This window comes from Nuphar pumila, chromosome 5, assembly GCF_984573655.1.
Source record: "Nuphar pumila chromosome 5, dmNupPumi1.hap1.1, whole genome shotgun sequence".
NCBI classification, from domain to species: domain Eukaryota; kingdom Viridiplantae; phylum Streptophyta; class Magnoliopsida; order Nymphaeales; family Nymphaeaceae; genus Nuphar; species Nuphar pumila.
The window spans coordinates 48728742-48800830 of record NC_143253.1 but is presented as its reverse complement, the minus strand read 5'-3'; the positions used below and the strand labels follow the sequence as shown (position 1 = coordinate 48800830).

Sequence of the window (72089 nt, the reverse complement as noted above, 5' to 3'; positions counted from 1 at the left end):
TTCTCCTCTTTTCCTCTCTTCCTCTCTTTCCCTCTATTTTTTATCATTATATAGACCTACTAGGGGGTGACCCCCCCCCCCCCCAATCTTCGGTCCCTTCTAGATAGGCTAGAGAGAAAGCTTTTCCTTTTTTAGACTCTCACTCACACTTTCTTAATATTTTAAAATTCCTTTCTTTATTGACTTTTCAAAGTTTCTATTTTCTTAAAAGTCTTTCGTAAACCTTCTTTAGCCTTTCTTAAGTCCATTAATAACTCTACTAAGGAATCCTAATTAGTTTCTAAAAAATAAAATTCAGAATTAATTTAAATTAATTATTTAATTAAAATTAATTAATTAATTAAAATTAATAATTAAATATCTAGAAACTTTCACAGGGTATCTTATCTCTCTAAGAGTCTTTTTAAGTCTAAATTAACTTTAATTTAAATATAAAAGTAAATTTAAAGCTGGATTTTTGTTGGGCATGGGTTTTAGATCTGGATCCAGATCCAAGATCTAAATTCATATTTAAAATCTAATTGGATCCTAGGTTGGACAAATTTTAGATTAATATTCGTCTTGGATAGAGTCCAGATCCGAATCAAAAGCATTTGATCCTGTCCGATCCAAATCCAGACCCAACCCGTTGAGGCAGTCCTTTTTTGAAAAATTATGATTTTCAGGCCAACCGTAGGCCGAATTCAGAAAAATAAAATATTGTTACACTCAGAATTTTGAGACGCATCCAATGATATATAACTTAAGGTTAAAAAATAAAAAAAATTCTCATGTTTTAAGTGGCTTGTTTAGGCCTTCTCGATGAGAGCTGGGGCAAACCCAGACTCAAAAGCATCGGCCTAAAATCTAGAATCTACCGATTTTTATTCTAAATTTTTGAAAAAACTCAAAATGACTAAGCGTGAAAATACGCGATATTACACTTAGTGGGTGCGTGCACAAACCTAGTGGTGTGGCTTGGCATGGTCTTTCCCAAGCTTTAATCTTTTTGGTTGGTTGTCCTAGTCAGCAAAATCAACTAGAGGAGCAATCCCCATGTTCTAGGACAAATAAACTTTGATATCATGTCCTGGCCAACCTAAATGTGTAACCCATTTAACTCAGGTTCAGTTACACGGTTTAGTCTAGTGTAATATAGAGTTGCTATGACAGACTAGGATATGGGGAAATGCTCATTTCGAGTTATGCTCCTACATAGAACTTTAAGGCTATTAAGGAGCTATTTGTTTCCTGTTTGTGATTATTTTTGGTGCTTTAGTATAATGTATATTACCTCTAAATCCTACCTTTTTCAACTTAGGTTTTTGGCAGACACCTTTAAACTCTTAATTGTAGCTTTGTTCACTTAATTTTCTGAATGTCACATTATCACTGAATTGCAATGCAGGAATTCTCAGTAGATCCTGTGGACAAATACGTTCCCCAGGATTTTGTGACAGAGGAAGGATTCTACTTCTCTAATCCAGTACGGCATTATCTTGATGGGTCATTTGGGCTCGGCTGGTTCATCTGTAAATCATCTGTGCATAACGTTTTTGGTAAATTTCATTATCTTCCTGATCGTTCAATTATAGATCAAAGCTGTGGATCACATTTAGGTTTAGATCACATAGATTCATCAATGTGGAATGAGTTAGAGGAAACTTGAGGTGACTCATGCTATGTACCTGTTTGATACACCCAAGTTCTGTCATGGTGGGACACAATGAGGTGGGCTAGCTTTCTGGGTATGTATTGAGGCAGAATTTCCCAAGACAAGTCTAACAGAGCGAGTTTCCTGATTCACTTTGAACTTTGAAATCTTTCATCAGTAGAGAGGAAAACAAGTTCATTGAAAAAATTCTCCCTGTTTCCGAGATGCAGGCCAATGGTAACGAGTTTCACCCATTTGTGGAGGGATTCCCACTTTTTTTCAAGATTCATTCGCCGAAGATTTTTGCGGGTTACGCTCCCCACCCAAGAACACGCCTCCCACATAGATAGCACACATGCTTCGTGCAAAGATCATCATGTGCATATTTTGAATTCTTTTTCATCATGCCAACCTTAAAAATTGCACATTTCTGGTCCAGTTTCATACAGAAAAATGGGCGTGTGAAGAGAAAATATAAAATCCCATCTTACGGATAAAACTGTACTTTGGACAAATTCATAGAATTGGGACTTTTGAATTTAGACTTTTCCCATGTTGAAGTTAAATGTTCATGTTAGCTTGGATGGATCTAGTCAGGTTCTACTAGACAAATATCAGGTTGTGAGAGTTTTTTTTTCTTTGGGGGCGTTTCTTACACTCCCATTCAAGGGAAGCCTTTCCTTTTTGAAAGAGCCATTCTGGAAGGAAAGCCCTTTCCCATGGGGGGGAGGTATGAGTCCATTTTGACAGAAAAGCTGCTTTTTTTCAGTTATGTAGGTTCCATCATATATTTTTCATAGACGTGTTTCACCGTAGGAAAGATGCCCCATTTCTTATGAATGAAAAGCTCTTTCATAGGAAAAGGCCACCCAATTTACACATGAAAAGGGGGGTTTACACATGAAACCCTCCATTTAAGTGTGCAGGTGAAACAAACATGCCAACTCCATTTTCCTGTAGGACCCACAGTCGTCATGAGTTTCTTTTCACATTGACCATGCATTTAAAACTCATAAACACCATCACCGTGTGAATGAATTTACATATGCATTTTTTTCACACAGAGCATGACCTTCCTGTCATGGGATGCCTTTCCCATGGAGTCTTATTGGTGAGAATGAAACAAACGACCCCTAAGTGTGCATTTGTTATACATGCTGGAAACATGAGGCACATCAAAAGGAAACAGCAGAAAGGTCTCCACATGCAGAAAAGTGTTCATCAGCTCCGAGATGTGATATGGTTCCAAAGGATGAACTGGATATGGACAGTGGGAAGGTGCGAACACAGGTATCTTGTAAAACCCTCCATTCTGGGTGAAAAGGGGCAGGCCCCATAAGCTCTTTCCTGCCTGCTGTTTGTTTCAGCCTAGGTGGGAAAGAACGTCCCTTTCATACGAAAGGGACCTTTCACATGAAAGAGGGCGTAAAACAATGTCCCCTTAATGATAGGAGGATGCACAACAAATTAACATCTTCAACCTGTAAATGTTTTCAGCCCTAGATGTTATACTAATTGAATGCCACACAAAACAGGGCATCTGAGAGCTCAGTCAGTCTGGTGAGGTGACTTTTTTCAACAAATCGTTTGGAATATGAAAACTTATATTAAAGTAAAATACTTTTGAAAAAAACTCAATTACAAATCCAATTGAATCGGTTCTTGGGTTCACATTATAATGATTCTTGAATCTGAAACTCATTGTTCCTATATCCTAACTTATTTCCCCATAGAAAAATATCATATATATATATATATATATATATATATATATACATTTTTTACCCCGTTTTGTAAAATTAAAACCAAATTACATATTGTTTGCCGATTTTTTTTTGTCTTGTTATTTTATGTCCTTTTTTCTCAGCCATCTTTTTGAATGTGAGACCTTTCAAATAACGTTTCCAGTATTTAACGATTTTTGTCATTTCACATATTGCCAACTATGGTCCAATGAGATAGCTGAATGGTTAGGTCACACTATCATAACAAGATAACTATTGTTTGGGATTCGTGGGTTCGAATCCCACGAGGTTTATTTCCAAAACTTACCTATCAGAAAAAGGGAAGAAGGAAAAAGCTCAAGATATGCACAACTTTTCCTTGTCAGCTGGCGAACTAATGCATCAAACAGCATATCTGTTTACACCAGAGGACTAAATTCTTTCATGGTTTTTGTTCACAACATCAAGGACGCATTGGTAATGCGGTATTTAACCCGCCAAAATATGGAAGGGCAGGGTGAAAGTTTTACCACATTTGTTACGCGGTCCGCATCGAAAACGGGTGGAAAACCATCAAACACGCCCTAAGAGTATGCTGTAGGATGTAGCATCCACTAATGCTTTTGGCTTTAACCAGCACCATATTACTTTGCACCTCTCAGTGAAAATCTAAAGATTAACAAAGAGCTTACTTTCAAAATCTAATTCCATGCCTATAAAAATCCAAAATAACTAAAACCATGAACCCAAGCTGATTGCAGATGCTGTAGCATTTCTTGCAATACCCAACTGACACTGGAATCACTCCCTCCAACCCCCCCACACACACACAGGTGCAGTGCACACAAAATTTACATTCAGTACAGCTTCATTCAAATAAATATTTCTGGAGGGAGATATGATATTCACATTTGCTAATTTTCTCCCTCGTTTAAGATAGCCAGTATACTCTGCACACTCCCACACTTGCCACAGATGTCTTTTTCTGGCTCTATGTTCTTTTTGAGGCATGTTTTGTTAAGTGCAACTTGAGACTATCCCTTATTTCTGTCTCTGATTGCTAAGTTTATCTTTACATGGAATACATTGTCTAAGCACATGAATGATGAAAAAATACCTTCAACCATGACCTCTATTGTTGTCGTCTGTCCTATTTTTCCTCTGAGTATCATCTGTTGCAGTCATCTAGTTAGTTCTACTTGGATTTTTGTGAACCTGTGTTTATGTAGAAACCTAATGTTTTCCATCACAAAAGATGAGCAGTTTAACCAAAAGGTACACTGAGGAAATAGATGTGAGATTTTTTTCCGATTATTTTCGAACACTGAAAGCAACGGTCTGAGTGGGTCAATTTGGGATGAGTTCCTCCTGGATTTTGTAACACTTGATTTTGAATCAGGTCTGCAAGTGAGACCTACTTCAGCTACCATTAGCATTCACCAAATCAATTCTAAGTTTCCATAATTGTGAATCACATCTATAGTCTAATTCACATTCTGTAACGACCCAATGATCCATGGGCGTGCATGCATATGAGAGAGAGAGAGAGCTCAAAACTCTTATGATAAAGCCAGAAAAGCAAAAGCTGAGAGAAAAGCAATGACCTGCTCTTAGGCAACATACCATTAACAGGTCTTGTTTGCACAGGCTATCAACAAACTGAGCTTCGAACTTGCCTAAATGTGAGGTTTATTCGCACTCCCAACGCATTGGCGCGCTTAGGCACTGAATGCAACCAATCACGCTGTGTGTATCCCCTCATCACCAACAAAGATCCATGCTTTAGCATGAAGGAATGCCGGTCTTTTGACCCTCCTGTTGGCAATTATACAAGAAACAGTGTTTAAGAAAAGACAAGCATGCAAGTGTTGGAAAGAAACACAGACTCAACAATCTGGTAAACTACAGCCAATCAAAACTCAATTGACTGAGCCATGGACTTGGATGATGGTCTGGGGTCCAAGCAGTGAGCCACCCACCATGCACCAACTGCACCATCTTTCTAGTTCTTGAAGATTGTGCTGAAGGTATGACACTATCATGGATCTGACATAAAAAATAACCACTCCAAATACAGTTTTCAATTCCTGTCTAAGTTTTCTAGTTGCTAGGCAGCTTAGTCAGGTTAATGCATTTAATACTATGGCCAATTCAGATTCAACTGACCCAACTCCAAAGTCAGCCAGTTGGATGATGAGTGAGAAAATGATCAAATCCACTTATCCTAAGGGGGTGTTTGACTGTATCCATTTATCTAGATAAACAGGACATTATGCTCTAAAATAGAGCATATCAATTTATCCAGTTTATCTTGATAAGTGGTGCATCCAAAGAGAAAGTTCTAATTGGTAATTTAGATCTTGCATGCAGTATATATTTGTACCTTTGGATGATCTGTTTGGCCTCTTCTTCAGCAGGAATTCCCGTTCACGTCCAAATGAAACAGAAGCGATCTCTGGGGTCGGACCATACAACTTCTCATCGTCTGTGTGCCAGGCCACATAGTCAGACCCAGTGTTGTATCTGTTCAGTAGCAGGCTATTAAATCTACTCCCAGGAAGAGCTTCATGGACCTGTTGATGCATGCAATTCAAACAAACAGTAGAGGTAAATGTTCAAGAAGAAGAGGAATGAGCTTACTCAATGAACCAATAAATAATAGCAAGCAAATGCCTTTACCATAAGAACCGAATATTAGCCTCAATTCCAAAAGTAGAACTGGACAACTAATGGAAAGAACAAACAAAGGCCTTAGAGATTAAGATTAATATTAGAAGATTGTGGCAAATAGTGACAATGTGTAGGCCATACACTCACACAACCAGTCTATGTACTCTTCCTCCACTTTTATACTGAAACATGCAGTAGAGATAAAGGAAAATAGTAATGAAAGATCGAGTGAAGGCCAAATATATTCAACAAAAACCTGAGATGCAAGGGACAAAAAAAGAAACAGTTGTACAGATAAAGAAGAGGAATACTTGATGGCTGTTGAAATATAAATTTGTTATTTGGGGTGCATTTCCCTTCTTGCTGAAATCTCTTTGGGGATCCAGAAAGTTCCTTTCCTGGTCTTAGATATGATTCCCGTGGTTTATCCATATTGCTAATACTCTCCAAAGAGTCACAGAAACATGGAAACTCAATTGTCCTAAGGTAACCAACAATCACAATCAACATTTTAGTTAAAAAGATTCCAAATAAATTTCAGCATGTCAACTTTTCATGCAACAAATGGATACCTCATCCAACACACGTAAATTGAATAGGAGCATTACTTGGATGATTGGTTTCTCTGAATACTGCCAGGGTCCTATGCTAGGAAGCTATGTCACACGGATACTCCATTTTGACTCCTGTTCTGGATCCCCTTGTATATTAGTTACATTGATAACTTCATAAAAATGGCCATATCCCCATATCTTCAGCCGTATCCATGTGACATAACTAGGAAGTGTTACATGAGTCAGCTAAAAAAGAATGAGAGAACTAAAATTTCCAAGATTTTCTTAAAAGAACAGTTAACACTGCCAATCCTTCTGTGGAAATAACACCACATGACCTCATCAGCAAAACAGTGCCATTGCTTTTGAAGCAGAGATGATAAGCTCATCCACAGTGTGTCATTAGTTGAGGAACAATTCTATCTGCAATTATGATATGCCCTCAACATGATCAAACAGGCCATGTTGAGCATGCTTGGAGATACAAAGATCAATTTTTATAAATTCTGGGGTGCTAATAAGCAAACCACAATAATTCAATCAGAGATTCAGCTCGCAGACTCTTTGGCCAATGAAGGTGAATGGTCTGTTCGGCCACAAAGCAGTTTGCCTTCAGCCGTTTGCACAATTTTTTTCTTGTGTCCTCTGGTTCTTCTTGCTGTTTTCTTTCCTTCCACACTCCACAGGTATGTGCTACTGTGTAATTGCTGTCACAGTTAAGGAAGTTCCTCCATGCTTCAAAAAGTAAGCATATAAAATGCATATATGTAGTGTTACAATAAAGCGAAAAAAATCTGAGAACTGAGAAAGTAGTAACACCAAAAGCAACTACTGGAGCCATGAAGAAAGCAACAAAAGTAGCAAACTCAGGGGTGCATTTGAATGGTGGAAGAAATATTCCTGTGGATTATTACTTCCGCTTTTTGGTGTGGGCCCTGCATCCCAATCAAACACAGACCTCCCATTTTGCACTTGTTTTATACCATTATCCTCAAAAGTGAGGATAAATACTTGGACCCCAGGAAGTCTGACTATTTATCTCGGATAAATGGATGAAGAGATAAACGGTTGCTGACCATTTATCCCTGCTGTCAAATGCACCCTAGAGTAGGACATAGTTTTGAAGACACATTATTAAGGGTGATACAATTCTAACTAACAGGAATGGCGACACTGAGAAATTAATAATCTTTGCCACCACAAAATTTTCAATCGTTCTTAACATTTTCAAGAAGCATCCAGATGCTATCTCCATCTACATCACATGCATATGGCTGCTGATATGGGGATACAGCCATTTTTATGAAGTTTTCAATGACTATAAGGGGGTATGATACGGGAACCAAACTGGAGGATCCATGTGACATACATTCTCCATCCACAGAAACAGCAAGTTCAGTTATTACAGATCAACCATTTCATTCTTGTCTTTAGCAGTCAAGGTCTTCCATCCATAATTCAATAGAAAATGAACTTATATCCGCACAATTATGTATTGGTTGCAGCTTGCTTACCGCCTCCAGTATGTCCTTCAATGGGGGAAATTCATCCCATGAATGCACAACAGGTTGGTAGCCGCTGTACTTTAGTTCTGGCAATCCTTCACTGGCAATATAGCATGTATCTCTGGGCTGCATTGAAGCAGTGGTGTGACAGTTAAGTGCCAAGTTTCACAGGGATATATTAAAAACTTGCAGCCATAAAGATGAAAGCAAAATTAACATTCTTTAGTTTTAATAGCGATTATCTACATGTTCTACATATGACATTCAAGCTTAAATAAATCTCGACAACGAGATCAATCTATATGGAGTTGCACGAAGTGATAAAAACAGCATTGAAATTTGAAAAAAGAAAAGTTCCACCGGTTATTTGCCAAAATTATTGCATAGAGTTTCTATTACGATGTCAGAAACTGATGAAAAATAGTTTGTTGGTCCGCATATTTAGATTATCACCAGATTGAACTTCTACACCGAATCAAGCAAAAATCCGAGTACTGGAACATAAAACAAGAAATTATACATAGATCATTTAAGAATTAAAAACAATAACTAGAGTTATATTCCCATTAATTGACAGACCCTCTCTTTAATTCCAACTAATCGCTAATGGCCACTATCAAAGAATCCAATAACAACCACCCAACTTTCTTTTCCTAAAATGGCAATGAAATTAATGGAAATAAAAGAAAAAAGGAATTCTAATTAATTCCATCAGAAACTAAACTTCAAATTTCAACAATAGCTTCTCGAAATCAATACCTTATGGGTACACTCATTGGAAGTATCACGAAGAACCTCTGGAAAAAAAGGGCAAATCTCAACCTCAAACCCAGAGAAGATACAAAAAGCTCCAATACGATATTTTCATGAAAACCATCTTCATAAAAACGAATAATTTCGTCGAGACGATGAAAATTAGAACAGAAAAAGTCCAAGAAAACCAGGAAAAAAGAGAAATTTCGTACCTGGGTAACAGCGCGGCCATAGACGTGAATGGTAGGTCGAATCCAGGGAATTGCCTCGTCCAGATACTTCAACCAATCCCATGATTGTTGTGATGGGAAGAATTTCGGGAAATGGATTACCTCGCTCCCATTGCCGATATCGAGAGTGGTTCTGCTCTTCTCTTTCTCTCTTCCAGGCTTCATTTTATCTCCCATGGATTCGGTTCCACTGGAAAGAGGTAACGGCCTTGTGTTGCGTCGTTTTGATTCTAATTTCGAATATAAGCGGGTCGGATTCGGTTCGGATGTAACTGTTATTGAATCCAACTAGTCGTGGTATCAAATCTAGGGATGTCAATGAATCGGATAAAGATTTGATCCGATATCCGACCTAGTTCGATTTGGTTTAGTTGGGTTTGATAAACCCAAATCATATCCGATTATAATTGGGCACCGATATGGTTTTGAACTTTTTAATCCTGAATCTGACAAATATCCTAATTTGATGGATATCCAAATCCGGTTAAATGTAAAAATGTGGATCTGGTATAAGTTTTTCACCATCAGAATCCAAATCCGAATAGCCATATCTGATTAGTAGAATATAATATCGGTCGTATCCCGAATCCAAACCGTTTACATCCCTAATTAAATCACTCATTGGAATCAAATGTAAGCCGATCGGATATATAGCTATTGTTGAATCCAGCCTAGTCGGATATTTGTCTGATCTGATTTAAAAACGAATGAAAACAGCTAATGCTGAATCGATTAGGCTAAACCTGAAATAATTAAGAAAAAATCAATTGTGGTTCTGACCTACAATACCATTTGATGGTGCGATAGGAACAAAACGTTTAAAAGGTCAAATTTTCATGAAAAATTAAAAGGTTTCATATTTCTCCTCTTTGTTGGCAAAATATCAGAAAAAATTCATTTACAAGATAAAAACTAACTTTTATAAGGAAAAATAAAAGTTTTTGCACTATGTTTTTTTTTATCTGCTAGGCGCGATTTTTTTTTTTTGCATTTCTGAAAAAACGCTGATACTTGTCAATATGGGTGGTGCACACTCTTGTTTGCATAGATTTAACCATAGTGATAAATATCGCGACAAATTGCCTGAAAGTTTAAAACAGCAATTTCTCGCAAGATTTTTAAAATATCATGATATTTATGAAAAAAACATAAATACTGTGATTTAAATGCGATATTTACCTTTTAAATGGCTATTTATCATGAAAAAATCATGTATTTTTATTTTTAAATAAGTTTTATTAATATTTTCTTATAAAAAATAAATTTTATATTTTTTAATTTATTTTTTATTGCCAAGATTTTGCCGAAAAAATGCAAAATTTATGAATTTTTTTCAATTTCTCACGAGTTTTTGAAAAATGAGAAATTGCCGATAAAAACTTTTGTCACTATGGATTTTAACCACCAATTTTAGATCTGACAGGATACATGTGTTTAGCATGATTTATCTATTATATTAATAAGTCTAATCATCTTTAATGCGTCATAAAATTCAATATTTAAAATGGCAAAAAGATAATAATAATGCACTATTTATGAAAATAAGTGGTTTAAAATGACTCAAATATCACGTTGGAGTCAAATTAGAAGGTGGGGATGGAGGGCAAAATTTTGAGACGGGGCAGGGTGAAGACCCTGTCCTCCGCCACCGCCACCGCCACCGCCTCCGCCTCCGCCTCCGCCATCCCTAACATTGAACGCTTAGCTGTCAACTACAGGCAAATGCAAGAACATCCTTCAGCTTCCCTCAGATAAACACCAAAAAAATTTCTCCTTGAGCTGTTCTCGCAACTGCTAGCGGTGACAACAGCTGCTAAAGGTTTTTCGCAGGTCAGTATCCTCCCGGGCGATTCCGATTCATGCAGGCTTGAATCATTTTGAATCGGCCAACTTTTAACCGAAAAACGTGTGTCAAAAAATATTTTTAATTATTTTAAAGATTTTATTTGAAAATTAGCTGGTTCATGTCTGACTCTAATTAATACTGACATTGGTTGCAACCACTACTATTAAATGGGTGTTTTTGCAGGTTGTTTTCATCGTCGTTGGATCTTTCACTAACTTTGGCAACATGTTAAATTCGAGTAATTAATCGACCCAAATTGAACAACTATCTTAATCAAACTTTCTTTGGGAACATGAACAATGGTAACTTCACACAGATAACAATGACAATTTGCATGAACATGCTCATCGGTTTTTGGCATCCAATCAATATTAATTTACTTGCATGGTCATGTAAATTAATATCGTCCTCCCAAAGATTCAGGCACTAGGGACGTGTTTGGATGAACCCACCTATCCAAGAAAAGTAGGATATAAGTTGGGATATCTGCAACCTCCCAACTTGTCCTTGTTTCTTAGTCAATATATATTCAATATTAACATAAAAAAGCATAATCAATAGATTGATTAAACACTGCTCGATTCAGCCAATCAATATAAACTAAAGCTATAACTAAACCAGCTAAGATGTATATAATGTATACATCATAGAGTGCAAACATTAAGAATACTACAAACCATACCATGAACAGCAAGTAGGAAATCAAAACAAACAAATCATGTCCATCTGAGTCCTTGGCCTACCTACAAACAGAATAATCCATCAACCTAAAAGTAGAACATCATGGTCCCCCCTAAGGCAACAACCGCTAGGGAGGGGAGATCGCTAGCGGTTAGCCTGGTGGTGGAGCTGGGACTGGGGGTTGCGGTGGGGCCCGAGGAGGCGGCCCCACCGCCACCACCAGCAGCCTGTGGGGCCGGAGAGCCTCCCTGTGGGGCTGGGGAGGAGGGCTGCTGGTGGTGCATGACTCGGACGATGAGGCGCTGGCCGTGGCGGCAGTGGGTGAAGTTGCCGCTGATGAAGTAGAAGAAGCCGTAGCGGTCGAAGGTGAAGAGGGTGTGGCCGTCCTTGAACTTGTACAAGGGGGACGTTCCGTTGCACCGCCCGTAGTCGTCGCCGTCTACCACCAGAACTGAGTCGTTCTTGTACTCGAAATCTACGCACAGAGAGAGAGAGAGAGATTAGAACTTAGAAGCACATGGTAGAGGATCAGTTACCTATCAGATCCATGATCGGGAGTACTCGGGCAACACTAAACATAGAAAATAACTGAGAGTGTAGCGATTTTCTGTGTTTTGTATTTTACATACTGATCTCGTACACAGAAAATCGCTACACACGTTAGCCATTTTCTGTGTTTTGTGTAAAGTACTCGGCCCGATAACCTAACCACGTCATATCACTAAAACAAAACACCATTTTCAAGGATGTACGAGAGAGAGAGAGAGAGAGAGAGAGAGAGATCTTTGGTGTTGTAGAAAGCAGAGTGAAGCCTCATTTATAAACCTTTCATTTTACCACCAAATTTTCTAAGGAAAAAACAAAGGATCCACCACAAAAGACTCGAGAAGCAGAAAAATTTTGTGAAGAGAAACCAAACAAAAATGCCAAAAGAAGGAAACGAGGGAGGGATGGAGGACTCACAGAGAGAGTCGCCCACATGGAATCGATTCTGGGACGCCCACTGGTTGTAGAGGTCGGTGTCTTTGCCAGTGGGTTCGATCCATCCTCTGGACCCACCAACTCGGAACTCCAATCCGCTGGCCAGAAAACTGAGCATCATCATAACGGTGCAATACAAGAGGAGTTGTTTAACGACTCGAGTTACTGAGAGAAAAGCCATTGCCTTCTTCTTCAATATATGCCAACTGACACGGAGTAGTAGTTGTTCCAGAGAAAGAGAGAGAGAGGGTCTGCGTATCTATCAAACTTTCAGTTTCTCCATAATTTTTTAAACACAAAAGAAAAAAAAACGAGAACGGTTATCGTACCCGAAACAGTTCCTTCCAAAACAGTTCATGATTTTAGTTTCTAACTTCTTATAATTGTAACACATGAAAAACCGGGGGAAATAAGAGGGAGTGGCAATCGTGGGCATGAGAGAGAGAGAGAGAGAGAGGTAAAAATTTTAGGTTAATTAAACAAAAACTTTATTATAAAACAAAAACGAACTTTGTTTGTAGACATGGCAAACAAAAATCTTGGACTAAATTTGAATTTGAATTTGAATTGTGGGTTTTCCGTAAACAAATAATTTTCTGTTTGTGTAATTTTAAAAAAAGAATTATATTGGTACTGATCTTTTGCTACAAGAAATCAAGGATATCTCTGCGTCGAGTGAAACTGAGAAGTCGCATGAACCTGAGCAGAATGTCAACAAAATCAAAGTAACCCTTGCTCCGGTACAAATCCACGACCGCAGCAATCATTTTCACGAGATTCTTGCCTTCTAGTAATCATGATGGGTTAACCATATCTTTTTCTCCTTGTAGGATACAGGAGATTAAAGAAATATTTTATCTTGCATTTTCAGTTCCACCTTTTTTTTCTTGGTTTTGCTGGGCTCAGCCCGTTAAGGGTAAACCCTGCTCGGGTTTGGTCATGAGCTCTAGCTCGTTTTCTAAAAGGTTTTGTTTTTAAAATGTTTTTCATAATTTAATAATATATATAATATAAGTATTATATATAATAATACATCACTACAAGAAAAAGCGTTTTTAATGGCACACTAGTAAAAAAGCATTTTCATGCACGCTATTTTACGTAGCGCCAATGAAAATTAGGGTTATATTGGCACTAGATGTACTGCACCAGTATAAAAACTTTTTCTGGAGCACACAAAGTGCGCCAGTAAAGGTCTAACACATTTAAAAAAACATTGGCTTTTTCACTTGTTTGCAGAGTCTCTCTCTTTGTATTCATCGGCCACCACTGCACCCTCTTTCTGTCTCTCGCTCTCTCCCTACTGCACCCTCTCTCTCATTTGATCGCCTATCCTCCACCACCGTCAGGGTTGTCTTTGTGTTCACCGACCACCACCGCCACCGTTGTCGCCTTATCCGACTGCCTGCCACTATTGTCAGTCCTTTTTTTGACCGCCTGCCACCACCACATCATTGAAGGTATATATCTCAATTTGTTTGTAGTTTGTAAATTTAGGGGCCTTGTATTTTAACTGCTAATTTTGTAATTTATTTAGTCAATGCGTACTAAATTTGATTTTTTTACTCATGTATGATTTATATTCAAAGGGTTTTGTATTTTAATTGCTAATTTTATAATTTATTTAGTGAATGCATGCTAATCTGATTTTTCTCATTTATTATATAGATTTTAAGGGTTTTGTATTTTAATTATTAATTTTGTTATTTATTTAGTCAATGCATATTAGATTTAATTTTTTTCTCATATATGATTTTAATTTTTAGGGGTTTTGTATTTTTATTTTTAATTATATAATTTACCGAGTGAATGCATGCTAAATTTGTGATTTTTTTTCTTATATATGATTTAGATTTTAAGGGTTTTTTATTTTAATTATTAATTTTATTATTTATTGATTAAATGTATGCTAAATCCAAATTTTTTCTCATATATTATTTAGAATTTGGGGCTTTTATATTTTAATTCTTAATTATATATTTTATTCAGTGAATACATACTAAATATGTGGGTTTTTTATATATGATTTAGATTTTAGGGGTTTTGTATTTTAATCCTTAATTATGCAATTTATTCAGTGAATGCATGCTAAATCTGTGGGGTTTTTTTCTTATATATGATTTAGATTTTAAGGGTTTTGAATTTTAATTTTAAATTTTGTTATTTATTGAGTAAATACATGTTAAGTCTATTTTTTTTCTCATATATGATTTAGATTTTATGAATTTTGCAATTATAATTTCTAATTTTTTTATTTATTATGTGAATGCATGCTAAATCTATTTTTTTTCTCATATCTAATTTATATTTTAGGCATTTTGTATTTTAAGCCCTAATTTTATAACATATTTAGTGAATGAATGCTAAATCTATAAATTTTTTTCTTATATATGATTTACATTTTAAGGGTTTTGTATTTTAATTCTTAATTATGTAATTTATTCATTGAATGCATGCTAAATATGTAGTTTTTTTTTCATATATATGATATAAATTTTTGAGGTTTTGTATTTTAATTCTTAATTTTGTTATTTATTGAGTAAATGCATACTAAATCTTTTTTTTTCTTATATATGATTTACATTTTAAGGGTTTTATATTTTAATTCTTAATTATATAATTTATTCAATGAATACATGCTAAATTTATAGTTTTTTTTTCTTATATATGATTTAGATTTTATGAATTTTATATTTTAATTCTTAATTTTATTATTTATTGAGTGAATGCATGCTAAATCTTTTTTATTCTCATACATGATTTAGATTTTAGGTGTTTTGCATTTTAAGTTTTAATTATGTAATTTATTCTGTGAATGCATGTTAAATCTATTTTTTTCTTATATATCATTTAGATTTTAACTTATTATTCAGTTTTCAATAGATGAAAAATCATAGACACCTATCATCACAACATCAATGCAGTAATCTAAAATGGTTGTTGAGTCATTAGGTATTTGGTATGTCATATTGATAATGTAGCATTATTTTTTGTAACTAACAGATTATCAATGCATGTCTTTTCAATGCAGTAGCTAGGAGGATAAGAGGGCATACACGTGCTTTGACTACTGTAGTACTTCACTCGAGACAGAAGCATAAGGTTGTCATTAATCAGTATAGACAACTTATAGGGCGAGAAGCACAATATTGTAGTAGCTTTATAGGAACCATCACACTAGAACATTGCCAAACACCTTCACATTTTTTACTTGGCGTGTATTACCAAATTCTTATAAGGAGGATGCTTGAGCTTCAGTTATATATATATATATAATGTAATTGATTTGATCTTTAGCATTTATTCCTTTAACAATAGGTAAAAAATATATATTATTAATACATAAAAAGTATGAAATTTCATAGATAATGAAATGATGGGCACTGAAAAAATATGCTAGATCTTGGAGAAACTTTAAGTTCGAGCTTAGGATGATCTACAATCGGTATAATACTCTCGAGGAGCGTCTTGTTCCACGTCTACCTTACATCCCTAACCATAAGTGAGAATGTTTGATACGTCATTTTAATTCTCATCAATCGAAGGTTTGTATTTTTTATTATATGTTAATATTGTCTACATTCATTATATCTGATTGTAATAATATATATATATATTACATCATGTTTTTGTAGGTGCTAAGTACAAAAAACACACTCAATCGTGCCCAACAAAATATTTTGCATACTTCGGGCACAAAGAGTTTCACATGATATCGAGAAGAGAATATACATATCATATTTTGCATAGTTGTCATTCATGTCTAGAACTTTACACTTTTTAATCATATTTCATTTATTTGTATGTTGGTGATGATGGGGCAGGGTCTTCTCGAGGGAAGGTATTTTGCATAACCCATACCAGCAAAAAACTTGGGGTTGTGAGTGCAGAAACAAATGAAGTGATGGTAAGACCTATTTGCTTTATTAGGGTTCATTGTTATTCATAAAATAATTGTATGTAGAAATAAAATATATAATTCTTATTGAATTAAGATGTTATCTTGTAAACGAAAATCAGAGACATGATAACTCAATTGTCTTAGATGTCAGATGCATTTATGGATGGCCATTGCGAGGGGATGTCCTTTGTCAGGTTTTGAGACCAGACAAATATGAATATGTATGAATGTTTGGTATGGGTATCCAACAAAGAAGTATTCAGTGCAGGTCCAAGCCGATTAGAACTCTTGTATCAAAACATTGTGTATCGCGATAAGATAGATGTAATGCAAGAGCAACTCACAGGTTTGAAATTTGAGATCGTATGGTTGAAGTAGTTATTCTTGAGAATGGTACCCAACAATCAATCAAGTTTCTCATAAACTGTAATGCTCAGTATTTTTGATAATTTAAAATTTTAAATTAACTAGATTTAATGGCAATGTTTAATAATTAATTAATTAATAAGGGTTTAATTAGTTAAAAGAGAATTGGGCATAACGTTGGGTCATGGGCCCTCTTTGAATGGGATCCATAATCCATGTATGATTTTATCTATTGAAATAATTAATTTAGATAAATTAGGAAACTTAAATTAAAATAATTTCTAGAAGATAGGGATTAGTAGAGGTTAAATCCTCATAGAAGTATCCAAGAGTGGGACATCCCCCCGCCTTGGAGAATCCTTTTGAGGTTGGAGTCCCACCCATGCTGGGAACTCCAACCAAAGGAGGGAGAGAGCTGGACTGATTGGAGGAGTCCCCCACTAGGGAGAACTCCCATCCCCCCCCCTCTATAAAACAGAGAGAGGATAGGCCTCTCTCTCCCACATGAGTTTGGGAGAGAGAGAATAGAAAGAAAAGAGAAGAGAGAGGGTCGATTAGGAGAAGGCCCAAACTGAGGTAAGTTTTTTTTTTGTGTGACCAGCCGACCACCATGCATTTTACCTTATCATTTTATGTGTATATACTGATACGAGGTCTATAAATCGACCTTGGACAACATCTATGTGAGGAGGAAGAGACATCTATAATCTATTTTCAGTTTTTCATTGGTGTTTCAGGTATTTTTTGTGCATTCATTACGATTTTTCATTCGTTTACACATCAAAGGTATGAGGTTTCTCATTATTCAGCATGTTTAGGGTTTAGTATAGGTTGATCAAGCATAAAATCATGTTCCTATGATTCAGTTTAATGAATATATTGATTTTTAAACCTAGTTTTGATTATTTTATTTTATTTTAATTGTAGGCTTGATTTAGTTTATTTTTTTATGCAAGAACGATGTAGTTTGATGTTTAAATTCATGCTCATGTTAGATTTAGTATTTACAGCATGTTAAGTATGCTTGTGCATATATTTAATATGATTTAGATGTGTTAAAAATATACTCGAAGGTTTTCATAAACTTGAAAGTTTTTTCGGGATTCGCTTTTGAGAAAAACATGTTTTTTTACATAGAAATGTTGGTTTTTGGGTTACATGTGTCATTTTTATGATTACAGTATGTTTAAATGTTGATATACATGGGTGTAATGTGCTTATGATTTATCAAAAATCGTTGGATGCATGATTATTGTATTTTTCTTGTGAAAATCATGAAATTAGTTAGGGTTTGATTTAAAAAACATGTCATATTTTTACAGGCCTGGATACTTTTCAAGAACTTTATCATATGCCCAAACAGTTTGGCCAAAAGTTTCTAAATTTTAGAGAAACGTTCTAAACACATAGAAGAAGTTCAAAAAAAAAAATTGACATTGTTCGAGGTCCGAATGAGGAAATACGACCTCTAGAAGTCAGAATAGAATTTCCATCCTGACATAAATTCTGTATCTAATAGTATTGTATTGCCAATTTTATTTCTCTTCATTTGTTTCATAGTTATGGATGAAAATTTTATATATGTTTTTTAAATATTAAAAACTTCCAATAAAATTTGATGCAAAGATTTATTATGTCCTGTAAATTAAAAAAATTACAGAAAATAGCTCCAAAACCTAAAAATTTCTGGTGCACAACCTGTCCAAGAACTTGAATAGGCTGCGGTTCATAAATTTTAATTCATAGGTGGGATAAAGTTTGGAATTGATCTCTATGGGAGATTATTTGAAACATGACCATCTACCGATAATAATTTTTATGGTATTTTTCTTCTTTTATAAAGTTGCTAGAATGATGTTTTTCGGAGGGACTAAAGCAGACAAGTTTGTTCAAGGAATAAAAAACCAGTTTTGGTAAATCATTTATTTCTTCTTGATCTGAATTTTGATTGAGGCAAGGTTTATGAATATGTTTAGCTAATACATCCATGCATCTACTCTAAAAATTTAAAATTTTTGCTCATCGTGATTTGTCCGTGACAAAATTTACACTGATTGCTAAAATTTTGTCCTTACAGTTTTGAGTTGGAACTCTTGTGATTTTAGCATCCTGGTTTCGAAAGTGGAATGATCATGAATTTATTTTAGCATTTAAATCATTTAATTCATGCATGAGCCAATAAGAAATTGCATTAAAATCCCATGTTTATCATTAGTTTCGAGAAAACGTGCGAAAATGATAAAATTTGGAAAAAACATAAATTGCAAGTTAATTTTGCGAATTAGGTTGTTTAGAAATTAGTATTCGTATTTTTCTTTAGGATTTAGATTTTTAAGTAGATTAGGTTTGAATTTTTTTTTTTTAAAAGAATCACATTCATATTTCTTAGAGTTTTTAGTAGTTTATTAAAATTGTAGGAAAAAGATTTAGAGAAAGCATTCTTTTTAGCAAGCCCTTTTTTGAAATTTATGAGAATTAAAGAAGGCGTTTTTGAAAACAACAAAAATCAACCTAAAACCCTCTTTAAATTCTCACAAATTGGGAAGAGGGGGCTGTCCTTGCTCAAACTTAGCCCCTCTTCTCAACCCCTCTCCACCGATTGCTTCTTCCCCCTTCTTTCTTCCTCCTCTTCTCTAAATCCTTCTCTCGCCGGTGGATTTCTCCTCAACGAGTGATGCAGTGGCCACCTTCTTCTCTCAACCAAATCCACGGTAAGTAAATCTTCTTCCTCTTCTTCTCCTTTTTCCCCCTGCTCCTCTTCTTCTTTCATCTCTTTCTTCTTGTCTACTTCTTCTTTTCTCCTCTTTGACTTTCTCCTTTTATGTTTTGCAAATTCTTTTTTCTGTTTTCTGCATTATTCGTAGATTCAGTAGCACATCATTGCATTCAACTTGCATCTGTCATGATTCAGATTAGAATTCACTGAGTTTTCTTCCAGAGATTCACTGTGAATCGGATTTTGATTCATAGTGAATCTGTTGAGAATCGGATTGGAGTTCCGACCGTGAAATCAGACCTCTAATTTGTTGTGAAGAGTATCTCTGATCTAAAGCCAGATTTGCTTGCATTTTTCGTGAAAAGTTTGACCGACCGGAATCCTTATGCTTTGCCGTGAATTTGGATTGAGATGTTATGAATAGCCATTTTGATCCAAGTCTTTGCATCATCTACTTCACACCATTCTCTGTTTTTGTTGTCGTGAAATCCTTTCCACACATTTTCAGCTGGGCTTCATGGCAACCTTTCACAACTGTGCCTCTTTTCATTTCTGGCTAGGCTTCACAGCAACCACTTCATTCATTTTTCACTTCACAGCAGCCACTTCCACATCCGGCTGAATTGCCCTCCTCATTTCACAACACTTAATGTTCACGGTTGTTGTGCATCAACTTAGCAACACTTAATGTTCACGATTGTTGTGCATCTACTTCACAACATATATTTCACAACAGCTTGTTTCTCTGTATTTCACACCTAATGTTCACGGTTGTTGTGATTTTCATGCCTAAATCACCTCTTCACAGCATCTATTTCACGGCACACCTACTGTTCACAACACTTCATTGAATTTCATGGCATCCAAATTAAATTTCATGGCATATTCATTTTGATTTTCATGGTATTGCATTTTAGGCATATCATTTCATCTTAGGCATATTATTCCATTTTAAGCATATCATTGCATGTTAGAATCCTCAAGTTCATTTAGCATATTTTACGGTTGCGTAGACTTTGCATAGTTTTCAATTCGCACATTTTTCCATTTTTTTGCATAACTATAGCATAGTGCTAGTTGTTTCATCTTTTTGTTTGGTGTGTTTGTGTTTTACAGGAAAGCGTGGAGTGAAAGCAAGCGAGCGAGATACGTAGTGGCATACATCCGACATGCGACACGAGGACATACGTGGAAGACAATTGCTTTTCTTTTAGAATTAGGAATTTGATTTTCAATTAATTTTTGGGTTGTAATAAAACCATTTTAAACCCTCTGTGTAGGGTAAATATTTGATGTAATAGCTAAGTAGTTTTATTTTCTCATACTTTTCTATTTTTGGCAATAAAGCGTAGTTTAATTGCGTGTTTGAATACAAGTATCCCCCATTTCCTGAGATCGACCCGGACTCCACCACTTGTGCGAGCCGGTTTTTATTTTTTGTGTCTGGCTTTCACGTTGTTTTCATATAAAAATATCTTTCAAAATCATTTTACAAAATTAACATCATGGAACAATGACACGTGGTTTGGTTCCAAATTTGAACCATGTGATTTATGTGCATCATGATGTGTGGTGTTGTATTTATGTTGGTTGTACTTTTGCAATGATATTTTTAAAACATATTTTTTAATAAAAACTTTGGAAAATAAATAACCAAATATATAAAAACCGACTTTCCACTTTTGTGGTGAGTACGGGTCGAATCCAAAGGGAACGAGATAATATTTAAAATATATCTAAAGAAGATTTCAATTTATTAATATCACAAATGTTTACAATAAAATCAAACACTACAACTAAGTCACCAAAATAAAAATTAACTACAGCTAATTCTAAATGCAACTGCTCAAGCTTTCTCCGAGTCACAGGGGCATTTTCATCATTTCACCAACTATCTATTTCTTGTGCTTGATGTAATTAACCTTTAACCTGTAGAATGCTTGTCAACCTAAAACAACATGAAATAACAAGTCAGTAATGAAAATAACTAACAATTAATACTAAAATATAACTAGTTCTAATTCTAAAAATAATTATGAAAAACTAAATTATAATTAAAATAAAAATAAGCAAAAATGGAGATTCTAATTAAACTAACTAATGTATGCTAGACTAACTTAAGTAACTATTGTAATTACACTAACTATTCTACAGAAAAATATAAAAAATTACTACAGACTAATAAACCAATGAATTATTTGTTTTGCCCTCGATATAGTGCATGAATCACTTTCTGATAGGTTTTCAAAAACAGGCAGTTTGAAGGGTCAAATCAGATCCAAAAAATATAATATTTATTTTGTTTTATTCCTGACACGTGCAGAAATCTAACCCTTTTTACAAATTTCAAAAAATCATCTGGAATCTCTAGATATAAGTGTTTTAAGATCGATCAAAATCTGGAAATTTGCATGTCTTGAAATTCAAACTTCGAAAAAACCACTTTTTGAAAAACACTTTAAAACCCAACCAAATCAACTTCAATTGAGCTGATTTTTGGTCTGCAGGCAGTCCATACACAGATAAAGAGAACAGAAGTGATTTTTTAGAAAAACTCTAAAAAAAATTACATAAAATAATAAGTGCAATTGACTGCAAAATCCAGTTTAAAAGTTCAATTCAATTCAAATGAAGACAATGTAATTCACACACCTTTGACATAAAATTCATGCACAAAGAGACTAATCACATCTAATATGTTGTTAAACATAGTAGATAAAATCTGAATTAAACTAACTAATCAACCTAGCAATAAATCTAAATTAACAAAAGAAGAAGTTAATGTCAAATTAATTCTAAGTCAAGGCTAAATTGCATACAATTAACTATACTAACTTAAACTAAAACACACATATGAATTAAAGGATCTAAAATAAAGAAAGTAACTAACCTAATGTACTTAACTTAAAATAAACTAACTACCTTAACTTGAATTTAAAACTTGAGATTAAAATCAAACTATCTTTCTTAAACAAATTAAAACTACTTAAAATTAACTAAATCTAATTAGGGCACAGAGGGGGCGGTTTATGAATGGGATTGAGTTTAGGTGCTCATGCCTCTTAGTGGCCCCCACTAAGGCTAATTCAACTTATTTAAAACAAAAGACTAATTCCAACTAATAATTAAGAAAGCAATTAAAGAATATTACTAAAATCAAATCACAAATGAGAAAGGTAAGAAATACATGAAACAATTGCAAACCGTCGAACTAAGGCTACCTCTTAATTGACTAAAAATAAATAAACTTGCTATAACTATACACAAAGAATAAAATCTAGACATTAACCTAAGACCTCAAAATAAGAAAGTATTTAAGATTTAAAGAAATTAATTAGCTATCTTACCTAAATTAGTGCACACGATTTTGGTCTTTAACATAATCCCTAAACTCTAATTGAAAGTCAAGCACATAAAATCTGGAATTAATACTAAGAAATTAAAAAAGAATCTAGCCTAAGACAAAAAAATGGAAACTAAATTAAAACCAAAAAGGAAAGACAAATTGCTTACCTAAATGATCACTCTAGCCGATTTTATGAAATAAAAACCTTAAATGCAATACATCAATAAACTATGGAAATTATACTAAGTCAAAACAAGAATCAACCCTATGAATTAGAAATGGAAAGTAGACTAGGACTAAAAAAAAAATCAATTACTTGACTAACTTAACCTACCACACGATTTTTTTTTCAAAAACATTAACTAAAAGTCAACACTTACTAAAATTATGTAAAGACATCCCTACTTATCAATGAAAACCTACCAAAAATTCCTAATTACCAAAATTAACCCTAAAAGGCAACATCTAATAAATACATAACAATTCAAATCTGGAATTTACCTAAAGCTAAGCAAAGTAATCAATGACTTAAAAAAAATACTACACGATTCTTGACAACCCTAAGTAAAAGTCAAATTGCTATGTTAGACTTACCAAATTGCCTACTTACCAGAAACTAAAATAAGAGACTAATGTATAGTAATGCACCTAACAATTCAAATTAAGAAGGCAATAAAAACTTTAGAGAAACAAAATGATGCTACTTTCTTAAAGGGCCACACTACACGAATTTTGAGACATAAGTAAAAGTCAAACTTACTAAATGAAAATATCAAAATATGTATACCAACTTAATGACTCTATTGCTGAAAAATACGTGACCTAACTCTAAATTAAAATAACCTAACCTAAGTAAATTAACTAACAATTGATTACCATTTTATCTACACACCTAACACATTAATTATGTTAATTTTAATTAAGCAAACAACAAATAAAACCTAATATCTATGTTTAACATACTGTAACACAATGCTAATGATCAGAGTTAAAGTTAATGTAATAAAAAATAAGGATAAAAATTTAAAACTCTATACACTATGTTTACTATAATCAACCGATTGATGCATAAGGACTGAATCAATTGGAATGAACTCAATCAGTTGATTTATAAAATGTGAAACCAGTTCTTGATCAAGCAAGAACTTGATTCACACAACATTTTCAATAAAAACAAATTAAACTTTGGTCTGACACAACATGTAAAGGGTTGACCCACGACTGGACATAAACACGACATGACTCGACACACAATGGTTGACTTGATCTAGTCTAGAAGAAGGAGATGAGAAAGACAAACCTCCAGGGCTCTCCGAGGATAGAAGGGGGAGGAAAGAGCGGTTGATGGAGCTTGAAATTGTGCCCAGCATGTTCTTCAATGGGCTGCAATACCCCTTTACACTGTTGCACCCACCTGGAAGCCGAATCAAGAGAGGGAAGGATGAGGAAAAGAAGAAAGCCATATGGAGAGGAGGCACAACCAATCCACGGCACACCACCGAGGCAAGCTTCCACGCAGTCTGCAACACCTGCAAAAGAATAAACACAACACATAAAAGAATAACAAACACACAAAATGAAATAAAGAAGGAGAGAAGAAGAACAACACGCATAAGGGGTGTGTGAGAGATGGAGGGAGAAAGAAAGAGAGAGAGGGTGGGCCGGCAATTCCAAAGCATCCAAAAATGTTAGCCCCTCTTTTTTTCAAACTATTTATACTACCTACATTGTTGGTTAATTCTAAAAACCACCTAACTGCAAAGTTAATTCTTATAAATGCTTAAACTATGTATTATTTACCTATAACTACCTAAATGCATTAGAAATAGGGAGTTTTCGGAAAATATTATTAAAAATACTTTGGATCACGTGGGTTTGGGAATATGTAAGGTTTAGATCCAGTTCAAGATCCAAATTTGAGCTCTTGGGTCAGATCTGGATCCAATCTACCTCGAAAACCATCCAAAACCCAAAAAATGCTTTATTTTCCTTATTTTAACTCTGATTCGAGTGAAATTCAAATTGTAGCCTCTTTATACCTAAATACATCAATACATGGGTTTGAAACCTTCAAATTATACAAAAATGCATGAATAATGTATGAAAATGATGTGCATTTTATGCATCATCATATGTTCATGTTAATCATGTAAATCATGTGGTCCTGATATATATGTGGTTTATGACCATTATTTGTCATCTAATGAGTAATGCCTATTTGAATGCATGATATGGTTCAAAAGAGTGAACTGAATTGTATTGTGACTTATGAGTAAGCTACATGTGAGCCTATTGATGGTTGCGTGCTAGTGTATATGAATGTAATAATATTGTACATGTATTGTTTTTGTTGTGATATAATGCATATGATTAATAGTACTTGATAGCACATAATGATACATTGTTTAATGCATGGTAAGGTGCATGCTCTGGATATTATGAGTCCATATTAGTTCTTGAGAGAAGAACATGTATTAATTTAAAAATGTAAAAGAGACCTGAAAAGTGCATTTGAGTCCTTGATTGCCTTGCTTGAGTAGCAGGATCCTTGAATTTTTCAAGTCGCAGGGGACTTATGAGATATCAAACACCGTGTGCATTATTTTTTTTTACGAGCCAGATATTGAGGTCAGTGTTATCAGCTACGATTATAGAAAACTTTTTATCACTTTGCCTGAGGGTGGTGATGTTTAGCTCCGGCTGTTGAGAATTGATATACTAAGAAAGTGGCATAAGGTGATATGTCTCTTTTCTTTCGATATTTAGGTGATGTGTATCCGTATGTTCTGGCCTAGGGTGATGTGTCTCCGAACATCGGTTGATGAACATGTGTAGTGTTCAGATAATAATAAAATATAATTGTTGAGAAACTCTGTTTTGATGTCACATAATATGATACACTGTCGTATTTGATTTTATATGATATGATAATATGTCCTCTTGAAAAATGTTATATTATGACTGAATATGTTTTGCCATAAATCTAACGAGTATTTGATGCAAGGATATCTCACCCAAAAAGGATGGAGACTTCTTGTTCAAGTACAACTAGTGCAATCATACTCCTTGAAGAAAAAGCTTGATGAGCCATGAATTCCTAAAGATCAACTGAAGAGATCGGCTACCTCAAGATGAAGACTTTTTTCTTCTTTAGAGTCATATGTAACAGAACCTTCAGGAACATGCATATTGCATATTACATACTCATTCATAAAAGCTATATCATAAAAGTATACGATAGTTTCAAAAAGCTCCTTTTTGAAAACTAATAATTGTACCTTCTTACAACCCTTTATGAAAAAGGTATTTTGACATGATTTCAAAATGTAATAATTGTACCTTACATCATATACAAGACAACATGAAAAGAAATGTAGGAAAAAGACAAAACATGAAATCGGCTACATAAAGAAAAACAAATATAATATGTTGTTGAAAAGACTCTAGTTACCTTCTTTAAAGAAATGATTTCAAATATGGGTAAAAGACAAAACATGAAAATCGGCTACACAAAGAAAACAAATATAATAAAGGTTTTGAAAAGACTCTAGTTACCTTCTTTAAAAAAATGTTTTCAAATATGGGTAAAAGACAAAACATGAAAACCGGCTACACAAAGAAAACAAATATAATAAAGGTTTTGAAAAGACTCTAGTTACCTTTTTTACAAACCCATAGAATGTCGACTTACTTGAAGTCATCATTCTCTTTGTATAACATTAAATACCTCCTGTAAGAAATCCTTGTTAAATATCCTCCTCAAGAATGTCGACTTTCTTGTAGTCCTCATTCTCTCTGAAGACTTTGAAAAACACAACATAAAGAAAACACTAGACATGACTATGTATAAATAAATATCTCAAAACACTCAGTGTACTTACACTCATTTAAAGTAAAGAAGTACTTATGTACCTCAAATCATTAATTAGAATAAAGACAAAACTATAATCCAACGTTCAATGTACTATTGTAAGAAATAGACTTTTTACATAAAATATGTATTACCTAAAAAATTACAACGACTAGTGTACCCTATATTTTACTTTTATGGAAAAAGGCTTTCTCGAATTTCTCTAAAGATGTTTTTGAAATGACATAACATTTCACATTTCAAAAAGGCTACGATTTCAAAATGTAACGACTACTTTTTTAAAAAAGCTATATAAACACACTCAAATAAACTATTCAACATGGAATGGACGTGTGAGCTTACAACGAGAAAAAATCCTATTCATCATTTGAAAAAAGAGCCTTGAAAAAGAAAGAGAAAAAGAAAAGAAAGAAAAGCGAAAAAGTCAAGTATAGCTCTTTGACAAAGAGTATCTTCTGAGTGACAAACAGAACATTCTGAGAACCCTTCATTCGTGCATTCATATCATTCTGAAGGTTCTATAGGAAGTATTGTAACTTTCTGTTATTCACTGTATTCCTTCTTTGTTGAAAGAAGTAGACCTCTGTGTAAGAGGGTGTTGTCCTTCTCTGTTGAGAGAAGAAGACCTCTATGAAAGAGGGTGTTGTCCTTCTCTGTTGAGAGAAGAAGACCTCTGTGGAAGAGGGTGTGCCCCTTCTCTGTTGAGAGAAGAAGACCTCTGAGGAAGAGGGTGTTGTACTATTTATCCGGTGACTCGGATGTTATAGTGGAAAGCTCAAGTGGTTTGCTTGGGGACTGGATGTAGGTCTGGGTATTGACCGAACCAGTATAAATTCTGTGTTTTATGTGTTGTGCCTTATTGCCTGATTATTTTATTTTATCGATCTTTATCGAATTTCACTATTCACCCCCCCTCTAGTGGAATTTCAATAATTGTGTGTGATTAAGATACAATTGGGTATTACACTGAACCTCAGGAATTAGTTGATCTAGTACCTGCAGGTCTTGGTCGAGATGATAACTTAAATTTGTTTGGCATTAATCATGTTTATGCATTTAAAAGAAAATATCAATAAAGAGATGAAATATATTCATGCATCGCATATGATTTGATTCATGCACTCTATATGCAATAATTTATGTATTGTGTAATTATGTTGAATGTGTTTGTGTGTAATCATATTTGAACTGTTATATTATATTTGAATTATTATGTATGCTCAACTATTTTTTGCAACATATGCTTGGATAATTATGTTTTACTCTTTACTGTTGGGTAATATGTGATTTCATATGAAAACTGAGTTCTCACCCGTTATTTAATATTTTCAGGTGATGAGGCTTAGGCTTAATTGAGCACCGTGATGGTGAAACTGGCTTACTAGGAGTGGCCATATTTATGAATTGGTGGTTGGTTTCTAAATGTTTGGGATTGATATGAATTTAGACTTATGACCTTAAATTTAAGGTTTATTAAGTTTGATTATGGTTTGAAATTATTTTATTTTAATATGTCTTGACCTAAATGGTTAGTGCGAGAAAGTTAATCTGTGATGGACCCCAGATACTTGGGTTTTATTCTGCATTTGAAATAAAATAAAGCAATGATTTGAGTTTGTGATATAAAGGTTGTCTTTAGTAGTTTCATACTGGACCTAATATTTGGGGGCTAATATATACTCGTGCTTGCACTCAGGTAGGTCATCTAGTACTTAGTATTGTTGGAGCAAAACAATATATTAGTCATGAAACCAATTCACTTTCTATTTAAAAAAAATCATGCATTTTTGGGGTTGAATTTAAGGTCGTTACACAAACTCCTTAGATAAGTTGATATAATTCAAGATTCTAAGTTGGTTATATATATGTGTGTAATTCTTTCATCTATATTTATTAAAAGGCCTCGTATACAAGCGTGATTCACTTTCGGTTTTGAGAGTGTCCCCTCCATATAATTTATAAACTTGTTTTTTGTTATATGACATTGTTTATATGTAAGATTTTTTTTACATTGGTTTAAATATATGCCTGAACTTTCAGACTATTCCCTCATTATGTATGAATTTTTCATAGCGGGCTAAATATGTGCATGATGAAGTTAGGAAGGGTTAGAGTTATGTATGTGTATATGTGAATATTGAAGTTATGAATGATTGGAGTTATGTATGTGTATATGTGAATATTGAAGTTATGAATGTTGGAGTTATAGAGGGTTGAAATAAGAAATATATATAGTTGTGTGTGTATATTTGCTTTAAATATTGTATTTTTTTGCAGAGCTTCAAATGTGAATGTTAGAGTTATGGTATTTAGAGTTATTGAAGGTTAAAAAAAGATATATATATATATATATATATATATATATATAGTTGTGTATGTATGTTTTAAATATCATATTTTTTGCAAGGCTTTAAATATGAATGTTGGAGTTATGGAGGTTCATTATTGAATAAATAAAATGAATGAAAATTATGATTTAGAATGAATGAATCAATGAAATGAATAAATATGTGAATGAATGTATAAACTACTTCAAGTAAAATGAATGAATGAATGTATTTATTAACATGTTTATTTTTTAATGAATGTATATATAATCTTGTTCATTTGGTGATGAATGAATGATTATAATAGTTGGTTCATATTGAATGCAAAAAGTAAATGTATATATAAGCAAGTTCATTTATAATGAATGAGCATATTCATTTTGAATGAATGAAATCAATGAGCAAGATTATTTTAAATGAATGTATGAACCAATTCATTTCTAAATGAATGAATGTATGAATAAATAAACAATTGTAAGAGTTGGTTCACACTGAATGAATGAATAAATAAATGAGTTGGTTCATATTAAATGCAAAAAATGAATGTATGCATGAGTGTATTCATTTTAGAATTTGTTCAAGGAACCGATTTAGTGCTATGAGAGCACAAGTTTCTTATGTTGCATATGTTTATGTATAATAACACATGAAGAGACATGCATGCACATGCTAATGAATGAATATATGGTTCAAGGAGCTAATGTGATGTCATGTGTGCAAAAATGTATATATGTGAGGCCATGTAATATTCTTGTGCTATGATGCATAAAAAGCATGCAAGCATATAGGATCACTCAATTGTGAGCAAAGAGTTGAGAACCCATAAAGTGTTGAAAGTGCACCAAGTTGTAAATAAGTTGCATTGACCTATGACTTTAAAAATAACATTTTTGGTGGATCTGGGTACACTTAAAGAATGTATGTTACTGGATAATCCACAGATTCTAGGTACACTTTTGAGGTGTATGTTACCAGATATCTTGGACCTAGGTACACCTTAAGGGCGTATGTTACCATTGATCCTTGGTCTACCTTAGAGAGGATAGGTGGTACAAAACTTTGTTGGACTTTCTACTATTTTGAGAGCAATGGTCTCACTTGGTCCTTAGTCCTTAGAGTTAGAGGGTCAGGCTTACCGTGTGGCCTAAGCAGTATGTCACAATACTCTAACAAGTTTGTAGGATCGGTCTTGTTTGCTATCACTGAGAGAACTTTCCTCAGTTACAGACCGCTACTAGTAGGATCTGGCCCAGGTAGTTACTCGAAAAAAATAAAATACATAGCATAATAAATACCCGAGTGGTCTCGTATGAGTTGTGATAACCCTTCGCATACCCGATAGAGTTGGTAAGCAAGAAAAATAATGGATTAGTTGAGTAAATTCACTTTCTAAAAATATGCATTGATATATTTGTGTTAAACACATGTAACATGATGATGTTGGTATATTCTGACTTTATACTACATGAATTTAACTGTTATAGTTATCCATATGAATGATGTTTGCTATAATGTTTTACACATGCTTTGAAAGAATGAATGTTTACATGTTTGCTTAGTTTGTATATGCATACATGGTTATCATGTTTTCTAATAAGACTTGATGAGTCTGACTCCTACTTTACTATTGTTCAAGTAATGAGTAGGAAGCTGGAGTGATAACAGAGTGTTGCGGATGGTGTTAGTGACCGTTTCTTAGATTTTAGATTCTTGGAAATTTTGGGAACAATTTATTGTTTAAAACTTGTAATTAAGTTGAATATTTTTCCCAATTAATTTGATTAAATGTATGGATGTTATTTAAATATCATATTCCTAAGTTATAACTGAATCACGAGTTGGAGTTGGACCCAAGTCAAATATGAGAACTGGATTCAAACCACGTTGAGTTCTATATGTAACCCGCCCAAAATTTCTAACCAAAAATAAATAATTGTTGTTCGCTTTGTATTAAAAAAAATCTTGTATTTTCGGGTTTTAAATTTTAGAGTGTTATAAAAGGGGCATCACATCCCAAGGTTCTTAAATCCATATCCAAGATCCATTCTTGGATCCATATACTAAAATTTAAATTATCCAAATTCAAATCCAATATTAGAATTGCAATTATCTAGATCCAAATTAAAATTTAAACCAAATTTTATACCATGAATTTTATTTTTATTTCCTTATGAAAATTCTTAGGTGTTACAAAAGTACTTAAATCGATCTCTACTATTGATCTCAATGGCTTCTAGCGTTCTTGGGTTTTTAATCATCAAATGATCAAAATAGGTAGGAAGCATCTTGAAGAACTCTTCATATGAACCATATAGCTCTTCTTTTGTGCGTTCCCATCTATGCCATGATTGTTTATAACTAATCTCCATACTTTACTCTTGATTGATATCATTGATGATTTCTTTTGGAGTTGTACGCAAATAACACATGCAATCCTTACACAATGCACTTTTTTCACTCAAAGGTTGCCCAATGAACCACCACATATATTCTCTTTTTTGTACTTCTTCACTTGAAATGATGCATCTCTATGCACCTTTGCAAAGGATCTTTTAGGAGCAATGACCCATAGTCTGTGAGTTCTTTCTCATGCATACGACAATCATTCTATTACTACATCTCATCAAGAACATTGTTTTATAGCTATTGTTGATTACATAATCTTTAAAAAAATTATGATAATGTTGCAAATCGTTAAACCTTTGATCGACAATAATGTCTCCATCTTGTAGTTAGCCACTAAAAAGATTCTCAGTCATTTTCGTTATGCAACTCATTAATTATTTGAGATGTCTTTGCTTTAATGATTTTCACTTGCTCTTTATTATTTGATAATCCATTAACACTAACTTATTAAACTGTCTCATTAGTATAGAAAAAAAAATAATTTTATTGCACAATCAATGCTTATATAACTTATACAACATACCAAGCGTTCAATTTTCCAATTGCCAATTATGCATCATTTGCATCTGCCATTATTTGACCCTTATCATTAGTGTCTTTGTCCTCACTTATCATCAGCACCATCTTATTTTTCACTAAATACATGATCACTGCTACCACTAATTGGTTGTTCGGATGCACAAGCTAAATCAAAGGTTATCACATTTATATTTTCATTAGCTTCCATGTATGCACCATTCATGCATTTTTAAATTTTATAATTAACCATAAAAATAATACCTACATATCAAGCACATATTATAAAGTCCAACAACTTGTACGTAGTTATATCATCTGCCCTGGAAGGCTAGATGTTATCCACATTGTTGCAGTGAACATCAATAGCATTAGTTTGATGACGTAGCTCAACATCCTTTGAAAATGTCTTATGATCATGTACAACATTAATTATTGGTTCAAGTTGTTCATTGCCTGCATGCACAACATCTTTATCCCTAATTGGTTAGGATAATTACATGCCCTATATGTGCATGTTAGGAACATCAATATTGCTAATTGTTTGAGAGAGTTGGATGATCACCGCAGGGCTGAGCTCAATAAATAGTGCTTGAGATAGATGAACATTCTCCACTTGATTTCCATTATTCCCACCATCGCTTCTTTAATGGATATTTCATTCATTAATTGCTTCTTGTAAATCATTTTCAATTTCTTATTGTTTAATATTGTCATCTTGTATGATGAAAACAATTAAGTAAACATCATTATTACATAACATCGAGTCTACAACACCATCATCATCCAAAACTTCTATCCATATTTGTTTGCTTTCTAGGTTTGAAGAATAACTATACCCGAGGCTTAATAACTCTTTCACATTTTTTGTTTTATGAGACAATAAAGCTAAAAAATCTTTAAAGCTATTGTTTTTTGACATTATTATAGATTTTTAACGGGGGTAACCAATGATATAGTAGTGTACTTTAACCTTTTCTAAGGCCATCATTAACTGCCAACATCAATCACACACCATATCATTCTTGAAATAAAAATAATATGTAAGAAAAAGTCATCCATATAGCCTTCATACATTCAATTAATACAACGGTGTACAACAACCACTCCGAAAACCAATCACTTCAACCATAACCCCATTACTCCTATTGAATGGTTGTGAAGAGTCAACCCCAACCCCAATACACTAATTAAATGCTTATGCATAGTCAACCCTAACCCCATTACCTCAACATAAAACAACCAAATATTAAATAAAAGATAAATAAATAAACATAAATAATCAACAACCAAACACAAATATTACAACACCAACAAATATATATCTATAAAAAACAACCTTGAACATAGCCAACTCTAAACGTACAATCTAATTCCAAGTATTAAATAAAACACATGCAAAAACTATAAATCATACATTTCAACAACCAAACACAAATACTATAAGGCTATTAAATATATATATATATCTAAAAAAACTTAAGCATGCAAGAAAATATATGAAACTCACCTTTCGACCTAAGTTACTAGAATTGACCGAAAGACAAGAAAGTTGATCAAAAGGATATGACAACTTTGTCAAAATACTACAAGATGATTTTTACAGGAATCACTACAAATAGGAATGAGAAAAGGGTTAGGGTTCTAAAGAAAAAAGGGTTAGGGTTCTGACGAGAAACAAAAAAAAAATGGAAAAATACAATGATTTTATATATGAATCAGAAAGCTTCTGAAGGTAAGAATATTCACAAAATGACATTGATAATTATTTGTGAATATCATACTATATTTGTGAACGTACATCGAGAGTGTTTAGTTAAGTGAAGGTTGTACTGTATTTGTGAACGTACGTTGAGAGTGTTCAGTTAAAGGAGGTTCATATATTTTGGGTGATATTCGCAAAAATGATTTGCGAAGGTCGTCTATATTTGCGAAATGGCAAAAATATCCAACAAAAATCAAGAATTGAAGATTTTGGATATGATTTTTTTTTTGGCAAATTGGCAGGCATTTCGAAGAACTTACCATTTTACGAGGACAATATAAACATTTTCTGTATTTTTTTTAATGTAAGATCATTTAGGTTTCACCCAAATATTTTCTCCTTTCAAATCCTTGTTGTCTCTGGTATTTAGACTTTTTTTTATTTGACACGGACAAAGCACTGTTATGGTTTGGACATACCGTACAGGTTGAGAGGTGTCACGTTGACCATCACCTAGAGTTGGTGCCAACAGTGTAAAGTCCGCGAGTACTCCCCCTTACCCTCCGAGTGCCAACAGGGTAATCAAAATATTGTGACAAATGGTGGTTCATCTTAGTATAGGGATGAAAATGGGTTAGATCCAAGATGTCGGGTTTTGCAATTTTTGTCTATTCCCGATCCGTCTGGATTTGACTCCCCCATGTATTTAGCTATTTCGGATCCAAACCGTTTGCGTCCCTATCTTTGTATGTAGGAGGTCATTGAGTAGTGGCTTTATGGGCAGGTGCTTATGAGTGATGAGGTTTCACAATTCTAGACAATGGATTGGGCACAATAAAGAAACCCACAATCATAAAATGCCATTCTCAAGAGACAGCTCTCTCTCTCTCTTTGTGTGTGTGTGTGTGTGTGTGTGTGTGTGTGTGTGTGTGTGTGTGTGTGTGAATGCTATCTTTGTTAATCCTGGCAATCAACTTAGCTCAATAAATCTTGGCCAAGTCAGATAAGGGCTTCAAGGATACATTGTGTAACCAGGCTCATGTCATTGATGAGGAGATTTTCTAGTGAAAACTAATCCATTTCCAGACTTGGCATGCTCAAGTAGGCTTCATTTGTAACATATCATATGGAAGAAACAAAGCCCTAGTCTTGATCCAGTCAATCCAATGAACTGGAGCGGTTGGTGCAAGCAATAAATGACTCCTTGAGCTCCCAATAAGTTGCACATGACCCATTTAAACCTCACCTGGACTAACCATGTGGTCCCAATAGTAATGAAGCCAGGACTCGGGTAGAAAGGGTTTGTGCATGACAGAACTCTAATCATGTCCAGACTTTTTTGGATCCACATAGTTTCTAGGGGATCACATCAGACTTGACCGTTTATCGAATTGGACTTGCTAGGGATTAACAATTCCAACCTAATTCAGGATACTATTATGCGTAAAACACTTGTTTGACCAAACATAGATCAAATGTTAGGGCCTTAGCTTATCTGGATTTGGGTATATATGGCCCCTAGATCACATTGGCAGGCTGGTGGCAAACATCAGCCAGGACATGGTCACGTCCAACCAGAAAGGGCGCAATGTTGGACACCCATTTTGTCCGACGTTATCAAACACATTTCCGCGAGATCAGTAGCGCAAAAAAAAATTTGCACAAAAAGGGGTCCGCCGCTAAAGGCACTTCAGTTATAAGTCATATAACTATGGAAAATGACAATACTCTATGGTAAATTTGGGCCATTTTCCCAAATGCCTCATAAATGTTGAAATCCGTCAAATGTCCAATTTCACAGGTTTCCTATTTTTTTAGGACCCTTTTACCCTTAACATGAGCAGATTTCCCATTTATTGTGGATTACATCGTGACACTCTCCTGATCTCGCTAAATATCACTAAAAAGTAAATTTGTAAGATATTTTTGCAGAAATCATGATTTTTGCATGATACACGCTGCGAAAATGGCTACTCTTCACTTTCCCAAAAGCTCTGTGATTTTTGCATTTATAGTACAAAAATCGTGACAATCCTTGCAAAAATCCTTTATGTGCGAATTTCATCAAGAGTTACATAAGTCTACTTTGATGCGTAAATCATGAAAAGTTTGTAAAATTCGTGAACTTTCACATGTTGTCAACTTTAAGAGTTGTGAGATTTTGTTTTAGTGTGCAAATTTTATTGTATATATAGGCGATTAGCATGCAAAGTTTGTCAAGCGTTTCACGTTGCTGGTTGCGAAAGTCTACTTTCGATGCGAAAATAATGAAAACTGTGGAATTCATAGAGTGAGATTTTGTTTTAATGTGTGATTTTCATAATAGGATAGAAAATTCACACATATATGTGCGAATTTCCTATGGAAATGTTATGTATACATGTAATTTTCTTTAAGCTCTTCACAAATTTCTCTTAAATTTGTGAATCTCCTGTGCAGATTCGCATGTATATTGTGCAAAATTTTATCAAATATGCAACAATTTTTTTGCTTTAAATTTCACTGTTACATAACTGAATAAAAGGTGTTCGGGCTTGGATCATTAAACTCTTTGAATAACTCATACTCATCTCATAAAAAATTTGAACTAAACATTAGATCATATGAGCTCGACTCGAACCTCCGAGATCATGAGTGGCTTGATCTTTCTGAATTCAAGTGGCGTTGAGTCATAGCAAAGGTTTGTTAATTTGTTCTTTTCCTAATGCAATAGTAACAAAATGATATAACCTACTAGAGGGATATCCCATTTTAAACAATAGTAACATAATAATCATGTATACAAAATATTCAAAGGTCCCTCTTAACACATTCAAAGGTCTTGTATACAAAACATTACCAAAAAGCAAAAACAGTAACAAAATAAGCCAATGAGATAGTTTTATAACTTTTGTTTATCTCATCATCCATCTGCATACATTCAAAGGTCTCTCATAACAAATTCAAAGGTTCTGTATACAAGGTTATAAGTTTGAACCATCAAAAATTACAAATCTAACAAATTTGACATATATATAATCAAATGTGTGACAAAAAACCCTACAAGCTTCTTCCCATGACTCCACTTTTCAAAATTATATCCACATTGTTTATTAACAAAATATAATATACATAACCATCAATGTATACTTCCCAGAATTTTCCAGAGCTCAATTAACTTATCCTCACCATCTGGCACCTCATTGTCTGATGCTCTCTCCCTCACCCCTCCCTCAGCCATCTGTTTGACCCAATGCAAACACACATTCTTCCTCTCACATTTATAATATTTTATCATACACTTTTTGTAAATAGATGCATCATTCTTAGAAAAAGGCTATTAATAAACAACTAACAATAGCTTACATAAAAAACAACACAACAAGACATACAACATACCTGTGTAAAATTTAATTTTTCGTCTAAGCCCAAGCATTGCATGTACATTAGAACAAATATTCTATAATCATACCTGTAATAATCATATACCAAGTAAAAAATAGGTACATGTACAAATTGAGTTAACAAACATGTGTAAAGTAATTATGAGTTTGTTTGCTTAAGAATATCTTGCATAAGAGTGCATTTTTAGTAAGTGTAAACATCGTAGTCAAACCATTCCACAAAAAATGAACCTACAATACAACATTTAACCTAACGAGTACTTGAGAAAAATAAGCACATTATTGAATAAGTAATGTTATTATACCATATCTCTAACATTTTGATAAGCAAGATCTCTAAACCCTGTAGAATTATATAACCTAAACTCCTTTGCATTCATATTCATATATCAAAGAAGTCAATGATAATTGCCCCACTTGATATGAATTAAGATTTGCAACATAGATCAAGTTTAAGGTCGTTGTGTTGTTGGAAATTTATGTTATGTAAATATAAACGTTAAGCATATCTTGTCACATTCATAGACTAGATACAACAATTGGTCGGTCTCCAAGCAATAGCTAGCCCCTTCTCGATGATCTGGAGTCTCGAGCATTTGCTGTAAATTTCAATGTTTATCAATTAGTTTCTATAATATCCATAAAATTTTGGCAATATGTTAATGAATTTTACCCATTTGAAATTGGGCAATACTGGTGAATTTCAAGTATTTTGCAATTTATGGCTATTCATGTTTATTTAAACAATTAATTATTTATTATTATTTAAATTTATGAGGTTTAAAATCAGTATTTGGGGTTAGATCTTAATGGATACACACAAGTCAACCCACTTGAAATGGATTCGGACCCAGTTCGAGTATTTTGGATCCTTAAACTAGTTCTTTTTGGTTGAATATTTTATTGGGTTTTATTGGATTGACACAAGTACAGTGTGGACCCGGTGTGGGTATAGCATATTTTGGACCCTAGGGTTCTTGGATTTGGACCAGGTTCAAATGGATTCACACTAATTGGATCCTTGAAGCTTATTGGATCTATTTGATAGACCCAATTTGAATTAACAAAATATAATGTATATATATAGAATTTGGATTTGAATCCAAAGATCCAAATGGATTGGATTGGGACCCAAAGACCAAAATAGTTTGGATTTGGATCCCAAGGAACCAAATTGATTTAGATAAGGTTTGATCCATGTGGGGATTTAATTTGGGATGTGAATCTAGATCCATTGAGACCCAATTGGATCTCATTTTAACCTCTCACTTCCCCATAACCCACATGGATTGGGGTTGAATCCAAGTGGACCCAACCCAAAACCTCTCGTATCCCTCATCTCACATCCCATAAAACCCTCACCAAAACCCTCTCACATCCCTTATATTCTCCCTCAAATCTTCACCTACTTCCTCACTTTTCTCCCTCTTTTCTTCCTTAATTCCCTCCCCTTTTCCTTCATGCTTTCATGCATGAGAGGGTTATAAATACCCCATCTCTCTAATGCTCTCAAATCTGCAATTCAAACCCTCACTTACGCACCCTCTCACTCCCATGCACTGGTGTGTCTCTCTCCTTTTACTCACTGTCGTGAGAGGTGGATCAACCACCTCTCTCCTCCATCTCTCTCTCATTTGTGTTACTGTGAGGGTGTCGACCCACACCCTCACAGTCACCACCACCATCATCATCCACTGCCACCCAGCACCACCCCAGCGTCACAGTCACCACCATCACCCGCTTCTCCTTCTTTACTGTGAGAACACAGAGGCTGGACAGCCCACTGCCATCACCCGGTTCAGCAAGTGGCCGGACGCCACATGCGTCCTTCTTCTGTTGTGTTTTGGCCGAACAGGAGGCAGCCTGCAGCTTCCTCTCTGCCTCCGTTTTATTTTGCTCTCTTGGCCGGACGGGAGGCAGACCTTGCCCGCATCCACCCACTGCCATGGGCAGTGGGTACCTCACCTACGCTCAAGTCCAACCGCCCACCTCCTTGTATTCTGTCGAGGGCTATGTCAAGCCCCTCTCGCTCTGTTGTCGTGCGGGAGGTGGTGCAGGACCACCCTCGACGCCGGTGTCTTGCCAGAACTCGACACTGTCATCGAGTGTCTATCGTGCTATCGGACTGCTGCCCAGCCACCACAGCAACTGCAGGTGCTGCAGAGCCGCACCACCCTAGTCCCGCTCCTTCCATGTTCACTCGTCGGAGTTCAGCTAGCACGATCGAGCCCCACCATTTTCCGGCATTGCAGGCCGGCACCGGCGCCGCTGCTTGCCCGACCCTTGCTGCCTCAGCCGGAACTTGGTAGAGCTCCTTCGCTGCCTTGGCACCACCTTCGCGGTGACCTCGCTGGCACGCCATCCTTTTTCCACGGAGTTGACCATACACTTTCTCTCTTTCTTATTTGTGGCACGACGAGCAAGTCCGCACCCGCATTCAAATCATCGGTGAATGAGATCCACGTTGCACATTTTGAAAGGAAAATCTCTATAGATATAATTTAAACTTTGTATACATGACTTGAAATACACATGCATAATTTAAACTTCGTATACATGACTTGAAATATGTATGGATGATTTGAAATATTTTAACTGTATAATTATGAGACTTCAATTGTATGGACAACGATCATATCGAGTTCTTTGATATGCATCAGAAAAATCTTGATTATCCTGACTTAAGATTCGGGTAGTATATATATTATGTATTTCAGATTTACCAAAATACCCCTATTAGTTTTCAAATATGAATGAATTGTCATTTGGAAAACCTGAATACTCATAATTTAATGTATAATGAAATGCAATGTTTCAAGTGGCCATGTTAGAGAGTCAACACATTGTGATGATATTCTTCTATATGATATTGAAATATGCCTGATATGAATTATGTTTGCCTGCAATAAATATTTTAGCTCATGATGGAGCCATAGTTCGCAAAACCTTGTTATCTATACTAAAACATGTGATTATATGTTGAAACGTTTCATGATGATAAATTGTTTATGACTCACATTGGAGCATGTGGATCAAGGAACGACACTACAACAAAGCAGTAGATTAGCGACGACCACATTCCGTCGCTAATCCGTCGCTACGCATGTTAGCGACAACGAGGCGACGGTATGCTTACATCACGAATATTTCAACGCTAACTGGCGACAGATTTATTCCGTCGCCAGGTCCGTCGCTAATTGCGACGGACTAACGAGCGCTATATTCCGTCGCCAATCCGCCGGTACTAAACGGCGACCACGGCTTGGCGACGGATTTACTTCCGTCGCTATGCCGTCGCTAGATTTATATGAATAGCGACGGATGGTTCCGTCGCTAATCCGTTGCAAACACGAAAAAAAATTTAAAAAAATTTATTTGAAAATTAAATACCGAGAACGATACAATTTATATTTCCTGTACAATTTATATTTCCTGTAAATAAAAAACAAACCACAAAAAATTTCATATAACAAGAATCTACAACAATTAATCGTTCCACCTTAAAATTAACAAGTTTAATTATTTACAATTCAACAATTACAATTAGGAAACATAAAAAAATAGAACTTCTTCAACACAGTTCTCTAATCATCGCCAAGATTTTGTGTGTCTTCTTGTTCATTGTCTTTATCTGTCCCTTCAGCTCCACTACGCTGATTATCGCTAGCAGCCTACACAAGAAAAGAACAGTCAGTATTGATAAACAAAATATAATGAAATAAATTACACACTATATGTGATTCTATCATGTGCTCATGTGTGATCTAAGGCAATAAAAAAACTCTATATGTGATTCTATCATGCTCATATGTGCTCTAAGGCAGACAAAAAGTTATATATATATGTGATTCTATCATGCTCATATGTGTGCTAAGGCAGTCAAAAAATTGAATATGTGATTATAGCATGTTCATATGTGTTCTAAGGCAGCTAGAAAAACTCTATATGTGATTCTACCATGCTCAGATGTGCTTTAAGGCAGGCAAAAAACTATATATGTGATTTGATCATGCTCGTATGTGTGTTAAGGCAGTCAAAAAATTGAATATGTGATTATAGCATGCTCATATGTGCTCTAAGGCAGGCAAAGCAAAAAAATTTATATGTGATTCTATCATAAATGATATATGTTCTAAGGCAGTAAAAAAACTCTATATGTGATTTGTGCATGCTCATATGTGTTTTAAGGTAGTCAAAAAACTGAATATGTGATTATAACATGCTCATATGTGTTTTTAGGCAGTCAAAAAACTGAATATGTGATTATAACATGCTCATATGTGCTCTAAGGCAGGCAAAAAAACTTTATATGTGATTATAGCATGCTCATATGTGCTCTAAGGCAATAAAAAAACTCTATATGTGATTCTATCATGCTCATATGTGTGCTAAGGCAGTCAAAAAACTGAATATGTGATTATAACATGCTCATATGTGTTCTTAGGCAGTCAAAAAACTGAATATGTGATTATAGCATGCTCATATGTGTTCTTAGGCAGTCAAAAAAACTGAATATGTGATTCTATCATGCTCATATGTGTTCTAAGGCAGTCAAAAAAACTTTATATGTGATTCTATCATGCTCATATGTGTTCTTAGGCAGTCAAAAAACTGAATATGTGATTATAGCATGCTCATATGTGCTCTAAGGCAGTAAAAAAAACTCTATATGTGATTATAGCATGTTCATATGTGCTCTAAGGCAATAAAAAAACTCTATATGTTATTATAGCATGCTCATATGTGCTCTAAGGCAGGCAAAAAACTCTATGTGATTCTATCATGCTCATATGTGCTCTAAGGCAGACAAAAAGTTATATATGTGATTCAATTATGCTCATATGTGTTCTAAGGTAGACAAAAAACTGAATATGTGATTATACCTGAGAGGGACCTGGAATCGAAGATCCCCTGTTCAGAACAAGATTGTTGATCTCATTTCGAAGAAAGGGGGCGACGGTGTATTGGAAGTAGTTATTCAGTGATTCATTAACAATCTGGCGTACATCATCACCGAAAAAAATAGTCGGCTGCTTGGAGCTTATGTCGATGCAAGAAGTCGGTGAGCCATAACTGGAAGAACCAATAACTGGTGAAGTGTTCATATTACTCCCAAACCCGAACACGCGACCTTTTTTTGGTTCACCTGCTGCAGTCACCCATGCTGTAGGATCAAATGATGGATGCTGAGTAGCGTCATCGCCATATCGCTCTACCATCTGTTGCTCATATGCCTCCTACAAAATAATGTTTAAAGTATTCATTAATAATTAATGATAACATTATGATAATTTGCATATATATTGCAATGATTATTAATAGAATTAATACATACCATTGTCGTTCTTGCCTTCTCTGATACGAAGACTCCTGTGGTCTTCCGTTTATGTGTTTCAACAAACACATCCTTATATGGTACACTGCCTCCTTTTTTCTGCTTCCTGCGAAGTTAAATAACAAAAGATTTAGTACACAAGTTTGCAACAATACTTATAAAATTAATATTATATATTAATGAGTTACCATTTTCTTCAAGTGGCTCCCAAATGTCCTAGATCCACCTGTGTGTAGATGGGCTTCGGACATCTTCAATCGATTTTGTGCAGCCTTCGCAAAGCGATTTCTAAATGCATCTTCCGCCCACTTATCGCACATTTCATCCCAGTAATCTCTCCTGATAGTAATAGGACCATGGCCCTTCCACAGTAATGGATCATCTACTACGCCAGATGCTTTTTTTGCTGCAGTCTTCATAGTGTGCAGCATGTCTGCAAATCGATTGGCAGTCACCTTCTGCCACACCTTCCTTGCATCATTTTCTTCCACCGTAGTTGTGAAGCGATTCGAAGCCTACAAATATTTTCAGAAAGTTAGTAGACATTACTTAAATAAATTAAATATGAAACACATTAACTATGAGGAACAACTGTATACCATGAATGAGGACCACAATCTGTCTAACACCTCCTTTGGGTACTCTTTCCATTGAGCAATTGGTCCTGGTAGATGTTGAAGAAGTGAATTCCTAATCTCCTGTACTACTTCTTGTGGCTCAAACCTCGTGCTGCACATGAATTGTTACACAGTAAATATCAATATAAAATATTTAAAAGATATACAATAATTGAAAACAAAATACTTACGGTCGATTATCGATATACACTATTCGAATGAGTCTTCTTGTGCCAGCCTGAGAAGACCCTGTTTCCTGTGTTGGCTCTTGACTTGTGTGATCAACTGGTGTAGGTGGGTCGTGTACAGGCGCAACATCATCTGTAAAAAAATACATTAGAAATTCTCAGAATGCGCATTTGAACTAATCAAGCATCCAATTAGTTATATGATATACCTATCACAGGAGCCCGTGAAGATGAAGGCTGAGCCTGGCTACTACTGGATGAGCGACCACTATAACCTCCACAAACCATATTCTAACAAATAACATATGTCATACAATCATTCAAATAATTCACATCAAGTATTATAATGCATTCAAGTCATTCACATCAAGCATTGCAATGCATTCAAATCATTCGCATCAAGTATTACAATGCATTCAAATAATTCAAATCATTCACATCAAGTATTGCAATAATTCAAATCATTCTTTGCATAAATTATAATACATTCAAATAATTGAAATCATTCACATCAAGTATTGCAATGCATTCGAATCATTCGTATCAAGTATTACAATACATTCAAATAATTCAAATCATTCACATCAAGTATTACAATGCATTCGAATCATTCGTATCAAGTATTACAATACATTCAAATAAAATTTTTAATCATTCACACCAAGTATTGCAATACAACTCACATCAAGTACTGCAATGCATTTAAATAGAGGTTTGTAGTATAAGATTTTGCTCACTAGTTTGAGAATTCTTCCTCGTCACTAGTTTGACTTTCTTCTTCTTCTTCATTGTTTGCCCATCCACTTGGTACATCATTTGGATCACATTCCTCTATGAATGTTTCATCGGCCAATGGAGATATGACATGCATATCATGCGCAACATCGTGACCATAAGCGAAGTCATAGACATCATCTGATTGATAGTAATCGCTGTCTTCAGCTAACTCATCTTCCTGTAACTGATCATACTCGGGGTATAGTTTGGACTTCACCTTGCAAACTGCCCACCATTCATTTCTATCTGACTTTTTTATACTCGGATATGAAGTATAATAAACTTGTTGAGCTTGCGAGGCTAATATGAATGGTTCATATATTCCAAACCTGGATTTATGATTCACCTCCACAATGCCTGAAGCTTTGTCAAGTTTTGTTGCAGTTGGATCAAACCAATGACACTTGAATATCGTAACCCTGTTATTCATGCCTAAGTAAGTCAACTCCATTATTTCCTTTATAACACCGTAGTAATCATGTTCATTTTCACCGTAGCTGCTACCCTTGACACACACGCCACTATTTATCGTTGATTTGTTTATACCGTAGTCTTTTGTATGGAATCAATAACCATTTACGATATACCTGTTGTAGCATTGCACAACTTTGGTCAGACCATTTTCTAAATCACATATTCCTTGATCTTTAACATCACCATGGCGAACCTACGCACAGACATAAACAATGATTGTGATCACGATCAATTAAGTAACTTAGTGTTCTTTATAAGTACAAAATTTATGTTAGCTTCTTTACCAACTGTTTCAACCACTCCACAAACTTAGTTTCACGTTCTTTTTGTACTTCTGCATCAGTGAGATGTGAAACTTCGCTTTGCAACTCCATATCAAATCGTCTGCAAACCACAAATACTTATATTACCGAGCCATGTATCCACATATAGAACATAAAAGGATTTATAATTGAGTTGCATATACATATACTTACTCGATGTATGGGTCGATCGCTGAGCAATTAAAAAGAATATAGATGTGTGCTGCATCTTGCTCTCGATCTGTCAATAGCCTTGATCGGCAACTACCAAATGCATGCCCAAGTGGTTGAAATATCGACAGCTTGTCAGTTACAGTTACTTGTTCTCCATCATCGTTACGGGGCGGGCATGTGTAACGTGTTGGAATATGAGGTTCGAAGTACATAGATGAGAAATTTGAAGTCTCTTCTAAAGTGTACGCCTCACAAATAGAGCCTTCTACTCTTGCTTTATTACGAACCTTTTTTTTTAGGTCGAACATGCATCTGACAAGAATATATATTTCAAATTTTAAATATCTGTCATTAAAGAGACAAATATAAAAAAACATATACCTTTCAAATGGGTACATCCATCGATATTGCATAGGGCCACCAACCCTTAGTTCATATGGCAGATGTATGATCAAATGTTCCATAACATCGAAACATGCTGGCGGAAATATCTTTTCTAGCAGACAAACAGTGGTGATGACAGAGTCCTCGAGATTCTTTACATCTGATACAACGACCTCCGATGCGCACAATGTTCTGAAAAATCTGCTCAACTCAGACAATACCCCCCATATAGGTTTGTCTAACATATCATGGAATGCTAGGGGTATCAATCGTTGCATAAAGATATGACAATCATGGCTCTTCAACCCATATAACTGTCCATCGTCAATCTTCACAGCCCGAGCAATGTTAGAGACATATCCATCTGGAAATCTCAGTTGTCTCAACCTTTGACATACATGTTTTATTTGATCAGGTCCGAGCACGTACTTCGCCTTTGGTTTCAGTACTTTGCCATTATACTCTTTGAGTTCCAATTCTGGTCTTTTACATATTAATTTTAAATCCATACGGGCCTTCGGATTATCCTTCGTTTTTCCTTTAATATTCATTACTGTATTAAACACATTATCAAACACATTTTTCTCTACATGCATCACATCCAAATTATGTCGTATCAATAGGGTCGGCCAATACGGTAGTTCCCAAAAAATAGATTTTTTTGTCCAATTGTGATCCTTCCCAAATCCACAGAAGGGTGTAGGACTGCGGGCATCTGTTAATACATCTGGAAAGTATCGCAATCTTCTTAGAATCTCTATGCCGGACAATCTTGAGGATGGACCTTCTGTTTCAGTTGTGCCTGCTTTAAATGCATTCTTTTGACGTCGGAACGGATGATCGCTGGGTAGAAATCGACGATGACACTCAAACCAGCAAAGCTTCCTTCCATGCCTCAATCTAAAAGCTTTGGAATCCTCCATGCAGTACGGACAAGCCAACTTCCCATGTGTGCTCCAACCAGATAACATACCATATGCAGAGAAGTCACTGATTGTCCATAGAACAGCGGCCTTCATGTTGAAATTTTGTTTTTTGTGGGCATCATACGTGGTAACACCGTCATCCCACAGTACTTTTAGTTCATCAATCAATGACCTTATATATACATCAAGATTTTGGCCAAGTGAGGTCGGACCAGGGATCAACAGAGACAAGAAAAGATTTGGACGTTTCATACACAAGTTTGGTGGAAGGTTGTATGGAGTTACAAATACTGGCCAACATGAGTATGGAGTTGATCTACCCCCAAATGGATTAAATTCATCTGTACATAGACCGAGTCTAACATTTCGCACTTTCATTGTGAAGTTCTGATGAGTATGATCAAAGTGCTTCCAAGCTTCAGCGTCAACAGGATGCGTGATCTTGTTTTCATCGTGTCAAACTTTATTTGCATGCCATCTCATGTATTTAGCTGTCCTTGAAGACATATACAATCGCTGCAATCTAGGAGTGATAGGAAAGTAGCGGAGCGATTTGTATGAAACTTCCTTTGATCTCGTGCTACCATTGCCTCTTGTCTTTGGCTTGAACCGAGGATGTCCACATGACGGGCATGATATGTTGTTTTCCTGCTCCTTGAAATACAACATGCAGTGATTTGGACAAGCATCAATCTTTTTGTAACCCATACCTAGAGCGTTGACCATAACTTTCGCATGATAAAAATTTTGTGGCAATTTCTCATCTTTGGGCAACATACTCTTCACAATCATGCACAAATGGTCAAAACATGATTGACTCAAATTATACTCGGACTTCAAATTCATTAGTTGAAGAACTGCAGACAAGATAGTGTGACTCTCACAACCGTTCCAAAGTGGCTCATCAGCATCTCTAAGTAAATCATAAAATCTATTAGCTGCATCGTTTGGTGATTCTTCATCTACGGCAGTTCTTACATCACTAGAACTCATAGCAGAACCCAGTTCTGTTCCTGCGGCATCAAATATCAAATTCGTATATGGATTATCGTGCACCACATTCACCTGTGCATCAAAATCGTTTCTAAATTCTTCTTCATGAAACATCCAGTTTTGATAATCACTCACAAAACCCTTTCTGTATAGGTGATGTCTAACGCCATGAGGTTCAACAAATCGATTATTTTTACAAATCTTGCAGGTACACCTAATCCGACCTGTGGGATCTACTGTACTGACACTTGCCGTTGCAAATTCAATAAAACTGTCAACACCATCCATATATTCATGCGATAACTCATTGTCCACTATCCTACGGTACATCCATTCACAGTTTGCAGTCATTTTGTCGTATGATGTTACGAATAGTATCCTAACCAGTTAAAAGAGAACCATCAGAATGCTATGATGAAGAAAATATCAAATTTATCATGCAATATATGATGTCATACAATCACAAGAATTATGATGCATGCATTGATAACTTAATATTTTCATGTGCAAACTATTCATGACACGATACATTCATTTGAAGCATGCTTTCAGTATACAATTTCACATGGAAGACATAATCAAATTGAAAGTAACTACATGTAAACATGGATATAATCACATCAAACATTGCAATACATCAAAATAATTCATATCAAACAAATGTCAAACATGTACCTGCAGCAAACACACTTCAATATCCCACTAACTACTACCATGCCTAGCATGGACTCCGTACTCCAAAAATAAGAACACTTCCATATTCATACATTAAAATCATGCTCAGCATGATCTCCGAACTCCAACAAAGCAGTCCTAGATATCAACAACTAAGTGAGTGTGTGAACAATAAAGTGTTACATTCAATAAATTAAATAACATGTGATGCGCTTGCATCACTTACTCACCACGGGTATTTACCCGATTTGCATTGTTTTTGTCACTTACTTACTACGGGTGGCCGGGCACAAGCGAGTTCCGTTGAGAAATCTGCACAAAAAAATGATGTTTTAAAATGAAGTCACCATGAAAAAAAACCCTTTCAAACTTAGGACAATAGGATCCTGCCAACTCATCCTTGGGCGGATATGGATCCACGAATATCATATTTGTAGGAATTGTGACTAAATTTGCTAGAAAAGTTATAAATTGGGGTCTACCCCACCAGTATTCCAGTATATGAAGTATGAGATCTAGACATAACTACACTATTGAATTATCTACACTAGACCTAATACCTCTAGCCTAGCTAAGCCAACTTAGCCTAGCATAGGAACCAAATCTCCTATCTCATCCACCTTTGGTGCTCACACCTAACTATAGTACTGCTCGAGTTTCACCACGCTGGTTACTTCTAGGTTCTATCCATTAACAACACATCACTGCTCATGACTTGAACCAGTTAGAAGTCATTCGGATGACCTCCCCATTGTAATGGAGAAAAAAACCTTTACAAAGAACCGATGAATACTAGGGATGGCAGAAATTGCCATGAGGAAGGTAAGAAGCTTGTTTCAAACAACTTTTTTTATGCTTATAAAACCTTATAATGACACTTCTCAAAAATGAAAAATTTGTTTTTCTAAATGTGAAATCAAACTTTCTTGATGCTGAAAATGCACTTAACATTAGAACTTTACTTTTTTTAATTATATTTTTATTATCAGACCTAATGGGCAGCGCCGTTTGGAAAATGAGGTGTAGAGGGGCCCCGCTGAGCATTCAACGGGGCTCAACTCTTGTGGAAGATGAGTTGAGGTGGCTCTGGCGATTGGAGGCACATGTAGGTGACTCTGATGAGGCTCTGACGGACATGGGAGAGGCTCAGGAGGCTGCGGATGGAGAGGTGTGAGGGTTGAACTCGAGCGCAACGAAGGAGAGGGTGCAATGGGAAAGGGCTTTTCCTTGCCGGGGTCGACCCCCTGACGGGGTCGAGCGCCTGCCGGGGTCGACCCTCTACCGGGGTCGACCCCCTGCCAGACATGACAAGGGGTTGACCCCCTGCCGGGGTTGACCCCCGGCCGAACACGACAGGGGGTCGACCCCCTATCGGGGTCGACCGCCGGGGTCGACCGCCTGGCGGAGTCGACCCCCTGCCGGAAAACGCAGGGGGTCGACCCCCAATCCATTTAACGGTGGGGCCCGAAAATACGTGTGCTTCCTCCGAGCGACGGTGGCGGAAGGTTGACGGAGATCGACTTCCGGCGAACGGTGGGGGCCGACAGAGAGGTCGACGGGATGGATAGGGCGGCCGAAGGAAAAGGGCGGCAGGAGGGAGAGGGCGGCGGGCGGGAGCAGCGAAAGAAGAAAGGAAAAAGAGGGCTGGGATTAGGGGTAATGCGACATTTCGCGACGGCTTAGCGACGGATTAATTCCGTCGCTAAGCCATCGTAATTCAAAAAACGAAAAAGGCGACAGAAAATATTCCGTCGCCTAGGCCGTCGCTATTTCGCGACGGAATTTTATCCGTCGCGAACTGCCGTATTTATTGCGACAAAATATTCTCTCGCAAAATCCGTCACTACTTAGCGACGGATTTTGCGAGGGAATATAATCTGTCGCTAGTTTCGTAAAATTCTCCAATTATAGCGACAGATTCATTTCTCTCGTTAATCCGTCGCTAAGTAGCGACGACATAACGCCGTCGCTAATCAATAGTTTTTTTGTAGTGCGAGACTAGTGTCTTATTGATTATAGATGTGTGGCATGTAAGGCATGCATGTACATGTGGTAGCTCAAAAAGGAGCTTGGGTTGGTGAAAACTCTTATGAGAGCAAGAGTGCACCATAATAAGAATACATGCATACATAATAATAACTGAGTGAGTATCACCTTCATAGGTAAGATGTTCGACTGGTTTAAAAGAACTAGAGCATAATAAATAGATTATGATGATAATATATATGTAAGGTTACCCTGGAAGGGATCCTTGGGCTATTAAGCCCTGAACACCAGATTACTTGGGCCCAAGTAAACTAAATGCAATAATGGACAATTTTATTACATTGCTTGTTTTGAAGTATACTCATTATAATTACTATACTTCAAGATTGGGTGTTGATATTAAATTGAATGTCATTAATTTATATTTTAAAATATGACAAAAGCATGAAGATTGTTAGCATGACTCTGAATAGTATTGTATAATATTTATGGACTTCATGTGAAATTATGATTGAGGCGAACAATGCATGATATCATGATATATTGCTTTCAACTACCCTATCCCTTATGTCTAATTTCTTTTATGGATATCTGAATTTATAAATGGTAATATCATTAGAATGTATGTTTTAATGTTGTGTAATTACTTGTGATCTGGTGTATACCTACCACGCTTTCATGAGTTTATTTCTTTAAAATTTGAGGTACTGAGTAGTTATGATAATGTGATGGTAGGATGCAACGACAGAGCCTCGAACGAGACTTCTATTCATTTTGAGCTTTCCTAGGACTTGTTTAAGAAAACAATTTGGATATTTGGAAACTATCAAATGAGTTTTCATGACATTGGTGTTGTCAATTTTATGTTTAAACTACATGGGTTTAAAAATGTTTATTAATGTCTTTTCTTGTTATAATTTGAAATTTGATTCATAAATTTAGATTTACTATAGTGGACCTGGATCCAAGTCCTAATGGAAAGTGGATCTAGTCCTACATTATTGGCAAACACCTATAACCTGCCCAAGGTTCTGCTAACTTCAATTAATTAAAAGATTTTCGCTTTGATATCATTTTGGTTTTAAAAAGATCAATTGCAAAATTTTAAATTTTTCCTAAATTTTTAAGTTAAATTTTTTGGGGCATTATACTTTCTATTAGATAATAGAAAAATAACAAAAACATCTCTTTCATCACTCACACAAACATACAGAGTATAGTAAATGGTCTTTGGCAGTCTGCATCTTGCTTTTCTTTGCTCGATATGGTACTTTTGCAGTATCTCTATAAATCTTTGTAGGTGTTGCATCATCAAAGTAAGTGATACATTCATGTTAGATTTAAACGAGTCCACATACAAACACAATAAAGAAACAACCAAACAACATGTGATAAGTAACTCACTTCATTGACCAACAACGTTTATTCTTTAAACAAAAATACTTCGCTATATTTTAGTTGTTGCATACCTTTTTCATTCACATCACCTTGTCTTCATTGCCAATTGAAATTGAATATAAACATGTACATGTAAACCATTGGTTGTATATTCACATAACTTGAGACATTAATAATTATACATTAATTACCTCAATTGTGTCCTTGCTTGGGGGTGGCGTCGGAGCTAATGACTTGAGATTATTAGCCTTTCTTGTGTCACATCTATACATAGCAGACATTACGAAATACCTAAGATATACACAGTAGATATAAGACATTAGAGTAGTTCATTAAAAAATACTATATAAATTATAAATAAGCAATTCATTGAAAACCACTAACTAAATATGTTTTCAATGTATAAAATACTTATATATACTTTTATTAGTGTTTTCGCTTGTTGTAGCCAACCTCACCACGTACACTGCACTTGTATGACACATCATCCTTATGTTATGTTCTCTGTCTCTTAGCCTTAGGCTACCCTTCTTTATGTCTCACTTTTGGTGAATACACAAGGATACAGGCCTGAGGAGCAACGTGTGAGACGTTATCCACCATAAAAAAGAATATATATGTACTATAAACAACTTGATATTATTCAATTGTGAAGAACTTATCACAGTAATCCTTTAGTAGTTTGCACTCGTACAAAATGCATGTGAGCATGGAATCTTGCTAACCTGCCACTCTTCACAAGAGCATATATGCTTCTCAAGATCAACACTATAGCTGTGAGATCAGAAGTAGGCTTCATACCGACATTGGAGGCAATGCACTACTTATATATGTAATAGTTGTGTCTTTCTCTCTAGTTTATCTGGTTTCTCTTTTACATCAGGTACAACAATGCCTGACCTTTTTTGCCCACTAATCTTTTTTTTCTCATAAAGTTCATCATCATGAGATGAAGCTTCTCAATAAGAGGCATTAGGAGCTTGTCACATATGGGAAAAATTCATGAATTAAAGTTTTTTGTTATATTAGAGGTTAAACACCCATACCTTCTTGCTAGAAAGTGATTGTTAGTCCAATGTTTCTCGACCACATCCTCAGTCACATACTCGTATATGGTTTCATCTTACTCCCAGATCATTTATATAAAATAATGGCATTATTGTGTCATGGTTGCTCAGGTTGCACTCCACCAGAGTGTATTGAGTGATGAACCAAATTTCTCAGAAAAGTTCTTTGTTAGGTACTTCATGCAAAATCCAACATGACAACTAGGTCATGTATGAGGATAACTTACTTTAGACCTTCATGTCTATCCGAGACAACTATCCACTATACTTTATCTTAGTATTTATCATCATCGTAGTGTGTGAACTTTTCCTTCAAAAACAAAGTCCATAACTCCTTTGACTCCTTATCTACAACTGCAAATGTTACATGAAACATCCCATCTCTAGGATCATTACCATGGACCGACAACAATATACCCATGTATTTTTCTTTTAGGAATGTGTTATCTACCATAAGAACTGGAGGGCGTCCTTTCAAAACCTATTGATGCATGAACAAAAGGATAAAAATATGTACTTAAATCGATCTTTTCGATCGATCTTGATGATGCCTAGTGATCCTTGGTTAGCCATCATTAAATGATCATAATAGGAGGGAAGCATCCTGAAGGACTCTTTGAACCCCTAGTCAATTCTTGTCCACATCATGCTTGTTGGTAACTAGCCTCAACACCTTTGCAACTTATGACATTCATAATTTCTCTTGGAGTTATCTTCGGGTTATCGTGCAAGCGTCCATCCATAACACATGAAATTCACTTGAAAGACACTTTTTTCACTACAAGGTTGCCTACTACTTCACCACATGTATGCTCCCTTTTATACCCCCTTACTAGAAAGAACGATGCATTGTGCATCTTTGTGCAGTGAATCTTTCAAGGGCAATCAAATATACTCTGCGAGTTCTTTTTTGTGCATACGATACTGACTCTGTTACTACAGCTCTGCACAAATTTTGCTTTATAGTTATTCTTGATCACATGATCTCTCAAAAACTCACGACAATACTCAAGATCATTAAACATTTTATCACAAGCAATTTTTCTATTGTTTGAGTCTGTTGTTAACCATTGAAACTGTTGACAATCATTGAGTTTTTCATTATGCAACTCGTTATACAACTCAGATGTCTCCACTTTAATGATTTTTAGTTGTTCTTCATTAAATGAGAAACCATTAAACAAGAACCAAGGGTTTAACTTCTCAAATGTCATTTATGCATCGTTCTTTCATGCCATTATTTATTGCATATTATCATTGTCTTGGTCCTCTCCTATCGTTTCTGATTCGTACTCAGTCGACATGGTATAGTCATCATCATCGATATCATCTTATTCTCTATTGTGGTCGTCATCGCTACTTGGTTGATCGGCTGCATAAACTAAAACAAAATTTAGCGTATATATCACTCTCTTTGTTTTCATGCATGCAACATTTCTGTATTTCTAACTTTTAAAATTAACAATAAAAATAACACCTCCAGGCCAAGCATAAATTAGAAAATCTAATAACTTTTACCTAGATTTACCATCTACATTGAAAGACTGAGTATCATCCAACTTACTTTGATGAAGATCACCAGCACGAGTTTGCCCACGTGGTTCCATATTCTCTATAGTGATCCTCTCATCGTTAATTGTTTGGGATAGTGAGATATTCTCCAAAGAGTTGAAGTTAATACATAAATGTGCCTAAGATATATGCATATTATCCACAAGATTCTCATCATTTTATTCATCAACTGCTTCTTGTACATCGTTTCTAATTGCTTCTTATACATCACTTTTGACTCCTTTTTGTATAACTTTGCAACCAACACTTCATGTTTAACTTAAAAAACAATGGCTTCTTGATTACCTTTATTAGCAACTACATAAACATCACCACTATATAGCATTGATTTTACATCATCATCATCCAATACATGTATCCATATATGTTGGTCATTTAATTTTTTAGAATACTTATACCAAAGGATCATTGACTTTTTTGCATATTCAATTTTACGAGACAACAATGCTATGAATACCTTATAGTTGTTGTTTTTAAAAACCAATGTAGATCTCCAAATAGGTTGATTAGTGCTACAATAACATACCCCTATCCTTTTAGAAGTCATTATAAATGTCTATACCAAGCACACAATGTATCATTACCTACCGTTACTATTATAAAGCTCATTTTTTTGGATAAAAACCTAGCACAATTAGCAAGAGGGAGAATAACTAAGATTTGGAAAGAAAACCCAAGACTGGCACCCATTGACAAAAGAGTGATTCTTTGTATACAAATCACAACAAGCATTGGATCAATTAATAACATTATATATATATATAATGTTATTAATTGAACATATTAGGCCTCATTTCTTATTTTGCCTTGTTCTGCCCTATAGGTTTTAAGTGTTTTATGATAGATTTGAACCATTAGATGTTTTTAACATGATCGATTTAGTGGGAATAATTGACTCTTGGATTTTATGATCCGAGAAAAATTGGTACCTTCATGGCCATTGATTTTGGATCACCAAAAAAACCTGTATATAGGTCAGACTCCGGCGATCTAAAAGTTGGTTCTCACTAAGCAAAACCTATAGATCACATCTTTGGTGTTAGACGTAAGGAAAAATACTTAAAACTATGTTTTTTAAAGGGGCCTAACGAGACCTAACGAAAAAAGAGGCCTAAGGAACACATTATTCTCTCTCTATATATATAAACAATTAATATAGTAAACCCTAAATGGTAAATTTGGTGCCAAATATTAAATAAAACATCCATAATAGAAAAACATACATAATGCATTCATAACAATAACCAAACAAAACAAGTATTGGATCAATGAACGGGTAGGGGTCTGCCTAACCTCAGCTTGACTATAAAATAATATATATATATATATATATATATATATATATATATATATATATATATATATATATATATATATCCTAAACATAGTAAACCTTAAACCGTAAACCTGGTGCTAAATATTAAATAAAACATAAGGTTATATAAATAAAACATCGACAATAGGAAAACATACATAATACAGCCACAACAACAACCAAACAAAAATATTACAAGGGTATTAACTGCTCATATCTACAGAAAATGAAAAAGTTTGAAAACAGTGGGAATCACCGGAATGGAGCAAAAAATTAATCGAGAAAGTTGATGACCATCGGAATAGAGCGAAAAAAAATTCATAGGAATCTTTGCAACAGTATAGAGAAAGGGGTTACGATTCTAAAGGGAAAAGGGTTACCACTTTCTCCACATACAAACAAAAAAAATGAACACAAATGCCTATATATATAGTTAAATTCATATGCTAAAATGGAATCTCACATCACTTAAAGTTAACTGCATGCGAAAGTTCATAAATTTTGCATCAAAAGTAGACTTTCACAACTACCAATGCAAAACTTTTGATGAACTTCGCACTCTGATCACCTATATATACAATGAAATTTGCACGCTAAAATAGAATCTTGCATCTCTTAAAGTTGAATGCATGCAAAAAATCTGTGAATTCCGCAAAATTTTCATGATTTTTGTATCGAAAGTAGACTTTCACAACCACAAATGCAAAACTCTTGACAAAATTCGCATGTAAGAGATTTTTGCAAGTATTGTCATGGTTTTAGTACTATAGATGCAAAAATCAAAGAGCTTTTGCAAAAGTGAGAAGTCATTTTTGCAACATTTATTGTGCGAAAATCATGATTTTAGCAAAAATATCATGTGAATTTCATTTTCAGCAATATTTAGTGAGAGTAGGAGAGCAGCGCGACGTAACGTGGGAAAATTAGGAGATCTGCTCATGCTAAGGGTAAAAGGATCCTAAAAAGTAGAAATTCTACAAAATTGGACATCTGACCGATTTCAAAATTTGTGGGGCATTTGGGAAAATGAGCCAAATTTACCATACAGTACCATCATTTTTCGATATAACTATAGGGCATTTGCCGTTAAAATCCCATTTTACACAAAATCAGTGGGCACCGTTGATCGCGCGTGCTCATCTGACGTGGGTGTCCACTCTTTGGACATCCATAGTTACTTTCGTCTCTCGTCCAACCAAGTCCTCAGTTGTACAAATGGATCTGCTTTGGTCGCACCTTCAATATGAATCGCTCATATTATTTTTAAATATGGATTTCAAAGCATGAACATGTTTTCAGATTGAACATAAGCAAATATAAAATATAACAAAATAAAAATAATGCATAAATGATGTGGAAGAGTATATTCCAATTTTAAAAATTGGGTTTTAATTGGGTTAATGATGCAATAATTTCAAAATGTGCTCTAATTTAACTATATCATAATATTTTTAAAATATCGTCGATCTTTGTGACGTAGCTTGATATTCAAATTTGGATTTGGATTATTTAATTATGGTCCAGCCCGTATCCGAAACTGTTTTCAACCCACATGGTCCCAGACAAACAAAAACATCCCTTTCAAACCAATTGAAACCACCATTAAGTCTAGTTTCTCCCCCACGGACGACCGTATGGGCAGGGTCCAGATTCGAACATGTGACGTTGAGGGCCTGAGGCAGAGGAGGGATAGGTCTGTCATTTTTTGCAAAGTGGGGAAAGGGAAATCAATGCAAATTGACAGAAATGAAATGACGAGGCCTCCAAATTTGGCAATTAGTTTAAGATATGATGTGCAGGTGGGGGAAGGTGAGCCCTATTTTTAGAGAACCTCCAAATTTAGTGGCTCAGTGGGCATTAAAGATAGGGACATGTAAGGCATGCTCTTGCCAGCACCACTTAACCTGTTATAGCCAGTTGATTCACTATGTAATAAATTAATATTTATTTATTGTTTTCATTTTTTTTTTCCTTTTGAAACCAGGGGAAATTGGTTATATATGGAGAAAGAGAGCTCCACTTTGTTTTAGACAGGTACCTCGAATGTACCAAGCCTAAGAACTCTCTCTCTCATTTGTTTGAGACAAGTATATGGAAATTGGTAATCTATGTTAGCTGCTGGGATGAAGATTTTTAACTATTTTATATCTGAGCTGCCGATGTTGTACTTGGGTTTGTTGTTACAAGTTAAGCGCCTTTTCTCTGTGGCCTGAGCTCTGACGCTTCTTAAAGTTAAGCACAAATTACTCTTGTGGCAAGCTTCTTATCTCTCGTATGTTGGCCGCCTAACTTTAGTGAAGCACATTCTCTCGACCATTTCAGAATTTTTTATGTCTATGTTTCTGATGCCTGTGGGTGTGGAGAAGCAACTGACGCGTTTGATGGCAGGCTTCCTTTGGTCTGGGTGTCATCTCAAGGCTAAGCGACACCTGGTTGGATGATGTTTGGTGGTCTTGTCGTGTTCTATGGCCGGTTTAGGTGTTCATGCGCCCAGACTCAGGAGTAATGCCTTGGTCTCTAAGCAATGCTGGCTTGCTCATCAACCGGATAATCCTTGCACTACTTTTCTTCTCTCTAAGTATGGATCTCCTTCTCTCCTTCTGATTTTCCTTCGCTCACGACGTGGAGCATTTTTTCATCTGCGTAAGTCATGGTTGTCGGCTTTAGCTTTCTTCAGCGATAATTTTGATGATCGCGCCGATATTGATAACTGGCAGCATTTTTCCATCTGCGTAAGTCTATAGATCGTTGCTTCCCCCGAGGGTGGCCTGGTTGCCCGAATCTGCGCTTTGGCGAAGGTTCCTTCACTCCGTTCTCGGGTCCCAGCTTGGTTAATCTTACACAATAAGGTCCAAACTCACTCTACCTTAAAGAGAGCTTCTAGCTTTTGAGTTGGTGTGTGCTTTGTCATGCTGCTGAAGAATCCTCGTTCCACCTCTTTTGGTCTTGCCCTACCTTTGTGGAGATCTTTCGTATGACTCGGAGGCACCCAGAGGTCCTAGTTATGGAGGAGTCCTTTGCGCTAGACCTCATCTTGGGTCCGGTCTACCTTCGGCGCAGTAAGCGGTGGCGGTTAATCTGGAGGTCGTGGTTGTAACCACTTGGTGGTTTGTTTGGATGGCGCACAATGATGCCCTTTTTCGGTAATCTCCGGTCGACATTAATCATCTTGCGCAAAAAATTCTAGTGGACGTTTACGCGATTCTGCGTATTCATATCCCCGATCTAACATCTCCTCCTGTTGTCGCTCCACTCCCTCTGGACCTTATTGGTTTTACGGCTCCTGCCGCTTGTTTTTCGTTTGTTTTGCTTCTGCTTGCTTCTGTTTTGTTTTTGTTTTTCTGCTTTTGTTCGACCCTTTCTATGGCTATGTTGAAATCCTGTTTCGGCTCTCTCTTTCTCTCTCTGGGTTATGTATGTCATGCTTTAACTACTCTTTTGCTTCCTGTAGAGACTATTTTTGCTGTTATTGATTATATGTTTTTATTATCAACTGGTTGTGTTCTCGAGTTTGTCAAGTACACCCAACTTTTTTTTTCTTTGGAAGTTTCTCTTATTTGTGTTTTTTTCTTAGGCAACAATTTTGACACTTTTGTTTTTTATTATTATTGTTGTTGTTGACATTGATTCTTTGGAGTTATTATTATTATGATTGTTATCTTTGAGTTTGCAGTACATACCCACTGAGCTTTGGCTTTTCGTTTCTTTCCTGTTCCTTGTTCTGTTTATGTTCGACCCCTTGATAGTCTGATGCGTCGTTTCTTTTTTTTTCTGAAAGAGTTATTTTGTTTCAACATGATATTCATGCGCCCAGCATTCTCCCGTGAACAGGAGGTATGCAGGAATTTTATGTATATATATATATATATATATATATATAGCCATATTCTTCAAATTTAAGTATATGTCAATTGAATTTGTTGTAATTAATTTGCTTTTCAGTTTTTCCATTTCTTATTGTTTTTAAAATCCTCCAGTGCTCATATTTATTACAACTTTCTATATTACGTGGAGATTTTCTTTCCTCAACAGTTTTCATACTCATATGAATATATGGCGAGCTATAAAACTTTACATGATAAGGGGAACTTAATTAAATGACTAGTCAGGCTCTCTCTCTTTGCCATTTAATTTTCTTCTCTTAATCATTTGAATGCATGAGGAGCACATATGTAATCCGGATTTCAGAAGAGTTTAAGGAGAAAAAGATGGAAGACTTGTGTTAAAGATGAAAGGTTTGTGTTAAATATTTGAACATACTTCATAGTCAATGTGAAATTCTCTAGGAGTTTTTGCTTTGTACTTGTATGTGCCAAGATCCAAGATCTCATAGATGCTTGTTTGTTTGTCTTATTTTGTTTTTTTACCTTTTTTTTTTGTTTTTTTGACAGAGGGGTATGCATAGCATCGATCGACAGAATAGAGTGAAGGTTTGTGTACTGTTGACAGAAGATAGAGAGCACAACCCAGCACAGGCAAAATGGATTTTGCTTCTGTCACCATGCTCTCTCTCTCTCTCTCTCTCTCTCTCTCTGTGTGTGTGTGTGTGTGTGTGTGTGTGTGTGTTAGCAAGCCTGCATAATTATACTACAAATGCTTATATTTGTACTTCCATCTTAGACGATATTTGAAATTGTGCTTTCAAATAGTATCACTGCAGTGCTTTTGCAGCGTTGTTGCTGGAGCTATGTGCACTACTCCTGTTGATCTATTTGGCCAGTGGGATCAGGGATGTTTCCAGCAAGAAGTATATCGAAGAGTTTGATCAAATGGAGCATGTGCACACGCATGCATGTGTACACATACACAAAAATGCATGTGCACAGGCATGCATGTACAACACATGCACATATGACTATGTACAACACATGCATATACAATGTGCACACAAACACTTTTGCTTACATCCATACACGACCACATGAATGAGCATGTTTATGGTGCTCTCATGCCTATGTGCATCCCCACGTACACAGAGTTCGACTCAGTGATAGACGTGCCCATGCACTCATCTGCACACACACACACACACACACACACACACACAGGTCCCAAGGGTTCCTTACAAAACCTTCGGCTGTTGTCAGACTGATGTCTATTTTACTGAAAATTTTGACTTGATTAATATAAAGTTGTAGCATGTTTCAAGGTTCTTTGTAATGGTTATTGTGTGTTGAATGATATTACTGTTATTCTACTCGCACGCATGCACACATTCATATACTGTGGTTTCTTATGTGCATCATATTCTTCTCCCATTCACTTCTACAGGCAAAACGTGATATTCAGCCCCAACTTTCTTTTATATTTAAAAAAAATCTAGGCCAACAAGGTGTGGTTCACTTAATCAATACGCTAATCTTGATTTTTAAGCTGAAGAGCAGTTGGGTTTGTGATCCTGATTATGGTTAATCTGAATAATACAGTTCCTTAAGTGTACAAATGTGATGTTGGACCACATTATAAAGCATTAAAATCAAGTTAATCATGATTTCCAATAGCTTCTACTTTGTCAATTGTGGTCAACTTCATTAATCATAATTGTGGATTCTGTTATCAGCATTTTCTCCAATAAACTTGATACCTAATTGAGGCGCACGCATGGTCCTTACGGTTCTTTGTTCAATCTTTGTGACCCAGCACAGTCAATTTCACATGTGGTGTTGTAAATTGTACTTTAAGTTACTCATACACACATTTTAAATTGATTTTTTTCTTAATTGGCCTGAGATTATAAGGGACAATGACCAGTAAAATGAATGAGAAACCTTGAATGAAATCCATACAATGAAAATCCCTTCTAAGGCCATGATCTGGAGTAATGTTAAAATGAGATTATCAAACCAAACGTACCTTTGAAGTTAGACTCCTAGTGTATCTTCGTAGTTTGAATTACAAATCAGATTCCTTTCAAACGAAGAAGATACCCTAGGAGTCCAACTTCAAAGGTAGGTTTGGTTTGTTCACATAAGATTCACTTCTTAATACACTTTTGGAAAGTGAATATCATTTGAACAGTACTCTAAAAGCAACAAAATATAAAAAAAATTTAACACAAAACCCCAAAAAGCATAAAAAGTGAATTGCCATGAAACCTAAAAGTGAAATTTGAAGGTGAATCTCGCGTCAAATTCACTTTTTCATGGGTCAAATCTTATGAGATTTTGAAAGTGAAACTCTTTTGAACAGTATTTTCATTTTTCAAAAGCACAACCAAACTCACTTTATCTAGCTCCAGAGCAACCTAAATGGTCCATGATATATATATCTGGCACTTCCAAAGTGGGCCAGTTGTCCATATTAAAATGCAAAAAAAAAAGGGGCATTCGTCGTTCAAGTCCCTCAGAATGATTTTGGGACCACTCACCTTGTCGCAGAAGAGGGTCTCCCCATCTTCTCAAAAGTATGACTAATGCAATTGCATCCACACACACACACACACACACACACACACAGAGAGAGAGAGAGAGAGAGAGAGAGAGAGAGAGAGGAATTCCAACTATTGCAATTATGTATTTACTGTTAACTTTTTGAGGAGAGGAGGGCGCAGTATGGCTAGACATCAACCCACCTTAGTTTAATCTCCAACTCCCCAGACTCTACATCACACAGCCTCAACCACACATCCTGAACAATCTCTCCCTTTGCGCATCTCACAAAACTATCCCTAACCAAACAGTTGTCCCTCCCTGGGATCACCTTGCGCATCTTGGTCTCTTCAGCTCCCACCGAGCTCTGAAGGACTCGGCGCAGTCTGGAGGCGGATACGATCGGATGCAGGTTAAGGTGTGCGTGCCCCATCTTGTCGTCCGACTTGAATCGATCTTTGTCCAACACCTCCTGTGGGTCAATGGTGCAGGATTGGCAAAGTGATTACTTCCACAAACAAGCCCCCCACAAAGACGGCAATAAACTGTGCTAATTTGGCACCCTCGACAGGTCCTAGAAGTGGGACCGTTTTTGTGGACCTACCTGGTTCGGAGTCAATTCAACAGAGAGAGAGAGAGAGAGAGAGAGAGAGTCGGAATAGAAAACCAAGAAAGTAAAAGCTGAAACTGTGGGTGCATGAAATATTTTTTCTCCTTTTTTCTTTCCAACCTGGAAAGAACAATTGAAATTTTAAATTCAAAGTGGTGGTAATTTCTTGAATTTGCAAATCCATATGGACCCACCAACAGTTAGGGCTCATAAACCAGCCGAACGAACCGAACACAGCTTGTTTGGGCTTGGTTCGTTTACCAGTGGACTCAGCTCGGGCTCAGGTCTAGGAGAGCCAAACCCGAGCAGGCTCATCTAAAAGAAAATGGCTTCTGTTTAAGGAAAGTGTCAACAGCAAGATTCCAACCCCAACCTCCTCTAACACAGACACAACCCAACCACCTAATTAAAATAACTTTTTATGACATATTTTACATGGATATGATTGCCAAGCTCGTTTGACGAACATGAACGAGCCCAACGGATGTTAGTTTACCACCCCTACAACAGCAACTGCAAACTATAGGAAAGGGTCCCATACACACAAGATGGGCATGCCCACCTAGGACAAGCTAAACAGACTACAAATTCTAGATTACAGAAACAGAGGTTTGTAAATAAAATTATTTTCATTTTCTCATCCTCCTTTGACCAACCACACCATCATGGATAAGAACAGGCGTAGGTAAATAATTCTACCATAGCTTGAGGATAAAGCAAAGAAACAGAAAAGGGAAAAGAGGGTGCCAATCTGACAAGGACACCATACGTCACACATGGATAATGGAGACAATGACCACCTTCCACATTATTTTACCAATTTCCAAATGAAATCGTCCAACTTGAAAGGAAATGCATAACATTATCATCAAGTCACCGGTATGGACATGAGGGTAGGCTTATCAAACTAAACGTACAGTGAGTCTCAATTATGATAAAACATAACTAATTATGAGGCAGTTTTAGAAATAATGCAAAGGTTTGAAAGGAGATGGCTTACCAACTTTAGTATCCCAGCCGGGTTGGTGACAGAGAAGGTGAATTCCTCATTCCAGACTGGATTAAGGCAACTGTTTATAACCTTTGTCTTGGCAGTCTGAATAACAATTATCAGAAATCACAAATCAACAAGAACAAATCGGAGAAGGATGACAGAATCACTTAATTCCTCAAAACCAAAGTAATTACTAACATAATTTGATATTCTTGCATGTTTCTTTGACAAATTAACCAATATACATACCCTGAGATCCCTTTCTTTTCTTTCTGGGGCTCGGATAAAAACATTTTAAATTACATGAACAAGTACATCATGACCACCTTGATACACTGTCAATATGATCCAGCTGTATCAATCAACTTTTTTTACATGGAAATAATCAAGCGCGCTTAGGTGTTACTCAATGCTTTTAGAAATGACTATACAGAACCGATCACCCATAAATACCAAACCCCACTTTCAAGTTTCCACTGAGATTTTGATAATATCAACAAATGTTAGAAGTATATAAACAAACTTACAAGAGCGTTTACTTTATCTGAAGTAAAAAGCGAAATGTTAACAACAAAGAAGAAAAGGCAGAAAATTTCATTCGATAATTAAAAAAAAAAAGAGGATGATGACAAATTTAACCTGGTTTTCCAGCTTGAGAACAACATAAGGATCACTGCTTGTAAAATCTCTGATCACCAGCTTTTTTCCTCGCAAGACTGTGACCTTGAGTTGCCCAATGGTCTCTCCCATAGAGGTACTTGTAAACCAGCCACAGGGTTAGGTGCATTAGTCAGCCAGGCTGCAATCATAGACGGCAAGGACATCAGAACCTAAATTTCCACGGCTACACTTGCGTCATACAAAATAAGATCCCAAATATTGAAATGAAATAAAGTATAATAAAAATAATGAAACATGATGCCCATGCTCCAGCCAAGGTTAAAGGGTCATAAGACTTTACAGAAGTAATTCTATATGTTTTACGTATTACCTGAGAAACTGTCTGATAGATAGACACACCCCTTTAACAGGATGAGACTGAAATTCCAAATTCAAGCAGTAAAAGGTGCAGAAGAACTGTAATTTATGAAATATAAACAAAAACTCTAGTTCTAGGGGTAATAGGTGTCTTTGCAGCAAAGCACATATGAATTTTCACTCATTCTTCCCCTCCCTAAACAGTTCACGATGAATGGTACATGGTGCTGCCCATAGCACACACTAAACGGGGAAGACTACCATGAAAGAGACTGCAGGAGAAAACTCATCGATCGACCTTTACAAAAGCTCAAATATACATGATCCATCAATAAATTATCATGTGTGTTTCTCTGTATCTCGCCCAAGATTTTCTAACTGAGATATTTCACAAGTTTCTGCCCACTCTGAAAAATGAACAATTACAAAAGTTTTAGAATTTTTCTTTTTCTTTTTTTCAAAAACTTTAAGGCGTTACAATATGCATGGTCTTGTCCACTCTTCTTATAGGATCCGGACTGGCCTGCATAAGATTTAGTTAATCTGGACCCAAACATGGTAGTAGAGGGTGCCATGAAGGTGTATGTGACTTGGACGAGGCCAAAGGTTCACCTATTCTTGAGATGCCGATGGTGTTGCTGCCATACTAAAAGTGTGGTATCGGGGCAATGATTTTTCCCATGCCGTATTATAAGTTTTACTTAGACTTTAAGTGTGTGTTTGATTGGACAAAACAATAGAACAAAACAAACTGGTGCTTAGTGGTCGCTCTTGTCTGTGAGGAACCTGAAGGATTTGAAATTGTTCTTGCTAGAATCAGAATGTTAGGCCCAAACTTTTTGGGCATAGCCTACCGAAAACCAAGCGTGGCTCGCAACGGCCTTTAGGCCTTTGTAATGTTTGTCCAACTTTACATACCTTTAATTTTACATTTCTCTTAATGAGATCGTGGTGGGTGACATTATTGTATATTGTCCGCTTTTAATGAACTTTCCTAAAAAAAACAGAAATTCCAATGAAAAAGTCCTTAAATTTTCTATATAACAAAAAACTATACAAAAACTATTGAAAAACAAAGGCCGTTTTTCTTCAAGTAAGAACAAAAAACAGTAATCAAACGTACATCTCGCTTAATCTCCACAGTTAATTAAAGAAACAACTCAAATTAACGAGTAAAAAGAAAAAAATGTAATTCTACCATTAAAGTTTTCTTTCCTAAGCAAGAAACAGCAAACTGCATCTCAAGAAGACAGATTTCCCATTTCTGATGAGAAAACTGGAAAATTCGGAGGTGAAAATGGAAGACCGCCACGAGAACCTCTTAAAATTTCCTATGAACGAGAACGTCTACTCTAAGGACCAAAAACTTCCATTTGTACCTGTATTTCTCACCAAACATCTTCTAGAAACGAAGATTCCACGGGAAATCCTACTTCCTTCGCCACGAAAGCTACTCACAGAGCGTTTTAGAGAGGAAAATGGAACCCTAAAACCGGCGACCGTCCAAACTCTCCCTTGGAGACTCGAGGAAGAAAAGCGAGGAGCTTACCAAAGAGACCGTTAGTGGTTTTCCGTCGCCGGTTCCTTGCCAGAAACACGCCGGAGAGATGCCATCAACGCCGTTTATGGAAGCGCCGAGTGAGCTCCCCCTTATAGAGGGAATTCACCGGCTACTTACGGTCGCCCTGGAACCAGTAACGTATATTTTACCGCCACGTATCGGTGGCGCGTCTGCCAGACGGTGAAACCTCGCTCTCGATGTTTTGACGGATTACGAAAAAGCTCACAACAAAGACAATAAATGTCTTATGAGTCTTATCTCCTCCCCAAATCATGGCTCAAATTGGATCGGGTTGAAATCAGATAGCATACTGGAGAGAATTTGGATGGTAGATCTGGATCCAGATTTATATTTTAATTTGACCTGCTTTTGGAGGTTCTCTTTTGTGTACATGGACCTGGATTCAACTGGGTCTATATATTGCCCTGGTTCGACTCATTCTGACCTGCATCCAAGTCAAAATTTAAAGTAATAGGCTCAAATCTTAACAAGATCAGATGAAGTAACTTTCGGATCATAATTTTATATGGTGGTACTGGATCCGGTGAAAAATAGCCCGAAACAATTTTCACATATAGAGAATGAGTTGAAAAAGTTGAAGCTTTCATAGCCGTTGATTTTTTTATAAAGGTCGGATTCTAGAGATCCAAAAGCCAGTTTCAACTAAACCAAACCTGTGGATCATCTATGGTGAGAAAAAAAAAACAAAGAGGTTTGGACCCATTCGTTAGGTTGTTATCTCATACAAAAAGACTAGCAAATCATAACAAATCTGGAAATGAATACAAACAAATTCATTCAAAAAATACTCTCCTGGATTTGAAACCAAATCCATAAAAATGTTTGACCATATAAATCCCAATCCGATCCAATTACACATTCTGATTTTATTTTAATACTGGTATTCTAAAATAGGGTGTCAATGGGACCCAAACCCTATAGGGTCAGGGTTTGGTGATAAATAAGAATGCCCAATTAGAATCTGGGTTGTACCCTTCTATGGAATGGGGTTTGGTTTGTAAAATTTCACACCAGACCCGGGCCCGACCAGAGTTTCTACTAAGATCCACAATTTTTCAATGTAAAAATGATAAAAAATTTATTATTTTACCGGGTATGGTCCAGGTTTTCATTCATGTAATCCTTATAGGATCCGAGTATGGTTTCACTTATGGTAGGTTCGATTGGAACAGGTTCCAGATCTCAGTACCAGCATCTCAAATCAAGTCTGGGTCTGGTTCTACTTGTGTCTGAACCAAACCGGATCCGTTGACACCCTTATTCTAAAACGTACATCAGATCCGGGTCAGAGGTTCTAAGTGAATCCAGTTCGGGAGTCTGTCAGGATTCAAAGTTATTTTCCAGCCTGAGGTGACCCACACTCGGTCAGTTCGGTCAACTGAGTCCATCTTGAACTCTTGACCATGCAAATTTGCAGCCACTGAAGGATAAGTTGAGTCTAGTCAATAGCGAGTCTTGGTCAACGACTTGGGTCACAGTCATAGATTGAGTCGATAAGAGCAATAAATCCAGTCAATATCGAGTCTTGGTCAACTGACTCCAAGTCGATGGTAATGACCATTAGTTGAGTCAACACAAGCACTTCAGGAGGGGAGAATTCTGCCTTAGAGCGAAACACCCACACGATCAGGTGTGGGCGAAGTGGAAGTGAGACCTACTAGACTCGGGTACGGTTTTGCAAGAGACTCGATGGGCATGGTGGGTTCGATCGAGTTAACCAAGTCAAACCCACCGCCACCCTCTTTCTGATCAACTCTGCGAGTTCCGAGTCATTTACCCGATACGGTCATTTTGTGAAAAGATAACTGTGGTTATTGCCCCTTGACTTAGTCAAGCACTTGCAAGGGTAAGGGTGCCAAGCCACTGGCCCCACCAACTTACCATAAAAGGCCCCCACAGTGTCAGTTGTTGACTTTACAACACTCCCCCTCCTCCACACACTTCATTTGACAGATTCCTTGTGCATGCCGTCCAAAACCAGGATATCCTGGATTTTCAAATTTCTGGATATTTCTGCCAATTTCTCAAATCCGGGATTTTGGAACTTCCAGTGGCATCAAATCTATCCTTTGAGATAAGTATCAATATTTTTTACTTAAAAATCTTTTTGTTTGATTTGAACAAAAGAACAACATAATCTTTAAAATCTTGATGTTTAGATCTTCTTAGCAAGATTATTTTTTTTCAGATAAAAATATTAAAAATATGAAACCTAAAAAGTATTAATATCACGATAGCACTTCTAATAAATTTGCATTATTTTAAATGCAGGAGATATTTTAAAAAGATCAATCTTTTTTTTTTTGACAATGACATATTATTGAGAGATTTTAACAAGTTTAGATAAATATTACAATATATTTTTCATTGCATTTGAATCTATTTTTTTATCCAAAAATCATCTCCCTCACTCACTCACTGGCTCATTGTTGTAAAAACCCCAAGTTGACCTTGCCCAAGGGGGGGGGGGGGGGGATACGCCGAGCTACGAATGCAAATGAGTCAGATTCAGGTCAGGGAGGTTTTGCAATTTTTGGCCGTTCTGGATCTAATTCTGATCCAAATTCCCATGTATTTTGGCTGTTCTGGATCCAAACTGTTTGCATCCCTCAACCCAGCTTCTCCTCATTGCAAGAGAGGATTTGAACTTGCAACGTCCCTAACACAAGGTGACATGCACTCATTGCTCCTACCAGACAACCAGAGCCCCCCATTGGTACACATTACCATTAAGGTCAGAAACTTGGTCGCCTTTTTTTGTGAAGTGCAGGTTTACCCAAACGCATGCCAGGGTAATAATGTCTTAGTAAAAACGAAGGTCATGAACTTGGTGATGTTTGTTCGACATCCAAACGAGATTATTATACATATGATGGTACTTTTATAAGCCGTGTTGTTACTAGATAATCCTAGGATTATAAATAACCTAGACACAGCTAAATGGTTTGTTTTGGAGTTCTGAAAAATAATGGATAGAACTTGTTTCCTCCAAAATCCCATTTTCCCAGTTCCCAGTTTTTCTTAGACCTTAGGCATCCAAAGAGACCCTTGCAACTCAACCAAATGGCCTAATGAAACCAACATGCAACCCCTAAAGTTTTTTTTATATATTTATCACTTTTAAGAAAAACATATGACTTAAGCCTTTTGGTTAGACATAAAGAGGCAACATCATGTGCCATATATATTTCTCATACTTTTCCCATGTACAATATCATGGGCTACTTGTCTGGTAGGAGTAGCTAGTGCAGGTCACCTTGTGTTGGGACGTCGCAGGTTCGAAACCCAATGGTATAGTTGTATAACTGGTAACCCCAGCTTGCCTTTCGAAAAAAAAAAAACATAGAAAAGTTTTCCGTGAGAACATTGTTGCTATACAATGGTTCTGAACATCGGTTAGGCGGATAGTCTTAAGGCATTCAAGCTGAAGGATGCTAAAAATTTATGAAAGGGGCACCTCTAATGCAACCTTAAATCCAAGGCCGTAGAAAGCTATGGTGGATGTAGTGATGGGTTATGCAGCCACATGATGTCACTTGTGGGCAGCCATTCATGTGGTTGTTTAGGTGATGTCAAAGAAAAGAAATACAACCAATCAATTTTTCTTCTTTGCACTCTTGCATCAAAGTTGTTTTCTTTTCTCTATGGGGCTACTCAAGGTAACTGTATCGTGGTAGTCAATTTCTTTAGTGTGAGAGGTGATTGAGAAAAGCAGGAGAGGTGCAGGCTTGGTTGTATTCCAGAAGTGAAGTTGCAACTCACCTTTCTGCACTCGGATTTTTTAGAAAGAGCAATAATCATTTTTAAGAGAGCGTCACAATGTATGCCTCCAAGCCAATTCGGTGCTTGTCATCACCATGGTTGCCATCTAGATCGTGCAGAAATTTCAACAATTTAAAAGCGACAATATGCCTCATGATGACCACATAAGAAAATAATCAAATAAAAAAATGTGTTGCAAAGAAGTCAAATTTCATCATAAGAAAATTGAATGATATGGTATTAATTCTTCTTTAGTTCCATTCTCTTGGCAATACGCTATAGTCTATGCCTTTTGGAGTGGTGAGTGTCAATACACTCTTCAGCTTAACGATGGAGGACTAATGAATTTTTTAGTAGGTTTTTTTTATCTCTTGTAACCATTGATATATAATTTGGGATCTATCATTCAAAAGTATGGAGAAATTGATGGAGACGTAAATCATAGGATAAAGGTTGGGTGGATGAAATGGAAGAGTGCAACTAGAGTGTTGTGCGATCGTAGAATGCCATTGCGGTTGAAGGGAAAGTTTTATAGGACGACTATTAGGCCCGCTTTACTATATGGTACGGAATGTTGGGCTGCCAAGAGACATCATATTCAAAAAATGAGTGTAGCTGAGATGTGTATGCTGAGATGGATGTGTGGAAATACAATAAAAGATAAGATTCGGAACGAGGAGATACGTAAGAAGGTAGGTGTTGCACCCATTGAAAATAAGATGAGAGAGAATCGTTTACGGTGGTTTGGACATATTCGACAAAGGCCTAATGATGCTCCAGTTAGAAGGATGGAGAAATGGGAAAATATATTAGTTAAAAGAGGTCGGGGTAGGCCTAGGAAGACATGGATGGAGGTGATAGGAAAAGATATGAATGCTTTGAACCTCACCGAGGACATGGCATTGGATAGAAATGAATGGAGGAGAAGGATTCATGTGGAAGACCCAGAATGATTTTCTTTGTTGGTTCATATCGCCGACCCCAATTGTTTTGGGATGAAGGTGTAGTTGTTGTTGTTTGTTGTTGTAACCATTGATATATAAGTGGATTATGTTGGTCTTTTTCATCATTAGGAAGTACTGTATTGATATATGCTTACACTTTTGTTTGGGCCTTATTTTGGATTCAAATTTGGATTTTTGATCCACTCTTGAATCTAGTTTCTTATCCTAATCCACTTTAGGATTTTGTTTTCTTTGGGTCAATTTAGTTATTTTATATTTGTGAACTGACTTTTAACCTTCACTTAAGGTCTTTATTACTTTTGCATTGAGTCTTTCCTACATGTAGCATGTTTTTCATGTTCTTGGGTTTGGATCCACATCCACTTTTTTGTTTTGGATCTATTTGAGATTAATGTTCATTTATTTGCACTTATTAACCATGCAAACTAATTTTATGTGATTATATATTGTTGTAAATTAGATTGAGTTTTTGCATTGGGTCATAATTAAATTTTATTTGTTCATATAGTTTGGAATGGAACCCATATCCTTTGGATTCATATAACTAAACCCATGACATTAATATTCATTATGTATCATACATGATTGACATATTCGCAGGGTTAGAGGTGGATTTGGACATATATTGATTGTTTGACATTAGATACATTTTGCTTGGTTTTTTATCTTCATTCATATCCAGATTTTTTGTTACTTAGATCTAAGTATTGTTCTAAATCTAAATTTGTGAATTAGATCAGTATGCTTACTTGTTATGATAATTTTTCATAAATTATATGTGACATATCTTAATTAATTTTGATAAATGAATGCCATGAGGAATGTATGCAAATGATTTGTTTGAATATGAATATATGGCTTACTTAATCTTTATCGAAAAAGATAGTTTATTTATAATAAGTTAAAAAAGATATTTTTATGTGAATATCCAAAGCTTAATGACTTATTCTTTAACCCACCTATATGGATCTGAATAAGACTCAAATGTTTATGTGCAAATTCAAAGTATCTTGCTAAAAGTTAATTTAAAAAAAATATGACATTTATATTCTTTCTCATGATTCATTTTTCTTGAGAAGTGGTTCTTGACCAAAGTTTTATATTTTTAACCTTGACCCTTTATCTTAATTTAGAGTATATGAATCTTGGTGTTCCTTGTGTTGAAAATTATATTTAACTTAGAAAGTTTCTCATTTGTAAGATTTTTTTTTAAATAATTTTTGGCCTTATTGTGAATTAAGTAAGAAAGATTACTTGAGAAACAAATATAACAATTGCATGCATTGAAACATAAGAGGATTTAATTATACATGATTCAGTTTCAATTTGTATTTAGAATAGAAAATGAGATATCTTATTTTGTTATTTATCATGTTTCATGTTTTGTTCTTCTTTTTTTGTTAGCCGGGTAATGTTGCTTGGGTGTGCCAATTTAGATTGTATTTTTGTAGCACAAAATCATTCATACCCAATGATATTCTAGTGGTAGTAATGGGTAAAGTTGTTTTTTTTTTAATTTAGATAAAGGGTGAA

General features: G+C 35.7%; 2 protein-coding genes and 1 long non-coding RNA gene across 6 annotated transcripts in view; all 3 read right to left on the bottom strand.

The window, feature by feature from the left end:
* ALKBH2 (oxidoreductase, 2OG-Fe(II) oxygenase family protein) overlaps positions 1 to 9264 on the bottom strand; it is an 18876-nt gene extending 9612 nt beyond the window's left edge. Inside the window, exons 1-4 of one of the 2 annotated variants that reach the window (XM_090007413.1) lie at positions 9052 to 9264; positions 8096 to 8212; positions 5741 to 5930; positions 4981 to 5172 (exon numbers count right to left, since the gene is read on the bottom strand). In XM_090007413.1, coding sequence (XP_089863539.1) covers positions 5009 to 5172; positions 5741 to 5930; positions 8096 to 8212; positions 9052 to 9246 — 666 coding nt within the window. In that variant the 5' untranslated portion in view covers positions 9247 to 9264 and the 3' untranslated portion in view covers positions 4981 to 5008. Of the gene's footprint in view, positions 1 to 4903; positions 5173 to 5740; positions 5931 to 8095; positions 8213 to 9051 lie in introns of those variants that run through there. The other variant, XM_090007412.1, reaches the window with a different exon arrangement.
* A 12121-nt stretch (positions 9265 to 21385) lies between these two features.
* LOC149837537 (protein C2-DOMAIN ABA-RELATED 11-like) lies at positions 21386 to 65893 on the bottom strand. Of its 3 annotated transcripts, none has more exons than XM_090006108.1 (4): positions 65797 to 65893; positions 63909 to 64068; positions 63276 to 63371; positions 21386 to 21508 (listed from the first exon to the last, which is right to left on the bottom strand). In XM_090006108.1, the coding sequence occupies exons 2-4, from the start codon at positions 64017 to 64019 to the stop codon at positions 21485 to 21487; spliced, it is 231 nt and encodes a 76-aa protein (XP_089862234.1). In that variant the 5' UTR covers positions 64020 to 64068; positions 65797 to 65893; the 3' UTR covers positions 21386 to 21484. The 3 variants fall into 3 exon arrangements, with proteins under 3 accessions (XP_089862234.1, XP_089862232.1, XP_089862233.1); XM_090006106.1 differs by lacking the exon at positions 21386 to 21508 and adding an exon at positions 61791 to 62137; XM_090006107.1 differs by lacking the exons at positions 21386 to 21508; positions 65797 to 65893 and adding exons at positions 61791 to 62137; positions 64261 to 65240.
* LOC149837538 (uncharacterized) lies at positions 40593 to 42108 on the bottom strand. Its single transcript, XR_016432117.1, has 2 exons — positions 41998 to 42108; positions 40593 to 40785 (listed from the first exon to the last, which is right to left on the bottom strand). It is a non-coding gene; the product is annotated as an uncharacterized LOC149837538 (long non-coding RNA).
* Positions 65894 to 72089: the final 6196 nt, after the last annotated feature.

Coding starts and splice junctions, on each gene's coding strand:
- LOC149837537 (XM_090006106.1), bottom strand. CDS start 64,019: ATGGGAGAGACCATTGGGCAACTCAAGGTCACAGTCTTGCGAGGAAAA. Junction 63,372..63,908: donor TTCTCAAGCTGGAAAACCAG/GTTAAATTTGTC, acceptor ATTGTTATTCAG/ACTGCCAAGACAAAGGTTAT. Junction 62,138..63,275: donor CGGCTGGGATACTAAAGTTG/GTAAGCCATCTC, acceptor ATTGACCCACAG/GAGGTGTTGGACAAAGATCG.